The sequence below is a fragment of the Lipophrys pholis genome, assembly GCF_963383615.2.
Source record: "Lipophrys pholis genome assembly, chromosome: 13".
NCBI lineage: Eukaryota > Metazoa > Chordata > Actinopteri > Blenniiformes > Blenniidae > Lipophrys > Lipophrys pholis.
The window spans coordinates 17,637,391-17,698,338 of record NC_137632.1 but is presented as its reverse complement, the minus strand read 5'-3'; the positions used below and the strand labels follow the sequence as shown (position 1 = coordinate 17,698,338).

The 60,948-nt window shown below is 43.5% G+C and overlaps 7 protein-coding genes across 9 annotated transcripts; 2 read left to right on the top strand and 5 right to left on the bottom strand.

The window, feature by feature from the left end:
• The first annotated feature begins 2,073 nt into the window (after nt 1–2,073).
• LOC308118969 (pyridoxal kinase-like) lies at nt 2,074–10,057 on the top strand. The gene is made up of 11 exons (XM_080478708.1): nt 2,074–2,337; nt 3,165–3,219; nt 6,173–6,277; nt 6,879–6,962; nt 7,064–7,098; nt 7,338–7,423; nt 7,572–7,617; nt 7,708–7,819; nt 8,044–8,180; nt 8,384–8,450; nt 8,756–10,057. Exons 1-11 carry the CDS (start codon nt 2,257–2,259, stop codon nt 8,881–8,883), a joined length of 936 nt encoding a protein of 311 aa, XP_080334834.1. The 5' UTR covers nt 2,074–2,256; the 3' UTR covers nt 8,884–10,057.
• Nucleotides 10,058–11,433: 1,376 nt separating this feature from the next.
• On the top strand, nt 11,434–26,827 carry agpat3 (1-acylglycerol-3-phosphate O-acyltransferase 3). Of its 3 annotated transcripts, none has more exons than XM_080478705.1 (10): nt 11,434–11,674; nt 19,569–19,626; nt 20,034–20,262; nt 20,643–20,812; nt 20,931–21,092; nt 22,038–22,191; nt 22,285–22,387; nt 23,115–23,190; nt 23,444–23,642; nt 24,230–26,827. In XM_080478705.1, exons 3-10 carry the CDS (start codon nt 20,085–20,087, stop codon nt 24,319–24,321), a joined length of 1,134 nt encoding a protein of 377 aa, XP_080334831.1. In that variant the 5' UTR covers nt 11,434–11,674; nt 19,569–19,626; nt 20,034–20,084; the 3' UTR covers nt 24,322–26,827. The 3 variants fall into 3 exon arrangements, with proteins under 3 accessions (XP_080334831.1, XP_080334833.1, XP_080334832.1); XM_080478706.1 differs by lacking the exon at nt 11,434–11,674 and adding an exon at nt 15,500–15,972; XM_080478707.1 differs by lacking the exon at nt 19,569–19,626 and having other exon boundaries at nt 11,453–11,674.
• A 4,218-nt stretch (nt 26,828–31,045) lies between these two features.
• Nucleotides 31,046–32,017, bottom strand: LOC308118692 (olfactory receptor 13C4-like; the record flags this gene model as incomplete). Its single annotated transcript, XM_080478202.1, has 1 exon — nt 31,046–32,017. One exon carries the CDS (start codon nt 32,015–32,017, stop codon nt 31,046–31,048), a length of 972 nt encoding a protein of 323 aa, XP_080334328.1.
• A 10,073-nt stretch (nt 32,018–42,090) lies between these two features.
• Nucleotides 42,091–43,080, bottom strand: LOC308118691 (olfactory receptor 13C4-like; the record flags this gene model as incomplete). The annotated part of the gene is made up of 1 exon (XM_080478201.1): nt 42,091–43,080. One exon carries the CDS (start codon nt 43,078–43,080, stop codon nt 42,091–42,093), a length of 990 nt encoding a protein of 329 aa, XP_080334327.1.
• Nucleotides 43,081–51,475: 8,395 nt separating this feature from the next.
• LOC308118690 (olfactory receptor 6B2-like) lies at nt 51,476–52,447 on the bottom strand (the record flags this gene model as incomplete). Its single annotated transcript, XM_080478200.1, has 1 exon — nt 51,476–52,447. The coding sequence occupies one exon, from the start codon at nt 52,445–52,447 to the stop codon at nt 51,476–51,478; it is 972 nt and encodes a 323-aa protein (XP_080334326.1).
• Nucleotides 52,448–54,640: 2,193 nt separating this feature from the next.
• LOC308118689 (olfactory receptor 6E1-like) lies at nt 54,641–57,178 on the bottom strand (the record flags this gene model as incomplete). Its single annotated transcript, XM_080478199.1, has 3 exons — nt 54,641–54,666; nt 56,251–56,397; nt 56,635–57,178. The coding sequence occupies 3 exons, from the start codon at nt 57,176–57,178 to the stop codon at nt 54,641–54,643; spliced, it is 717 nt and encodes a 238-aa protein (XP_080334325.1).
• Nucleotides 57,179–58,993: 1,815 nt separating this feature from the next.
• Nucleotides 58,994–59,920, bottom strand: LOC308118688 (olfactory receptor 4B13-like; the record flags this gene model as incomplete). Its single annotated transcript, XM_080478198.1, has 1 exon — nt 58,994–59,920. The coding sequence occupies one exon, from the start codon at nt 59,918–59,920 to the stop codon at nt 58,994–58,996; it is 927 nt and encodes a 308-aa protein (XP_080334324.1).
• Nucleotides 59,921–60,948: the final 1,028 nt, after the last annotated feature.

The window sequence follows — 60,948 nt, the reverse complement described above, 5'->3', positions numbered from 1 at the left end:
ATTACCTCAATTAGTTTCAATATTTGTAAACATTAAAGGCAAATGACTATTAATGACAAAGGGCCAAGGCTCTCATCATTTTTACACTCAATTAAATGCATTAGACAACAAATGTGCCTCAATACAAAAGGTTTCATTTTGAGAACTGAGACCTTTTTGATCGGTCCACGTAAAACTGTTTCTATCTTTTGTGAATTATAGTTTTTTTTGCAGTGCTAGAGTGGTGATCACTCCTGCCTCTTAGTGAAGATGTCCCCGGTTAGAGTCTAGTTGGGCTTGGGAGCCCCCCAAGTGAAGTTTCCGTGTGAAGTTTGCATTTTCTGTTGCATGATGAAAAGTCCACCTTCAGTGATGATCTACATTCATCAAAGCCTCTTTTCTCATCAACAACTTCGCATCAACTTCACATCAACAATACACGTTGGATCAGCTTTTTTCTGTTTGTGACAATTTCATACACAATTATCTCAACTGTGCAGATATTGTGACGACTACGAGGACGTAGCCCCTGCTGACACAAGCGACAAGGTTAGTATTTTTAACCCGAGAACGCTAACGTTTCAGTTCTTCAGCCTCTTTAAAACCTTCACCTATTTAAACAATTCAACTTTTAAAACATCCAACTTTTTAAACTTTTTTACTATTATTGTTTTAAAAACCTTATCAAACTTCTTTATATCTTTTAAACGTCATTTAACTATCAAAACAATAACACGTCTGTCCACTGTTCAGGTGATAGTTTCAGTCGGAGTCCTGCAAGTGGTGAGGAACCATTTAATGCTGCTTGCAGCTTTAAAGAATTTCCTCCATGTTGTTGACAAAGCCCCATTTGTCATGTTTTGGAAGTGCCATATAGATAATCCAACTCAGATAACACACTTAAAGATGCAGACACGGAATCAAAGGCTTTCTAAAATGTGAACAATAACAGGGTAACAGGTTTTGTAAAAAAATATCCATCCATCCATTTTTTGAGTGTCCTGTCCTGAGTCAGACAGTGAGAGTGGTTTCCCAGATGAGATGGAGCAAAGAGCAAGGCAAACCCAGGGGAGCAGAGCAGTTCATTACAAGAGTTTCAGTAAAACATGTCATGATTATTTTGTGTAAAATGATTCATTCATACAAAACTGTGTGATTGTTGTTTGACTTGAAATATGCTGACCATGAGATCATTCTGAAGTTTTTAGTCTTCAGTCGAGTTCATAGTTTCTTTCCAATTATCCATCTTCTGTTCAGCTTTATCCTGCTAATCCCAGATAACTATAAGTGAATATTAAAGGCCTGACCGCTGTGAGGATGCCAACGTCTGCTCCACCATGCCAATCATTTGGAGATATTTTTTAATCCATTCCCAGACCCACAAGAACCGAAACCTTTTCCTTGGAGGGCCCTGGAGAGCTCTTTATTGCTTGACATAACATCACACACTTAAATAATATCCATCAGAATGGAGTCACAGACAGAATTCCCCTAACACTGGGTGTGAGCTCAGGTACAATGCTGGACAGGTCACCAGTTCATCATAAATAATTCAGTACCTCCCCCTTAATAAACTCAGTCTGTCTGTCTGTCTGTCTGTGTTTTAGAGCTACACAGTGATGTAATAATAAAAAATAAAAGGTCATTCTTCTCATAGTGAGAATGACCTTGATTCGAGTCCAGGTTGGGCATATGGACCTTTATGTGTGAAATTTGCATGTGGCCTTGCATATGCATGACTTTGGATTTTCTACAGGCACTTCAGTTTCCTCCCACAGTCTGAAAACAGCTTGTAATATAATTATCCAGAGTAAAATTATCCGGGGTGTTTTTGTCAGATCACAACAAATCGCCCCTATATTTGGACTGACTTGTTTATATATCAATTTTTACAACATGGCAGCATTTGTCATTTGTTTTGCAGTACCTTATTCATTCGCAGGCGCTATTTCAGAAGGAAGCTAATTATGAAAACACTTTTTTTTCACAATTGACTCTTTAAAACAAATTGCTATGTAACTTTTTTCCATTGTTGAAAGCGGAAATCTCCCACATTCCAAACCCGCCCCTGAACGCACCGCTTTAGGTGTCCTTCCCGCTGCCTGACTAAAAGCCTGTAAATGTCACCGCCAGACGCGGCGCTTCTGCCCTTCAATGCCGGACTTTTTCTCCACATGCTGAGTTTGAGTTTCAGTGTGTGAGAGCCTGCTCGCCTCGTCTGCACCGTCCTGCGGCCGCTGTGTGTCTGTGTAGTGTCCGTGAAGCCTCGCTGCGGTCATGGAGTGTCGTGTGCTGTCCATCCAGAGTCATGTTGTCAGGGGATACGTGGGGAACAAGTCGGCGTCATTCCCGCTGCAGGTGAGAACCGGAGCTTTAAAACCTCTTAGATGCGACCCGCTTAGAGGCTTTAAATAGGGAAACACTGGCCCGGGAAGCACTTTGTAAGGCCCGTTGTTGCTACAGCGGTGCACTTCCTGATCGTTGAGCAGTGTTATGGTCACTGTCATGTTAAATCATCCATATTGTCACAGGCCGTTTCCCATCATTTACTCCTGCAGTCCCCGCAGCGTCCGAGACGTTGCTATTAGAATGTAGAATATACCACCAAACCTGCTGTTTTACAGCAGTGTGCTTCCTAAATGTACAAATTCAACTCGGTCCGAGCTGTGCATAGCAGTTTCCCATTTTCAATGAAGCAGCTCAAAAAGTTTCTGTATGTTATTGTGGTTAATTTGATGTAAATGATAGTAGACGCAAAGTATTTTTATGGAGAGGCACTTGAGAAAAAAAGATTTTAGTAAAATGTTTCAGTTATTGTAGCTCCATTGAAGTGATCATCATATATGTGTTTTTAATGGGTTAGACCACTTTATTTGTAGAAATGCACATATTGGCCCTGGATGACACTTTGTGTATGTGCCCAGGAAAACAGTGAGCCAAGAAGAAAAGAAAAATATCACACCACTGTATTGCAAATATCTACATTTTCTTGGCTCATTTTTTGGGAAACCTAGCCCAAGGCGGGCCTGGGTGAGCCTTTACATGTGGATCCACCCTGGCAGTAAATAATAAAGTTGTTTTCACAGCACAGTGAAATGCCTGGGCTCAGTTAGACCTGATGTGAGATCTTGTGAGGACATCATTGTTCTCTGTTTTCACAGCTGCTCTCTCAACTCTTTTCTCAGGTGCTGGGCTTCGAGGTGGACTCCATCAACTCTGTCCAGTTCTCCAATCACACAGGTCAGCCCAGTGAATGTGTTACAACTTTTAACAGGTTGATATATTTTCGACCCTCGATGACTCAGCCAGTTTTGCCAACTGATCCGGGACTCATATCTTCAAAGTGACAAGTTGTTTGGTATCAAGTTTCTCTTTTATTGAGTTGGTTGACTGGAAATTCATCATTCATCATATTCAATTATTTAGGGTGGCACTAAATTCAACTGTGTTGTTCTCTACCAAGAAGGATCCTTAACTGTTAAAGAAAATGGTTTGAAAAACATGAGACGAGTAGAAGCAGTTAAAGTGGTTGTTCAGTTCCATGAGGAAATGTATACATGATATACAGTATTTGTGACGTAAGTGTGCGTGCAATTATTTGAATTTGAAATAGGGGTCGTAAAAATGAAAACCGTGTTCAGCAGATTAAATGAAGCACATGTGCGATGTAAGCAGCAAATCATCACCCTGATAAATGTGTAGATGAGCTCTGTATTCAGGTGTATACTTCACAGGACAGGACTTCTGCATTGTTTAACTAGTAACGTTTAAGTTAATGTTTACCTAAGACCCTCTTTCTCTTGTGCACAGTCCACTGACCACGAGTATGACGTGTGATGTGAATGCTGTATTGTACATGCTTAGATGGTTTTGACCTTCTTTAGTCAAAAAAAACAAAAAAGGAAGAAGAAGACAAGTATTTATTTTATAAACACTTTATATATATGTTTGCATCAGTGAGTATTTCTGGTGGTCTGGAACTGAAACATGAGTACAGGACACATCACACAACACTGGATGTAGTTCTAACAGAACTCAAGTCATTCCATTGTTTACAGGAAACTCTCAAACTGGATGACATCCATCCATAATCAACTCATTGAACAGGCATGACAGCCATTACCAACAGTTTAGTTCCTTCATGGTTAAACACGTGCTTCCTCTCTCTCGTGTCTAAAGGTCTCGTCTTTTATCAGCAGTACTTTTGTAGCTTTGATTTTCTCTTTACGTTTGTTTATTTCCTAAAGCCATGTACGTATGTGACTGAGCATAAGCTTGTTTTGCATAATGGCTCATGTCACAGCAGGTATCGCCTCGGATTGCGTGGAGAGTGACATCGTGCAGTAAAACTTACCTAAGTTTATGTGATCCATGTTGCTCAACGTAGCAGGTAATAAAAGTATGAAACAGCTCTTACTGCCGATATCAGTGTATTCTCCTGATTGGCTAACTTTTTCACACCAATAACATGTTCCGCTTGGTTTGTAGCCTCCTCGCTGCACAACATTTTAATTTCTTTTATAAAGTTTGGAGGTGACAAATGGCATCTGTGTACAGTTGACATGTGGAAGTCCAAATGGCTTGTCAGCAGACATTGTGGTTGAATAGAAGTTGTGGCTTTTGTGAGCGTTCTGACACTTTCACAATATTCTATTTATCAAACAATTCTTGTACAGTGTGGGATGTTTTTGAAAAGTCTGGAATTCTGAGGGTTTACGTATGTGATAACGGCCGAAACACCCAATTACGCGGGCGTGCACAAGTTACTGATGATGTGTTGTATTGGTGGTAATCACACAACTCGACCCCACCCATGATGACCTCTTCCATTATTTCATCTGAAGTGCTAATTCTCTGGGGATTTTAACAACCATTTATCAGGCATTCTCAAAACAATCCTCCTCAGAGTTTCTGATGGAATACATGTTTTTAATCTAAGTCAACACAGCAGATTTTGATCACAGTGGTTGATGGCGAGGCATGGAAATTCATTGTTATTATTGGCTGCATGAATGGGAAACACTTTGTGCATTCAGCAGTGTTTTCGAAGAAAGAGAAAGAGGAAATTTCTGTTAAAAAATAAAAAAAAGTATTTGACAAATCCTCCAACCAGATCAGGAGATACAGGCTAGAAGACACAATGTTTCATGGGGTCTTTACGGATTTCCGAGATGGTGAGACAACAGTGTGCTTTCAAAGATCTTCCTTTATTCTTCAAACTTCACGTTTATTAAGTGTGAGAAGAACTGAGGGTATCCCTCTACGGGAAAGACTCACGTGTAATGTGATCAGACAGTGAAAATATTACTAATTGCCAAATGAAAGAAGCCAGAAAGTTGAAACACCTTGGCTCAAGGCACCTGCAGTGATGAGGTGATTATTATCTGGTGTTGGTGTGCCAGAGTATGTGAGGAATGTGCTTTCACCGCAGGAGCAGGAGACATTTACACAGAAATCACCTGACCCCCGCATAAACATTTGCTCCCCTGAACAGGGCAGCCGGTCAGTTGTGGTACACATGGTTTAAATTGCACTGCTGTGAGACTGTAATCCCTGCTTCTAGCTTTAACCAGCATGTGCAAACAACATTAATATTCAGAAAAAGTCCAGTCCGGGTGGAGGTATTAATGCGTGCAGTGGCCTATCCACAACACGTGCTTCTACTTAAATGTGAGCTTTCTGCTAAGTCTTCCCCACAGGAGGAGGGCTCGCTGGCTCTGGGTCGGGTTCGGGCTCCGCGGGAATTCTGTTGTCCAGTTGTGTTTTTGTGTGTGACCGTTTTTTTGTGTCCAATCGTTTGCAGTCAGAGCAGCTTTTCGGGCTTAATTCCAGGGTGATGGTGGAAAGGGGGGGGGGGCAAAGAAAAGAGAGTTCCCGGCCAGGATACAATCTTCCTATTCATGCAGTGAGGAGGCCCTGCTGGGCCCCGGACACCACAAAGAATAGAGGAGAGGCGGAAAGACTCGGTCGATTCATGCACAAGCTAATGCAGTCCAATCATGCTTCTATCGCTTCATGAAGTGGATGCTCTTTTATTCCCAAACGGGATGAAAACGTAACAACCCCCCCCCCCCCCCCCCCCAAGTCAAAAAAAAAAAAAAAGCCTGAACATTTTCAAATGTTGCATTAGGATGTGAGAAAATGTCTTTGGTTTTAAACCCTATGACTTGTGTCCTACTTTCCGTCTCCACAGGCTACGCCCACTGGAAAGGTCAGGTCCTGACAGCAGAGGAGCTGAATGTGTTGTACGAGGGCATCAAGCTCAACAAGGTCAACCACTACGACTACATCCTCACAGGTGAGTCGCACAAGACTCCTGTTGTTCATTCAACACCATCTGTCTGTTGAGAGCGCTCCACAAAACAATGTTCCAATACATCACTGGTATGACACAGAAAATCCCTCAAGGCACACACACACACACACACAAAACATAAAAAGTATAGTATGGTTTAATATGTTATTACATTGGATTTACTTGTATCATGATATGGAAATAAACATTGGTATAGTACAACAGAACTCAGAAAAGTATAGCAGAGTATTTTATAGCATTGTATTAATGTGTATAGTATGAAACAGTACAGCATCACATGGAAAAGCAAGTTATAGCATTCATATCGTATCTAATAGCACATTTAACTTGGATAAGTCTATTACAGCGAAGTGGAATAAAGCATAAGCTTCACTGGCCCAATATAAAAGAGTGTGTACCATAACATTGGTATGGTACAATCTAGAACAGTACCACATACGTGAGCAAAGTGTAATCATAGGATAGTATAATCAGGAAGGCTGTGAGGCAACCACTGCACTGCCATTGTACTTTGAACATTTCATTGTTTTGTCTCAAGTTAATTTAAATTAACACATCATTGCGGTTCCATTTCCTTGCACAGGGTACAGCCGGGACACTTCCTTCCTGGAGACGGTGGTGGATATTATTCAGGAGCTGAAGAAGGCCAATCCCAGTTTGGTGTATGGTGAGTTTTCCATTTTGACACGTGAACACTAAAACCTGACCGAGTGTGACTTTCTCATCCTGGTGTGAGACGAGACAATAATAGCGGTGTTTGTTTTTCAGTTTGTGACCCTGTCATGGGAGACCATGGTGCTATGGTGAGCATCCTGCGATAAACACTCTCGAGTTTTAGTCCCGCTATACAACTAATGATGCGTTGGACGACAACAATGTTGTTGTTTTTTTATGAAATGTTCAAAGGTTCTCGTTCACGGCACTAAAACAACTATTTGGGATGTGTAACTTTTGGATGCCCTTTTGGGTCCCGTGTAATAGTAGTGGTTTTTTTTAAGTTTCTTTTCGAGGGATAACGGCTTCTTTGTGCTTCTTGTCTCAGTATGTTCCAGAAAATCTGCTGCCAGTCTATAAGGACAAAGTAGTGCCTTTGGCCGACATCCTCACTCCCAACCAATTTGAAGCAGAGTGAGTGCATTTGAAATTATATTTAAACATAGAACTATCGCGGGGGGGAAAAAAAAACCTCCCGTGGAGAAATACATTCAAAGAAAATGTTAAAAGTGTCATTTATTTACTTTTGTCAGACACGTCTATCCACTTCCTTTTCTTCTAGACTGTTAACGGGGAGAAAAATAACCACAGAGGAAGACGCCTTTGAGGTGAATATCGACTCTCCGTGTTACATTTCACTGTGTGTGATTTTTCAAAGACCCAACGTGGGAACTTGTGCGATGTTTTCTGTTCTCCAGGTGATGGACTTGCTTCATAAGATGGGTCCAGAGACGGTGGTCCTCACGAGCACAGACCTGCCCTCCAAACAAGGGGCCAAGTTCCTGGTCGCCCTCGGGAGCCAGAAAATAGGTAAAGTCCTCATTTTCTCAATACGAGTCATGACATTAACCTTCCTGCTGTCAGTGTAAACACTTTGAGTTCACTGTTGGTTTATTTCTGTGCCTTTTGTTAAATCTATGATTGGAGGTTTACGGCAAAAATAATGGTACCGAAGCAGAGTGTGTAGTGCAGGTGATAACCGTGGTTTCTGTCTTTTGAGATTGTGACAAAATGCTTTATTTTACTGACTGCAGCAAAACCAGATGGGACCAATTCCAATCAGAAAATCTGCATGGACATCCCCAAAGTCGATGCAGTGTTTGTGGGAACAGGAGACCTGTTTGCAGCAATGATGCTCGCCTGGACTCACCATCACCCCAAGGACCTGAAGGTCGGTCACATGCATGTGGTTTTAGGCGATCCCTGTAGGAATGATCAGATTGGCTCAGACAACCTTCAAGACCACCAAGAGAAACCAGCAGGAATGTTTTGTGCAGCCTTTAAAAAACTACTCCCATTGATCTGCTTTACAAATAAATCGTATCTCAATGTCACAGTGTCTTTTTTTTTTTTTTTCTCCCCGTGTCTTCACAGGTGGCCTGTGAAAAGACCGTTTCCGTCATGCATCATGTCATCAAGAGGACCATCAAGTATGCCAATGGTAGGGTCTGTGTGTGGTCACTGGATTCAGTTTGTCCCGTCGTCCTTTTGTGTCGGAGTCGTTTTACCTGAATAGGGTACACATACCTGGTGTTACTTCGGCTTTTACACAATCAACAAGGATGCGCTAACAAAGAGTGTGTTGACGGATGAGTCACTGTAAACCTGCACATCTGATCTGACTCCATCTCTCGCTTCCTCACTGCTCCTGTAGAACTGAGATTAGCGAGCTTTCCCTCAATTTTGACCCGTAGCTTGACAAACCAGTCTACACACATTAATTTGCTCTCCTCCTTTATTTTCCAGAGAAGGCTGGCCCTGGGAAAAGGCCGAGCCCCGCACAGCTGGAGCTCAGGATGGTTCAGAGCAAGGCCGACATCGAGAATCCTGCCATCGTAGTGGAAGCGAAGGTTTTAAACAAGTCTTCACACTGAGGACGACTGTGGTACAAATGTGGGCGGCTGGCCAGACACGTGGAAGGTTTTTCACATCGAAGACTGCCTTAAAGAAAAATCTACGAGGGACTGCAACCGTGTTCCATGAGTGGTCAGCAAGGATCTGTTGTACGTTCACACTGCTCACAAACATACTGGAGTCACTGCCATATGTGTGTGTGTCCTATGGCCTGTGTTAGACATCATCTGTCCTTGATTTAGTACAAAAAAAGGACACACATCTCTTTTACTTAGGTTCAAGGGTAGTGAAGTACTTGAATAAGTTTTAACATAGTGGAAATAGGTTCTCCCTGTAAAACAACTCCTTCCAGTTATCCTGAATAGAAAATATGAAAAACCAGTAACGTGTGTATGACCATGCCTCTTAATTGTTAATTAATTGTTTTGACAGCAGTAAGTCGGGGTTAATCTAAAGGACCTGTGTGTTGCTCCCACAGCGAGCACAGCGAGACTTGTCTTGTAAAATGCTGTATCAAACCCGAATACATGTCAACATTTTTATTTGTACTTTTTCTTAGAAAAGAATAATCCCAAAAATAACATGAATTCATACAAGTGTGCTTAAAATGCACTTGAGTGTGGAACCGCTGAGGGTGTTACCGTAATACCATACACGTCATGGTTGGATACATTTCTAATTCTAATGTTCTTGTAACTCTTAAAGTGTCCGTCATATAATTACAGTCAATTTTGGTTTCACTGTCCTTTTGTTTTTTTATTAGTTGGACTTTAGACACATTTAAACATGGGAGATAATTATGATAATACATGATGTCAAAATTGTTCTTTTGATAAAATTTTGGGAACGTTTTTTAATTACGCAACGCTTTGTTGAGCTAATGAGTGTGTAACATGTTAGAACCACGTCTTAAGCATCTCAAATTGAGGTATTTGCACAGATAATCTTTAATATATTCACTGATGTTTTCATTCTCTACTGTGCTGTCATATCTCCCCAAAAAAATGCATCAAGATGAGAGACTGCGCCGTACGATCGTAGCCTTAACATGGTTGGGAAGATAAGTTGGTTTCTGAATGTTTATATTCATTATAAGCTGATCCTCACACATGATGTTAGAAAGTGCCAAAACTTGTTCTCATAAGGAGCAATATATGAACATGACATAATAAAAAGGATCTTTTCTGAAACTGGATTGATATTTATTCTTTTCCATATTCACAGTGGGAGTCTCTAAGAGTTTAGCGCTTATATAACAGTCTGACGGCGCTGAAAATAGTTTGAGTGGTGGTTCAAAGGTTAGAGCTTGTATCTGGAGGTTTGCTCGTTCAAATGCCACTTCTGACAAGTGACGACTGTGACTCCCTGAACGTGACCCTTGACCCTCCAGGTGCTGCACTGTGGCAGTCCACTGCTCCCACCATGTTAACTATTCATAGAATGGTTTACTATTCATTTCATCAACTGCAATATTGATGTGGAATTTATCTTGTAGCAAATTTGGATTTCTGCTCAATTTACTCGCAGTATAAATGTGTAATTGTCTCAATGTAATTGTCCAGATAACATGGGAAATGTTCAACGAGGACACAAACACCACGTGTACTCAGAGGTTTTTAATCCCCGTTTGCCTGGCCTTGACGTCGTGGTGCAGTTTAACAGATGTACCAGCAGGGGGCAGAAGAGCGCCGCATCAGTCAAACACGTGCACCTGCTCAGAGGTCAAACTGGTGACGTCACAGTGTCTGCATGGACGCTGATTTCAAAACATTTTACACAAGTTCACTCATCTGCAGCTCTACACATCTGCATCGTTTCCGCGGAGACCAGAGCAGACAGACACTGATTCAGACGTGACGACATGAATAATCTGTTCAGGACAAATATTAGTATGACACCAGCCAATATGCTTCATAAGACAGAGATGTGTTATTGACAAACAGTGGATCACTGCAGGCTGGGCATTATGAAATGAAGCACTAATGGCTTACATGTGAATTAATGCACATGAGACTCGCCTACATTTTCATTTTGGGTTCTCTATTTCACGTGAGAACTGCAGTGACCCTTAATCTAATAATGTCCTAATCTTTAAACAAAAAATATTTAAATACGTAAATCATGTATTTTTTGTTGTTTTATATCTGTTGTTGACCAAAAAAAAAAATCTAAACATGTCAATTTAATTTTAGATGAGTCTGATGTAAACGTTTATTAAGTGACTAAACTTCGTGATAACCTTTGATTCCAAATGAAGTGTAATATCGATTTGGTCTGTGGAAAGGATGATGTAGAAAACAGCGCTTTGGTATTATTAAATTAGATTGAAATTCAGTTCCAATAACAGTGAATTTCTTCTTCTTCTCATTGTTATTATATCAGCAGTATTATTCGATGCTTTTTGTATCCTTCATTTTGTTGAAAAGAAAAGTTTAGTGAAATATTAAGAAGCAACTTGACACATCACATGTCCTTGTTCTTCGCATCCTCCGCTACAGACTGTTGTTTTCAGCCTCAGAGTGATTTTTTTCCTTTTATTGTCTTTATTTGTGTGACAGTCAGTGGATGGGGGCGGACCGGATGTGGGCCATGCCACCTTCAGCTGGGCTTGGGAGGAAATGTGGGGCTTTAACCGACAAACAATAGCGCTCCTGCAAATCGCATTACCTCAAGTCCAGTTTGCTGCGTTTGTGGGGAAAGAAGAAGTGAGGCGTGTCTCTTAAACACTCATTTGACGCCCTTCCGAAGGCCGGAAAGCAGCGACGGAGTCCAGACTCGATCCACCGACTCCCAAGTGGATAATCTCTCCAGGTAAGACCCGGCGCTGCCCCGCTACTCTGCTGCTAACCGCCGGCTAACTAGCACGCCGGGATGACACGCACCGCGTCCGGAGGACGGTGGCTCCATGGAGGGAGAGTCACCGACGGGTTCAGCTGAACGTCCCGTTGAAGCCGCTGCTCAGCTTTGTGTCGGTTGTTCGGTCCGCTGCGCCACAGCGGCGGAGCTCGGGTAGCATGCTAAGCTGCTGCTAGCGGCGGACCCCCGGTGCCCGCTCGGCTCCGTTACCGCAGCTCCTGCTCCGCTGCCGCCCGCTGCCCACTCGCTGCCTTTCGCCCTCTGTCCCGGTGGGCTGGTTCCGCGGGTCCGCGGAGGGGTCGAGTTCTTTCTCTCGGCCACGTTAAGCCCAGCGGGCAGCTAGCAGAGGCGGGAGCCATGTGTGCCGAGAGGTGAGCCGTGTCAGTGGGACACCGCCGGGCTGAACCAGCCATGCCGCATTGGTGCATGGAGCGGGTCTGTTGGTGGCACCAGAGCGGCTGAAACACCGTGAACTCGGCATAGAAGAGTTTATTTTGTGGTGTTTTGAGTGTAAGTTAGAGAAGGGGGGGTTGCCGGCTCCGCGTTGACCTGCTGCCACGCGCCACAAGAAGGTTACTAGAGTTCATTCATGACTTCAAGCCCCTTGCTCACTTCGAACGCTCCACGAATGAAGAACTGCTTGCACTCTTGTCTTCAGAATAGGTGTGCAAGTTAAGACTTCCTTCTTCAGACACAACTCTCTTTGCATTTCCTTCCACCTCCACAAGCTACAGGCAGCACAGTGTTGCTCAGTCTAATAACCACAGCAGGTTGACTTCCCTATGTCCATTTAATAACCATTTGGAATGTGCATGCAAGCGGCTGACCTTGACAGCTGCTACAGTCTTTAGTGGCAAACGCCTTTTGGTTTAGATTATAATATGAGAGTCATAGTTGTGCCTTGAGGTAATAAAGGCAATTATCCTATCAGCAGCACTCTGTTAATTATTGGTTAATTATCACCCTGATCCCAGTAAACCCTGTCATGCTTTGCTTCAGATGGTTCTCTGTGATGCTGTACCAATTTCCTGCAAACCCAGAGCCTTTTTATTTCCCTTCAGCTGCAAGGAGACGCTGTGTGTACTTTTTACCGATTTCATACAAGCCGCTATGTTAGATCAGAATGCCTTTGGTTAGAGTTTACATGTTCTTCCTTTGCATGTGTGGGTTTTCTCCCGGTACTTCAGTTTCCTCACACAGTTCAAAGACACGATTTGAAGGATCAATGATGAGCTGGAACTGCCTGTGAGTGAGTGAGTGTGGTTGGCAGTTTCTTTGTCTGCCCTGTGATGGATTGGCAACCTGTCAAAGACTAACGCTGCCTTTGACGATAGCTGGGTGGGATCTAACTCAAAGTTAGATAAAACAGCTTAGAAGATGGATGGATGTCTGTTCTACTTGTAAAACTATCACTATAATAATGATTGTTGAGGTTAAAAAATCTCTGTTGAATAATATAATTAAAGCTTCCAGTATATTCTCTCTTTTTTTCCCTGATGGTAAATACGAACATGTAAACTCAAAAGAAAAGGGACAGAAGTAATACTGAACACACTCAAAACCCTCATGTCTCAGTGTTGGTCTTTAATGACTCTGTCCTGCAGTTTTGAAGTGGCTTCCTTTTAAACCCTCCTCAATCAAACATATAGATTTATTAGATCCCCGCAACAACTCATTTCTTTGAGTCGGGTAACTTGGTGACATTTACAATACGAATGGCAGGACTCTCTTAAAGGCCTCTAATGGCAAACACTTGTCGAAGTAGTGAGTAATGTGTCTTTCTGACAACAGCTTAACAAATAATATTCGGACAAATTGCGTTCATGTTCACTCCCTAAACATTTAAAAAAAAAAATACAATTTGTTTGATTGTAATTACTTCTCTTTAACACTTTATGGTGCCATTTCATCTGTTTCAGTTTGGATGTAATGGCAGAATCAGACAGTTTGTTGAGGTTTTGGGTGAAGCCCACCAGAGTGGGACATACTGATGTGAGGTGATGGAGTTCAAAGTGCAGTGACGCGCCTGTTTACCGAGCAACTTATTGATCGGCCCTATCTGCTCAGTGATGCCCTGCAGGACTTTGAGACATGCACAGATAAGCCTTTATCTGAGTGATGCTGTCTTGGCTGTTAACTCAAGGGTTTGTCTCTTCTGTTAATGTAGACCCTGATATGTATTTCTATTTTGACATTGTGACAGTCTGATTTAATGCAAAGTAACTTTTCCAATGCACACAGTCTTGCACATTAACTCCTCCATTGGTAAATATTCCTAATAATTGAGTGAATGTGGTAAGAAGGATGTGAATTATCCCTGAATGTTAGCTGAAAGGGATATGACCATGTTCAAGTGATCTAAGGTCAGTCTACATCAAACCAACCCTTCACCTAAGTCAGAAAATTCTTACTGCGTCCCCCCCGAGGTTACTCCCTCTCCAGAGGCTCTGAATAATGTATAACAGTAGTTTTTAAGGTGTTGTCAGTGATGTAGTCAATTGTATAATGAATGGCCTCCAGCTTATGTCTTACAGTTGGTTTGTAAAACTCCTTCATTCTATCAAGTTAGGTTAAGATCTGACCCTGAGCTTTTGTTTTTCTGTCTGATCATGTCCACGTCCAGATGTAACGGGTATTATTTTGTTGTAATGGAGTTATTCCCTTATTCGTCAGTGTGAATTTATATTATGACAAAATTTCACTGAATGGAGTTTTTAGTCATGCGAGATGTAAACTGCACAAATCTGTGACTTAATTGTGATTTGGAATCTGATCACAGTATGTAGTGTGCTGTTTCACACTTGATTTCAATTCCTGGCTTAACTTTGAATACAATTAATCAACTGCAATGAACATAACAGCACATTATTGCTCAACAAGAATGAAACTATGTTGAAACCAAACCTGATGTTGCTTCACATACGTTACTGTATCTTCCACACCAGTAAGATTAGTATTGTTTTGATTGTATCCGAAGCTGTGCTATCAGTATCAAGTTTATCGTCTCACATCTTTAGTTTTTGGTCCAAAACAAAAGGTTTGTTTACGTACCATGAGTGACATTAAACTGTAGTACTACAGTGGTAATAATGATAGAACTAGAAATTATAGCTGCTGAATCAGCAGGCTGATTGAGGTGTGTGTGGTGCTCAGTGACATGGTGCTCTGAGCGGATTGAGAGCTTCTCATGCTCTGAAACATGAACGACCTTCATCGTCCAGCTATCGCATTGTATTTTTATCTCTGTTTATATTTGGCTTTGTTGCCCAGCAGTATGACCTCGGGGCTGTGGCGCAGCCTTTGACCCGTTTGCTTCAGTTAACACTTGACAGTTTGTTTCATCAACATTGACTTTTTCCAACAACCCGAAGGCTTTTGTTGACTCGTCATGTGGCTCAGTAATGTTACATGTATCACGATTTAGTTTCCCCATTTGAACATAAAAAGAGCAAGAGTAACAATGAGGTGTAAACATTTGTGGTTTTCTCGAAGGCTGAGTGAGCAAACATGAATTGGCTGTTGTGAGGAAAGCTGCCAATCATCTTTTGTGATGCTGAGTGTTAAACAGGTGGCTGGTGGATCAAGAAAAGCTGCAATATGACTGGTCACTTCACCCCAACAGATGCCTGACTGAAAACTCCACCCGGGCTGATGAGAGCGCAGGCTTGTTCTTTGTTAATGTTAATGCAAGGTGACATATCCAGGGTGCCCATAGCCTGCTAATCAGCGCTAATCTGATCCACAGGATTAGAGGTTGGGAATGCATGTAAGACACCGCTTACAGTGCATGTGTACTTCTTCCCTTCCTGTAGTGAGCCATCTTTCTCGCCGTGGTACTAGCATTACCAAGCGGGCTCTAGTAGCATCTACTTCAGTGTTTTCTTGTATGCTTGCTTTTTAAATGGAGCGCCGTTCTTTTTGATGATTTTGTTTTTCTCTGAATGCACAAGAGGTTTTCATCAATTCCATGCACTGATCGGGGAGTTCCTCTAAGAAACTGGGATCTGACTGTATTCTTGTTGTCATCATCATAATCTCCCTCGCTCCTTCTGTGGGATTATCATGGCTGTGAGGCAGGGCAGCCTGTGACCGTCCGTCCACTGCTCTCTGCAAGGCCTTCTCTTTACATTTTCTTTCTGGCTTTGAATTGGTGGGACACCAGGAGCCAAAATGCTGAACCAGAGCGCTGTGATGATCTTCACTGGGATTTGTGGGGCACTGGTGGTCATGGCAATGGCCTACTATGTGTACTGGTAAGTTAAGTACAAGAGTGATAGACCTGCAACCTGAAACATGTAGATGTGGGTATCGGTGTAGAAATAGTTGGCAGCACTTCGGTGTTTATCCTGATGAGTGGAGCACAAACTTTTGCAAGATGAATGAGGTTTAGAACATGAAATTGACTAGACTAAAACGCTCCCACGAAGATATTACTCAACCTTGTGTTTGGAAAGATACATTAACAGTCCATGTGTTCAGACTCCTCTCGTTCAGCGTTTTTAGTGTTTTGGTTAGAATAGACGCTGTATTTTGTTGATGCAAAGCAGAGGCAGCTGTCCGGCCTTAAGCAGCTTTAACCCGGTCGGCATTGCTAATCTTTCTTCAAGGCTGAGTGAGTTCACAGGTGGGCTCTGCACCCTTTGGATGGTGCACCTCCTCTAATTTCACAGTGTGTAATTTTGAAATCTTCCAGAAGAATTCAGTGAAGTGTTTTTAATCTCAAGAGAATCGCAGTAGTTTGGTCAGCGCCTGTTGATTTGTTTATTGAGATGGATGATGTGCTGAAGTCCTGACGGTGGTGTTTTCTCTCTCTTTGTCTTTTCTTTAAATTCAGCCTGTAGAGAGAGTCAGTTGTGAAGAATGTTTTAATAAAGAGATTTTTAGTTGGTGGACTACTAACCCACCTGGCAAGGACATAAGGTGCTGATCTAATCGGTTCTTGACTGAGAAGCACAGGCCGGTTTTACCTGACGAGACACTTCCCCTGACATGGTTGATTAGTTGTTTTTAATAGCATGATAGTCATTACACCATGTGGAAACTGAAAAGACAAGTATCTCAAGCTTTCGTAACGTTCCTCAAAGCTCAGAGCCACTTCACCAAACCTAGACCGGGAGGGGTGGGGTTCACCACACATGACATGGTCTTGACTAATAAGATAAGCAAATGTCACTAATAAATTTTAGGAGGGGGAAAAAAAAAAGTGTTATGGCTACTTGTACAGAATGTAAACGACATGAGCTTTTTTTCTGTGTCACCCCGTTGGCACATTCAAGTTAATTTCCTTTACTCAACATTACACTTCCTGCAGTGTGTCGGTTGCAGATATGATGTTGATACGGAATTTACATATTGTGCAGTCATACATTCAGCTCACCAGTGACTTTCACAAGTTTTGTAGTGTTAGTTTATTTACTTCCCGTGGGCTCACCACCTGCAGGAAAGGCTCTTAATATGTGCAATGTGATCTGGGTGACAGTGCTCAGACTTCCACCCCCAGGGACCCGGAAATGGATAATGGATAAGCGGGAGAAGATGGATGGCTGGACGGATAGTTTATTTACTTCCTCAACGTATGGGTTTTCATTCAAATTTGTAACCAAGAGCTCACTTCGTTCCACGTAACATCCGTTTGTCAGTAAGCTCTCATTGAATATGGCTGATTGTTTTTTTTTACTTCATGTACAGATGTGACGATGTGGTAAACAGCCGGTGGGTGAAATAAATTTGTCCTAGTATTCTCAGCCTTCATTCAAAGTTTGTGCCTGCTCTGTCAGGACACCAGACATGTTCAGACGCAGAGAGAGGAGGAGGATAGAGTACATGTGGAAATGAGAACAAAGTTCATGACGCCTTTGGAAATGCCTCAATCTGACCTGCCACACACACTCACCGCTGGCTCTCGCTGCAGACGTTGTGCCAGGGAACTTGTCTGTCGGTTGCTTGTAGCTTAACACTCCAAAGGGGAAAAAGTTCAACAAGAAGTTCAGAACTTTAGGGGGAAAAGCACCACTTGCATGGCTTGAAGTTCTATTTAGAAAAGTTCTGGGAACTCGAAGTCCATATAAGTATTGTGGTTTTCTCATGAGCTGTTATTAGAGATGAATGCAGATGGTTGATATGTTCAGAGTCCTCTGTACACATTGGGCCTACATCTGTTGATCATTTCACACTGTGCACTAATGTAACTTTACCCCGCCAGCCTCTTTCCAAGTATGAACAAAGGTCACATCTGTAATGTAAGGCAGAGACAGCTGTGCATGTCACCGTCAGTGATGCATGAGATACACACACAGGTGACAGCATTTCAGCACTACACAGATATTTCACAACCTCCAGAGCTTTTCCAGCATTTTGATGTTCATTGGGCCCGACAGAGAGAACTGACCTTCGGTGGTTGTGCCTGTAAGATTTATCTTCCTTCACACTCGTGGCCTCTTCATAAGTGTGTGTATTGTGTTGTACCATAAAATTCTGGTGTCCACTACCGTCTAGGCAGGGGTGGGCATTTCTGGTCCTCGAGGGCCGCAGTCCTGCACGGTTTCAATGGGTACATCTGAATTGTCCCTCCTATCTCCTTATCTACCGACTTTTCCTTAACCCCGGATGTGTCGAAGAAAGAAAGTAGTCGTTTCATACCCTCTGAACTAGACTGTCTGTTAGAAGATTGTTTCCTTCGTGTCCCGTGTAATCGGCCCCCAGTGCTTCCCTCCATCGTGCAAACAGACGGCTTCCTCTTTTCCTTGCGTGCAGGTTACTGTGTGATTCAGATTGGTTAGATTTGTACACGGGCTGTTTCAAATATTGCAATAACTAGAAAGCTCATGGGCATTATGTAAAACATAGCAGGTGGAGGCCCAGCAGTCCCGGAGTGGCTTCGGAGATTAGACGTGTTTTTCAGAACAGCTTTAAACTGGCTTGACCTACACTTTAATGGGCTTTGTTACAGATGTGGGAACAGTACTCCTGCCAATGGATTCTCACTGATGGTAAAAGACACAAAAAATACTTGCATCAGTGAATGGGTTCATGCTGATTTTGTTTTCATCTCCCCAGCTTCAGACCTCTGCACAGTACATAGTGTGTTGTGAAATGCTTTCGTGTAAAGGCAACATCTAGTAGACACCTGGGCTTTTAAGTACACCATATCTATCCTTCTTAGTAATGGATCTGATGTGCGTGCTTCACACCAACGCAGAGACACCCCTGGACTGCTCCCCAGTGTGTCACACACAGTCAGATGTTTGTAGTTAATCTGCAGGAGGAAAGTGCAGATCACAAAATAAACTGCTAGAAAGCCAATGGGAGTCCAGGCTGTATGGCTTTTCCTGATTATTGGTGGACCGTCACAAATTCCCTCTGAGCTTTGGCATGTGTTGGACGATTTCAGTTTCAACAGGCCAGATGTAAAGTGTTTTATAATAATATATAAATAATCATTAAACTTGGGGGTGGGGAAAGTTGTTGCTGATCAATGCAATGTTTGAAGGATCTTTTCTTCAGGTGTGTGTATTTGAACAGAGTTAATTTAATGGTTGCCTCTCAGGTGAAAAGTTAGTATCCGAATGCTCAGAGCAAAAACACTTTTAGTGTAAACATAAAATACCTCTCCTTCTGACAAACTTTTGTGTGCTGAGCGGGAACGTCTCATCATAGCGAGCCCTGTCCGGCAGTGCCAGGCCTTCTGGTGCAGCATTTAACTTAATGGTGGCTGTGTGCTGCCCACCCTCACCGGGATGAGCAGAGGCTATTTCTGACCCTGTTATTTTATTAGCAACCAGTTTGATCAAACATGCACTTTATTAAGCTCTGCTCTGCAGCTTCTTATGTACTGTTTGCTGTCTTTCAGGTCCGTGATATTGGCTGACGGACCGTGTAAAAGAGGCTTGTAAAAGGATTCCACCGTGGTACGGTTCACTTTGCTTTTCAGTTTCTCTATGGAGCAGCAGTCCCACTGCTCCCCACGAATCACCCCGGTTTCAATCCAAAGGGGCCTTGTGAGATTAAGTTTTGATTAAGTTCCCCTTAGGTTTGAATGTATGTTGTTTTCTGTGCTCTGTGATGGCCTGGTGACCTGTACAGGGTGTACACTGCCTTAACCCATCAGCTGGGATCAGCTCTACCATCTATGATCCATCTACAATGAGCTAATTAAAGCAGTGTAGAAAATGGATGGATGATTAGTAACAGTAGACATTTATCATCTAATATTTAATCATTTGTCTCCCTACGTGACTTCTACTTCCCCCCCCAGTCTCGTCTCTGATTGCAGTGGTACAGCCCCCTCTTGACTTCACTTTGTGTTCCCTGTCAGGTTGGTCGTTGTGTATAGAGGAGCTTACCCAGCTCTCCAGGCTCCTCAGCCATGGCTCTGCTGGCCTACCTGAAGAGCCTGTTCATCCTGCAGCTGCTGATGGGCTTTGTGTTTGTGGTGAGCGGCCTCATCATAAACTTCATTCAGCTTTGCACCTGCATCCTCTGGCCGATCGACAAACAGCTCTACCGCAGAATCAACTGCCGGCTCTCCTATTCCCTCTGGAGTCGTAAGTACTTCATAATCCCATCAGTCGCTATAAAATCTCAGATTCTCAAAATGTGTGAACAAAAAGGTCCCAGGCTGCGGTTGTGAGTTAGATCATTCAGGTTCACACGGCGATGTTTTGGTCACCTGACAAATCGAATGGCGAAACTGTTTCAGTGATGGAACAAGTATAAGTACAGCACAGATTAATATTCACTCTCTTTTAAGCTTCAAATTAAATACAGAGTTTTCTTGGCACATCCTCCACAGACCTCACTAATTGCTTCCTGCTAATCCTGTTTGGTGCAAGACAGATAATAGTTATAATAGACATAAACCTGAATCCATCTGACATTTGTTTGTTTGGAACGTAAGTGTATTGTGATGTATTTCTCTGTGTAGAGCTGGTGATGCTGCTGGAGTGGTGGTCGGGCACAGAATGCACCCTATACACTGACCAGGCTACGGTGGACAAATTTGGCAAGGAGCATGTCATCGTCATCCTCAACCACAACTTTGAAATCGACTTCCTGTGTGGCTGGACCATGTGTGAAAGATACGGCATCCTGGGGGTCAGTGAAGCACTCCACGACGATTTAACAGCCCTGAGAGAAAAATAGTCTTTGACACGAAGCATTGAACTTCTCATTTCTCCTTTTCTGAACATCTGCTCCTTTCTCTTTTCTCCAGAGTTCAAAAGTGCTGGCCAAACATGAACTACTGAAGGTTCCTCTAATCGGCTGGACCTGGTACTTTCTAGAAATCGTTTTCTGCAAAAGAAAGTGGGAGGAGGACCGAGACACCGTCTTCAAAGGACTGAACAGGCTCAAAAACTATCCTGAGTTCATGTGGGTAGGTACAAGCAGAAGTGCTGTGTTTGTACGTCGTCTGTTTAAAGGCGTGTTCACACCTGTCGGCTTGCATTCATGTCAAACACACTCTGATTCGATTGCGCTTTTTTTTAGTGCCGTTTGTTTCTGGAGCTGTGAACACGTTCCTCTGAACCAACAAACATAGTTCTACTGGGATTCAGCAGATTTTCTTTCTAAGTATTAACTTCTGAATATTTAATTGAAAATGTAGCTCAGGCTGTTTTAGCCATAACCCATAAGTTGAGTGATGATCCCTCACTTCCCAGGAATCCTATGTGAACACTATGAGGCCAATTAAAGTAGATCAGAGGTCATCCTGTGTTTTGTTTTAGCTCCATCGATCTTGGCAGCGATAGACGTATAAAACGCAGTCCCATGTGTGCACCAGCTGCATATGAAAAGGTCTCTGCATGAGGTAGACTGATACTTCCAGTATTTGTTGAAACTTCATGAACTGGACTTTACGTTGTGCAGCCTAAAGACGGCGTTCACTTTCCCAGCACGTACAAAACTCTCATTTTCCCTTCACGTAAACGGAGAGCTGCGTCCCGTCTGGTGACAACAGGTCCCGCTGTCTTGTTTGTTCACCTTTTTCCTGCAGGTGTAAATCTGTGTTACAGGCCTCCGGTTCTCCCGCCGAGATTAGACAGATCAGCAGTTGATCTAATTACTCCTTAAGTCAAGCATCAGGTCACTGCTGATGACGAAGGTTTTATGTGTTCAGAGAAATATGCCAACGTGTCTTTGGTTGAGCCGCTATCCGCCCGTCTGCTTCTGCACCACTGAGCTGTTGTTCACCCAAGCAGAAGTAGGGTAGTAGATGAGAGGGAGGGAGAAGCGGTCACCTCAAGCTTGTTAGCTTTTTTGTTTTTTTACAAACGAGTGTGTGAGTGTGTGTAGTAACCCCGCTGCTGTGTCTTTCCAGTTCCTCCTGTACTGTGAGGGCACCCGCTTTACAGAGAAGAAGCACCAGATCAGTATGCAGGTTGCCGAGAGTAAAGGCCTGCCCAAGCTCAAATATCACCTGTTACCCCGAACCAAAGGCTTCACCACCACACTGCGCTGTCTCAAGGGCACAGGTTGGACTGTTGAACTACAAAAGCATAATTTTCTACCTTCCAAAGGTGGTTTTGTTTTTCCCCGCTCTAAATCAGAGTTTGTGTCTTCCACAGTCACTGCTGTGTACGATGTGACTCTAAACTTCAAGGACAACCAGACTCCCACTCTCCTGGGCATCGTCAATGGCAAGAAATACAAAGCCGACATGAGTGTAAGGTGAGTTGCTCCGACGTCCGCCTGCTTGCGAGCTCTCGCTGTTCCACTTTCACTTATCTATGAACTGTTATTGCCGCTAACATTTTTGACACCTGAACACTGAGGCTCAGCACCGCCAGCACTTTCTTTCCCATTCCCATGAGGAAAGAGGAACAGGAAAACTGTGGGGGGCACCCTATTGATGTGAAATGTCTGCTTGTAGAACGGAATCATGCAAGTGGGAAAGTTTAAACACTTGAGGATACTTCTTCAGTTTGGTGGAGTCTGTTAACGGAGCAGCTGGTTTTATTTTTAAGCTTTTCGCTGTCTTCAGTCGCAGGGTCGGTTTAAGTTGAGGGTCCCCTCTAGTGATAAGAAGGTGGTACTGCAGATCGTTGCTGTTCTTCATTCCAGCTTCCCAAAAGTTTGGGGAAGTTGGAATTGAAGAACAGCACTTCTCCACTTATTCTTTTTCTTCTTTTTTTTTTACATGATAGTTTTTGAAAACTTACTGGGAATCTGACATGCAGGGAATAGAATACTCCCTTCTCAGTGAGACTATATCTCATTAAAACACAAACTTGATGCGTGTTTGGCTAAGCTACTGTTTGAGTGTTTTCTCTGATAACAAGCACAAGCATGATTATGTACACTGCAAAAGTGAAACCATAAAATAAACAAAGACATAAAGCTGTTGTACATTTGATTCTAAAATGGTGTGATATTTCTTTTCTCTCCCCCCTCCCAGGCGGTTCCCTGTGGAGGACATACCGGACGATGAGCGGGAGTGTGCTGACTGGCTGCACAAGCTCTACCAGGAGAAGGTAAGCTGGCACTAAGCACAAAGTCCCTTTTTAAAAAAAAATAAAAAAAATCACAAATCATGTCCTGATTAAAACCCTGGTTATTCCAGCTCTGGGTGAAATATTAACGATGTTTAGGTTTGGTGTGTCAGTGCTGTAACTTTAAACCTAAAAACTCATCTGGGGACACACTCGCTTGTGTAGTTGCTTCTCTTTCGATGAACTTGTGGAATTAGTTGCAATGAGTAGGTTTTTTTTTCTCTGCTTCCCTCAGGATGCCTTACAGGAAATGTACAACAAGGAAGGCAAGTTCCCCGGACCCACAATCATCCCACCCCGCCGACTGTGGACGTTGCTCAACTTCCTGTTCTGGGCCACCCTGCTGCTTTCGCCCCTCATCAAGTTTGCATACGGAGTAGCTGTCAGCGGCTCCCCTCTCCTCATCATCGGCTTCACCATCTTCCTCATCATAGGTGAGTTAACCCTCAGGTGGGCAGGTGCTCGTCCTGTAGATTTATCGGACTACGTTTCACGTCTCCCTCTCTACGTTTTACTACTTCTATTTTGAGAAAGGATACTTACTAAGCGTGTGACTTTAGTTTGCATTGGAAGGAACATTGATCTGTTCATTTTATTTGCACCTTTATGTTCCTTCTCAACAACCATGTTGACTTCAGAATAAATCAAGCATTGAGATTACTGTAATAAAAGGTACTGGATGCTACATGGTTAAACTTAAAAATGGGAAACACTGAGGAAGGAGTTGAACAACAACCCAGTCTTCACATCTCAAGGTATATTATTACAGCAGGACAGTCCTACTTCACAGTTACAGCTCGAGTGTTTTTTAGAGTAACAAGCGCATCCTTTCTCGCCAGTTTGCACCGGTTGATCCAAGGCTTTTAAATCTGACGCAGCCTCTTTCTTGTTTGACTAGAGAAGAAAAAGCAGTGTAGTTCAAAGGTCCTACTGGCTCCCTTCAGGCTCAGTGCTGTTTATCTTTTGTTAAACTGTCCTCATTCACTCTGCTCTTTCTTCCTCTCCTGTTCTTCCCTCCCAGCCTCCATAGCGATCCGCCGCCTCATAGGGGTCACCGAGGTGAAGAAAACAGGCTCCAGTTACGGCGACCAGGAGGCCAAGAAACAAAACTAAAACGCCCCCCCCCCCCCCCTCCCCAATCCCTCCCGCGTATGGCCGTCTCTGTGCGGCTGCCCTGCGGTGTCCCTCAACTACCCTACTCCATCCTCCTACTGTCGAGTCAGTTGGTAGGCCGGGGAGAAGACCAAGCTGTGAAAACATAATACTGACCAGAGTTAAAAAAAAATTGGAGCGGCACTATCGAGAGTGTAGAGGGTCTGAGCTCTCTGGTTTATCACAGAACACGAGGAGGGGGGGATGAGATGCAGTACTGTGTTTTCCTGCATCTTTTTTCAGTCCAGCTCGCCCTCCTACTTAAGCCCCATTCATCTCACTAACACCTGAGGTTCAGATCCCAACATATCTGAGCTCACACAGACCTCCATTCAGCCCATTCCCCTGCTCAGCACCACCTACTTCCACTTCCATCCACAGTCATCAGCCAATCAGCGAGTAGGGGTGGGGATGTTGATTTGCCCACAGACCGGATCATTTTCTATCTTGTAACCTGAGCCTCCACCAGGGGGCAGTGCAGCTCCACACAGCAGTGTGTCACGTGCACGCCGTCTCCCTTCTCACTAAGTGAGACTTGTAATGGGACTCGGTGCCTTGAGGCCCAGCCTGGTTTTCTTTAATGGGGTAATTTTTCCAAAATCACAAAGAATTTACTATTTCACCCTTTGACAGATGGCGTAATGGTGAATATGTCGGCCATTAATAACTTTACTGCTACAATGACACAATGAAGTGATGGAATTACGTTGGGGAAAAAAACGGATTTAAACAAGCAAGATGTTGAATGTAAAGTGAAATTGTAAAGTTCATTGCTGTTAAAAAAAACAAAAAACAACATTCTGTTTAGATTTTAAGGACTATTTCTTATGATTTCATCACCAAAAGAAAGATCAGTCTCACATCATTGAGTTGCTGAAGCGGCAAAACACTGGAAGGTTTTCCGATTTGTAGACGCCACAAAGGTGACGTGGTCTCGGTGGATTGCCCCTTGAACATCCTGGTTTGGAGAGGCTGGGCGTCTTCTACTACAGCAAGGGCTCTGAATGTGAAACGCGTCCTTATTAAAGATACCTACCATCCGTTGCAGGTCTCATTCGTAGCCCACATCACCGAACCTCCCACTAATCTCGGCTCAATCTTCAACTTGTGTTTCTACTCTCACCCGCTTCGCGCAGAGGCGCGCCGACACATGGTCATTCATGCTCTGACCTCCTAAATGTGACCCGAGTCTAAAACACTGAAGCAGGTCGACACACCTCGATGCCACTGGCGCAGCTCGCCACCTGACGCAACTGCTGAATTCCAGAAGGTCACCCACTGTCTTCATGTCGCCACTTCTTCTTCTTCTGCTCTCCAGATGTAGACTGCAGTAGTGATCTTTGAACCTTTGCCTTAATTCAAGCTTGCTCAGGCAAGGGATCGCTTATTCGCCACCCCTTTAAAAACAGCACTTCTGTTATGTTGTGTCACCCTCCTCCTCCTCCTCCCATTACAGCATGCATTCACATGGTTTGATTACCAAAATGCATTGATAATTGAACGTTGTGGAACTTTGGAACTGGTTTTGTTGATGCCGCTCACACACATCAGGCTGGCAGCTTTATTTTTTTTTTTTCCGGTCTCGTCCATTTAATAATTTTGAAATCCCACACTTGATTGTGTTGAACCGAGTCACAAATTTAAAGCAGTAGAAGATGTGCAGGGGAGCGTTCTGCTCTGCTCTCTCTTCTCCATGCCACATTCATTTAGTTCTGTAAGCACTCTCTTTACTGGGGGGGGGGGGGATCACTTTAAATACTTCTGGCCTCCCACTGTAGGTGTCACCATTCAGACTTGTAAGCCTTAATTAGTGCTGCTTTATTTAAACAGGGAAACTGAAAAACCGTGGTCGTGGAGGATCGGCACTTTAAAAGTTCAACAGTACATCAACAAGGAGCTTTATTGTCTGGCATCTTTGTCTGAAGTTTTACAATAGAACAAATGCAGGGCTGGATGAAGTCACTTCTTACTTGAAAGGTTTCTGTTTCTAATGAACTCACTTTAAAAAAAATAAAAATAAAATACAAGCATATGTGTTGCATTACAGTAGGTAATGGTGAAAAACATTCAGATCTGTTTCCCCTTAAATCCAAACCAACAAATGTGATATGAGAGCTGTCCCAGCCACCTTTGTCTTTCAGTGAAAATCAATGGTGAAGTAGAAAAAGTTGCCCAGAGGTTCCAGTGTTAGACAAAAGCTTTTCACACGGGATGTTTTGGTTTCTCAATTGAGCAAAGTAAAACTCTTTTGGGTCTTTTTTTTTTTTTTTTTAGATCTTCTTGAACTTTTGAATGCAATCAAATAACATAAAATGTCGCCACCGTAGAACGTGCTACTTTTTAAAATCTTCAAAATGACCCGGATAGCAGCGCCTCTTGCATCGGCTTTTTGTTTTGTTTTCTACGGCTATTTTTATGTTTCCTTCAATTCAAACACTTGAGATTATTAAAGGATTTAATCACAAAGAAACTGCTACTCGTTTGACTTATTTCTGTGCACGTGCAGCCAAGTAGGGTCAAAGGAGCTCAATTCCAAGCATTTTATCCTCCATTGTCTTCTTCTCCATCAACACACCGGCATCCCCCCCCCCCCCCCCCCCCCCCCCCCCCCCCCTTCTCCACCTCCACAACATCCACAACTCGCGACCGACACCGGCCCAAAGTCACGGACGCGTCACGTGGTGCGAGAAGCTAAACTGAGAATCTGTACATAAGACGAAGGATGAATGTCACGCTCACTTTTAGAAACTGTAGAGACGTACGTAGCTGCTCTTTAGACCTCCTGAATGACACCATGACTGATCCTCCGCCAGATGTCCGCGGGGACACTTTGTTTTTCCGAGACGTCCTCACCGGGCGTTTTTGGCGGGACGCAGTGAGACTGTACATAATGTGTACATGATGTAAATGACGACAAGCTTCGGTTTGAGAAAAGCGCAGAGACGTTTCCTCTGCTGAGCCACGGCCTGGGCGTCAGGCTGCAGCCGCTGAGAGCAGGTCACTGGAAATACCGTCGGCGACGCCTCGCTTCGGATCCAAACGGCAGGCGGCAAAGTGACGCTCCCAAAGGACTTTTCAGACTTTGTAATTAATTATGGTTTCGTACTGTAGTCGTCACTTTTTGCATGATGTGCGTTATCGCACAGTCACCGAACCGAGTTAATCATGACTCAGGGATTCTTTTACAGACTGGAAATGCAACAGCTGTGGCATTATTTCGAAATCTGAATTAAAAAGGCTTTCTGGGCAAAATGTGTGTCATGTTTTTGTTGTTAGCGCGCCAGTTATTGCCGTGGTTTCTCGACCGGTAGTTATGTTTGTAGTTCTTACCAGTCTATTTCATACATGGTGACCTTAGTGTACAGGCAATATTAACATTCTGATCAAAGTATTTATATGTTGAATTAAAGGGAAGCGTCCTCTCAATTATTACAATATTACAAAATTTCCTTTTCCTTTTTAAATTAAGCAATGAAAGTAGTGTGTTTCTTTATTATCAATCTCTTTCCTTTACTTTAAGTTGGGAAGAGCACACCGGTCTTGTGGTGAGAATGTCTTTGTTAAAGAAATAATTGTGTAAACTCTGAACTATCTCAGATCTGTTGTCCTTAGCCTGCCACAGTTGTGGAACATGCAGGATACTGAGAGAAAATATCTTACCTGAGTGTATGTTTTTAATTGTGATAAGCCATGTCAAAGACCAATTTCTGTTTTTACTAAAGAACAAAGTGTTTGCCCCCCAGCTCCTGTTAAAACAGAACTGTGGTTGATCACACCTGAGTTCAGTCTCTGGAGCCACGCCCAGGCCTGATTACTGCGCACCTGTTCTCAATCTAGAAATCACTTAAATAGGACCAACCTGACAAAGTGAAGTCAACCAAAAGATCCTCAGAAGTTTAGACATCATGGCCGAGGTCCAAAGATCTTCAGGAACAAATGAGGGGGGAAAAAAAAGTAATTGAAATCCATCAGTCTGGAAAAGGTTAGAAAGCCCTTTCTGAAGCTTTGGGACTCCACCCATCCACAGTGAGAGCCATTATCCACCAATGGTGAAAACATGGAACAGTGGTGAACTTTCCCAGGACCGAATTACCCCAAGAGCGCAGCAACGACTCATCCAAGAGGTGAAAAGAGACCCCACAACAACATCTAAAGAAGTGCAGGCATCATGTTAAGGTCAGTGTTCATGACTCCACCATAAGAAATTGCTATATCTCTCTCTATCTCTCTATCTCCATCTCTATCTCTCTATATCTCCATCTCTCTCTCACTATCTCTATCTCCATATCTCTATCTCTCCATCGCTCTATATCTCCATCTCTCTACTATTTCCAAACCAGTAATCACTGTACAATAGTCACTGTGCATTATTATTGAAGTTTCCTGCAGAATGTTGGAAAGGAAGATGAATTTCTTGTCTGCAAAGCCGCTTTGTCACTGAACAGAACCGAGCCAGTCCGTGACACACACACACACACACACACACACACACACACACACACACACACACACACACACACACACACACACACACACACTAGCCTGACCCGCCCCCTTCTCCACTCTCAGCCAATCACAGGCCAAACTCGCTCTAGGTGCTTTCAGGTAAAACAAAAGAATCGAAACCAACAAAAGTCATAAAGAAAACCTTAACATTGCCATCATAACACAACTGCAGAGATGTTACACTATTTTTGTCATTTTCATGAATAAAAAGATATATTAGAATTGCCCCAAAGCCATCAATCAAATAATTTATTCGTCCCCGGGGTGGGGGGATGGGGGGGCAATTAAAGGGTAGCATGGAGCAGGTAGTGCAAATGAATAAATAAATAGATAATTAATGCAACAACAAACTACAAAACTGACCCAGTGGTACCTGGGTGCAGTATGACAATGAGATTGTAGAGTACTGTATATGTTGGGTGTGTTTTGTGTGATTGTGAGAAAATGCTACAGTGAATCCAGTTGAAAATTAAGGAGGATTAGAGTTTGGGGGGGGGTCTGGTGCTTCCTGGGCTGGGGGTGTGGCTCTCTTGGCTGGTTTGCTGGAGCCTTCCCCGGTCTGGGGGGCTGTCGGTCACCTGGGCAGCGGTGTCCCAGCAAGATGGCCTCGGGTCCCGGGGTGTCGCTGCAGGGTTCCCCACAACAGTTCTAGCCACACCCAATGGGCAACACGCACACACACACACATTCCCTTTCCTCGTCAATGGCTCTGAAGTGAGACTTTCTCCAGTGGTCAACGTGTTTAGATTGTAGAAGATGTAAAACGTGTTTTATTGTTCTGAAATCAAGCATTGTATTTGAACAGGCACAATTTTCACAATTCATTTTTCTCTCATTTTGAAAATGAGCCTGACTTTTATTTAGTAAATTAATTAATATTGTCTCAGCAGACATACATATACCTTCAGTTACATGATGATAAATATTGCACTGAATTCATTTGATTTGACAGTCAGCTGTTGATTACATGCAGATGTTAATAGAACCATGAGGCTTCTTGAATATATATCGATCCATCTTCTATTTAGTTTAAAACTAGTCAGGGTCGCGGGATGCTGGAGCCAGTCCCTGTTTACTCTGGACGAGGACAGGATACACGTGGACAGGTCGCCAGTCCATCACAGGATAAACACACACACACACATTCACACTTGGAGGTATTTTAGTGTCACCAATTAACCTCACATGTGTGTTTGGGACTGTGGGAAGAAAGCAGAGTATACTTAAATATACACCACACTAAAATGTGTATTATAAAATGTACATGGTAAGACATTCAGATCTTCCGGTCCTTTGCATCAAGACATTTTGACAAGCTTGGCCTCTGAACATGTTAATTGAATACCCCAGTTTTAGAATGTCTGATTAATGGTGGATTACTAACTAATGAGATATTGGTTATCTGATAAAAAGAACTGTCTGTCTCTGATAATGCTCCTAAACCTTATTAGGATGGTAAAATCCTTACAGATATCCTTCAGATCCATTTACCTCAGTACAATATCAGATTATGTCACATTTTGTTCTATACTGAACAGTTTGTAAAAACAAGCAGGTGAACATTTCAAACACAAAATTGGCCCAAATGGAAAGGACTTGGGATTTACATTAAGTTTTGTTGTGCTCTACTGGAGATAAAATTGATACAATTATTGATTTATTAAATTTTGTCCATGTGACACATTAACAAAATTAAGTGTGATTTGGGAGAGATTTTTTTTTTCAGGAATTTGAGATGAAAACAGTGATTTAATATAATGAAATCAGTTCACCGCATGGAGCAAACTCTACTCAATCTCTGAAAATAGTCGTGTAAAATCTAAATAAATGACCATGGATATGATCTGAACCAACAAAAACACAGTTTCCTTTGTTTTGCAAAGGAGAAAATGTGCACACCGTCGGCACACAGAGAATCTGCTGATTGAAGAGCAGTGAAGCTTTGAATTGAACGACTCTGTATTAAAAAAATAAAAATGAAGAAACCCATTTTTCTTTATCATCAACCAGCAGCACTCACTCTTTCTTCATAAATCCATTAGCATTGTTATATTAGCTGAAAACATCAAACAAGGTTGTGTGTGTGTGTGTGTGTGTGTGTGTGTGTGTGTGTGTGTGTGTTTACAAGAAACGAAATCGGACATAGAATTTAAAAACAGTGTTATTGACTGCGTGCTGTCTACATAGAGTTACCATTTAGAGAAACCTCAAATGCTGGGTTAATTTTCCTCTTTAAAAAAAACAAGCTGAGGATTCTGGTGCGTATTTTTCCAAGCTTAAATCCATATATGAGTGGATTCAGGAATGGGGGAATGAGGAGAAACTCCATCCCAATGAAATTTTGAGCACTTTGATGTAAATCTCTTGAGCCAAATCGGATGTACATCAAATCAAAAACTATCACAACCAAGAATAGCAGCAAAGAGATCACATGAGGGACACACGTCTGCATAAACTTCACTCGGTCCTCCTTGGACCTGGCACACGTTCTTATAAGATGCATGTAAGTCCAAATGATGAAAATCCCGTGCAGCACATAAATGACAATAATTGCATATGAAATGATATTGTTTGAGAGAGTGTTGGTGTCGGAGCAAGCAAGTTGAACGATGAGCCAGTTCACACAAAATAGCTTCTTAATTTGGTATCCACATAACTTCAGTCTTGATGTCAGGATGACGCAGAGGGACATGGCGCAGAACGGTGTGAGCCACGAGAAGCAGATGAGCTGTCTGAGCCTCGTCTTCGTCATGAGGGAGCGGTAGTGCAGAGGGTGACATATGGCCAGGTACCGGTCGTAGGCCATAACTGCCAGTATTGACAATTCACAGCAAGCAAACGAGTACAAGACAAATACCTGTAAAAGACATCCTTCATAGGAGATCTCCTGAGTGGACGACAGCAGATCTACAAGGAATCTGGGGTAGAAACCTGAAGCCCCATAAAGTCCATTAACACAGAAGCTGCCCAATAAGATATACATCGGCTCATGCAGGTTCTCATCGAATACAATGATCGTGACCAGGGAGATGTTGACGATCAAAATGACAGAGTAATACAGTAAAGTCAGTGCGAAGATGGTACTTCTGTAATTCATTGTCTCATTGATCCCTAAAAGAGTGAACGTTCTCACGACAGTGACATTATCCATGATGATGGCGCACGGTTTCCTCCTGTGAGCCTCAATGAGAGAGTCTGTGCTGCTCTGACTCTGATGTCCTTCTGCGTCATCTTTTAATGACTGATGTGACGACAGTAAAACAACAGCTGGGATTTCAAATTGTCATCGGTGGTATTCAAACACATGTGGGTGTAATTAGTGTCAGGACAACCTGTAAGTTGAGAGTTTCCTTGATGACGCACCAAAACAGCCTATAACTGTAGATTATCACTAAAATTCAGAGGATTTCTAATGAATGCCAAGTTTAAGTGTTGTGCACAGTGTGTTTGTTCAATTGGGACAAATAGATAGATGTAACTCCAGCTTTGTACTACAAAATAACAAATAAAATAAATTCAAGATCAGTGCAACACTGGACCATGAAATAAAGAATGAAATACTGAAATAATTATATGTTTCTTTTTTTTTTTAAATAGAATGATTTGGTATTTTAATGAATGAATGAAACATTTAATGACACAGTTATATATTTTTTCCCAAATTTAATTAATGACACATTTAATCGATTATTTAATGGTGTATTTATTTCAATTTGGCACTTTTAGTCCTCCATAGCTATAAAGAGCTTTCCACTGCCCCCGATGTTTCTCGTCGAATCTGGATTAAAAGTGCAACAGGTACTGAAAGGAGACTTTGGGACATTGACTTTAGTCACAATATTTATTTACTACAGAGATGTCCCCTGCCACTGTATTTTTGCATGTGCATTGTAGTCTCTGTGTCACTCTGCAAATACCAACCTAGTCTTACTCCAAACTGTGTAAAACCTACATTTGTTGACAGCTATAAAAAAAAACAAGTTGTCGTTTCACAAATTGCACACAAAAAAGCTCCCAAAATGGTTGTGTGTGTGTGTGTGTGTGTGTGTGTGTGTGTGTGTGTGTGTGTGTGTGTGTGTGTGTGTGTGTGTGTGTGTGTGTGTGTGTGTGTGTGTGTGTGTGTGTGTGTGTGTGTGTGTGTGTGTGTGTGTGTGTGTGTGTGTGTGTGTGTGTGTGGTCAGACTTCAGGTCATGTGACTGTGAAGTTACTCCTGATAGGAAAAGAAAACATGGCAGACATCCCTTCTGTTTTCACTGGACATTGCTGCCTACACTGCCAACACTTAAGTTTCTTTCTTTGCGTTTGTTTGGTAATGTACTTGATTTATTATTCATTCACTGCACCTTTACCGCAAAGGTGATAAGATGTTGTTGGAGAAGGAACTAATAGTTTGTGCTGATCAGCCATGAACTTGACTGAAATTACTGGAAAAAGACAGCAGGAAATAGTCTAAGCTTACAGAGGAACACGAAAAGATTTATGGCCGAACTCTCCCCAGAAATGGCACAAAAATGCATGCAAGCTTTTACCACCATGACCGCAATAACAAATTGTGCAAAAAAGGAAGAGCTGAGACTGGTGGTGACGAATGGAAGAGCTGCCGGTTATTATGATGCTGCTAGAGGTCACTGCCAATGCAGGTCAGAAAATTGGAACCCTGATCAACTTGGCGTCAGACACCAACCCACAGAGCTGCTGAAAGACTTAAGTTGAGGGGTGAAAAGGTCCCTCTAGTTGTCCAGGGAGTCGGAGGACTGGCTATGAAGGTTGTCACCATTAGATATCTATTCAGGGTGAGAGTCAAGACACCCAGAGGGATGGAACAAGCCCACAAACTCATCTGTTATGGACTAAATGAAATAGCCAAAGGCCACAGAGTCATCAAACCTCAACAGTTGAAGTTCTTCCTAGAAACTGAGCTGGGGGATTTGAAGAGACCAGAGAGCAATGAACTACTTATTAGCCACCGTGAAGGTAGACTTGCCCCACAAAGATTGAAGATCGTTGGGGGCCTGGTCTTGTGGGATGGCCCACTGGGGAAAAACGGTAGGAGGAGCTCATCGTGGCGATTGTGGCGATCGTGGGTCAGTGGTAGAGTCGGTCATCCAATAACCGGAGGGTTGGCGGTTCGAATCTCTCTCTATCAAACAGTCATTGTCGTTGTGTCCTTGGGCAAGGCACTTTACCCACATTGCCGTATGAATGGTGCATGAATGTTGGTGGTGTCAGCATGCCCCGGGGGCAGCTGTGGCTACAACGTAGCTTATCATCACTGGTGGGACTGGTATGAATGAATAATGGTCTCTGTATGCGCTTAGAGTCAGCTCGAAATAATCTGAATATAAAGTTATTTAAAAACTTACTTCTAGACCACATCACATTGGAGAGAATGTCTGCTTGTAGGAAAAATCATTTGACACAATTTGAGTCCACATGGTCTCCAATAATTAAATACACCATGTAGCCTTGTGGGGGGGGGGGGTGGCTCCACCCCGGGGCTCTGGGGGCCGTCGGTGGTTGGGGCGTCGTGGCTTTGGTGGTTGGTGGCTCTGTGGGCTCGGGGGGGTCCTAGCGTCTATGCTGGGGGGCTGCGGCCTGGCCTGGGGAGTCCTGGGCGGGGGTGTGGGGGGGGGCTCTGCCCTGGGCGGGGGTTGGGCCCGCTGGGGTGGGGTGGGGGGGCTGGGCGTCGGGCCCCGGCTTGGCTGTCGGCTGGGGGGGGTTGGGGGCGGGTCGTCCGGGCCCTGGGGGTGCGGGGCCTCCCCCTTTCCGGCGGGGGTGCCCGCTGCGGCGCTGGGGGTGGGTCCTCCCTCTGGCCCCCTCCCCCGGTGGGGCGGGTTGGCCCCTGCTGCCGCGCTCCGGGTCTGCCTCATTCCTAGATTGGGGGGACGGGGGGGCTCCGGGTTCTGGATGGACGGTTGACTGAGCGTGACCTCCAGGGCCTGATGGGTGTGTGTGTGTGTGTGTGTGTGTGTGTGTGTGTGTGTTGGGGGGTGGGGCTGTGTGGGCGAATGAGGGGGGGTGCCCTGACCACTGGCCTCCGGCTGGGCTCGCACTGGGCCCTTCGGGTCTCAGACTCTGCTGTCTGGCCGTTGGGTGGGGTGGGGGCTCCCTGCCCGGGTCCCCTTACGGCGCCTTGTTGGGGGGGGTGTGGCTCCCCGGGTCCTAGGCCGGCCGCTCGGGGGTGGGGTGGGGCAGCGCGGGGGGTCCAGCTGGGCCAAGGTCCTAGCGACGGGGGGACCCCCTCCCTCAGAACCCTCCCTGCCTTACCTCACCTTATATTACTCCACAATAGGGAACAGTGGGGCGGTGCCTAGGTGGGGGGTCCGGGCTACTTAACTGCGGTCTGGGTCCTCCCCCGACTTTGCACCACCCACAATTTTAACCACACTTAGTCACGCAGGGTCTTGAGGGGGTAAGCCGCTTTCGGGGTTCTGCCGCTTGTCAGCGGTAGAACGCCCGGGCCCCGCTACCCCCCAATTTTAAACCGCACCATAGACACACACATTGCATCCACCTCTTCAAAACACAAAGACACACCCTTACATACATCCAACACACATATAGGGCAGGGGAAGGGCGGGAGACGTGGCTCCCCCCAGCACCTCCTGCTGGGGTCCCGCCCCGGCCCGGGGTGAGTGCAGCTGGGATGCGGGGGGCGCGCTCCCTCGGGCATGGCGCTCGTGGGGGGGCTGGGGCGCGGTGCTCCTTCTCCATTTGCTGTTGGATTAGTGGAGGTTGGGACACCGCGGTGGCCGGGTGGGGGCCCGGCCGGCGGCCTGGGGGGGCGAGAGTCATCACTCCCCCACCGTCCCGAGTGTGTGTGTGTGTGTGTGTGTGTGCGTCTGCGTCTGCGTCAGGGGTGGGTGTCTGTGGGGGGTGGGTCAGGGGTTGGGTATTTCAATTAAAACCCGGGGGGAGGGTCATGGGGCGGGTGGGATATGAGGCTCCTGGGGGTGTAGAGTTGACTGTCCTCCGACCGGGGCCTGCGCCGGCCTTCGCTTTCCTGGGTCTGGGGGCGGGGCTGGTCCGGGGCGCGGCGGCTGGGGCCGTCTCTGCCTTGCCGGGTTGGGGGGGGGCGGTGGGTGGGCCTGTTCCCGGGGGTGCGGCGGGACTCGCCGCCGGGGTTGGGGGGGCTCTCGACCCGCTCGGCCCGGGGGCGCTCTCGACCCGCTCGGCCCGGGGGCCCTGCTCCGGCCTTTTCTCGGCTTGGCGGCTTGGGTCGGGGCCTGGGGCCCTGTGCCCTTTATCCTTTTCTTGTGGGCCCCTCTTGCCTGGGGGGGATTCCTCTCTGCATTCTCCGTCGGGTGCTTTTTGGGCGGGGACGTGGCTCTCTGGGGTGGTTCGCTGGGGTCTCCCCGGGCCTGGGGGGCTTCCGTCTGCCGGGGTGGCGGTGTCCGGGCCCGATGGCCTCGGACCCCGGGGTCTCGCCACGGGTCCCCCCACAGCAGTTCCGGTCCTACCCAGTGGACAAACCACACGCACACGCACACACACACACGCACACGCACACACACACACACACACACACACACACACACACACACTTCCACTCCTCACGAAAGGTGCTTCTGAAGTTGCTTGTTCTCTATCATCATTTGCTCAAACTTTGGAGGTCATGTTCCTCTTTTGTTGTCGCCTCTTTGTTAATTCATGTTCCTGCTTCACGTTGCTGTCTAGATAGAGCTGCTCAGGCTGGTTAATCTAAGAAATCATTTTACTGTCTAGATAGAGCAGCTCAGGCTGGTTTAATCCAAAAACAGTTGGAAAATATTTGGATCAGTGTGATAACTGCAAATAATATATGTAGCACAACAAGGATATTGTATGTTATACCCCTACCCCCTCCCCCCTCCTCCATCCTCCCTCAACCTTTTTCTCTCTTTTGTCTTCTCTCTCTCTTTGAGCGTTCCCCCCCGGTCGTGTACGGCAGCCATGCCATCTTCTGACGGAGAAGGCAACAGGAGGAGACTCCAGGTCTCGCCCTGTTGCAAGACCAAAATCTGTTCTGACTCCGAAGGCTCACAATCACATCATATTGTTGACCCAAGCTGCCGAACAGGACAAGGGCAAAAAAGAAAAAAAAAAAAAAAAAAAAAAAAAGTCAGCTCGAAAAAAGCGCTATATAAATCCAAGACATTATTATTATCTGGATTTCCTTGAGGAAGTGGACATGGCAGCACACCGATCTAAAACACACTTCACCCGCTCAATGAGAACAGCTGCTGTGAGATATGCAGAGATCATTGAAGGAGGAGACAGGCAGGCTGAGACCACAATTGCTAGCAAAGTTTCTGAAATGGTGGAAATGGGACAGCATTGGAGCAGCCCGTGAACCAAAGTGTGGTGGATGTCGCTGCGGTAGTTGTCAACCAGGGGGAAAGGAGATGACATTGAATGAGGAGAAGGAGCTTGAAATCATAAAGCAAGGTCTCACCTATGTAAAAGCAGATGACCACAGCGGTGCTCCACACTGGGACTCAAAATATCCATGGATTGAAGACCCGACTCCTCTTGCTAATAATAGGATTGCAGTGGAAGCTACCTTTCTGAGGACAGAAAAACAGCTCAGGAGGGATCCCGAGTGGCATGCTGCCTACACGGCTCAAGTGCATGAAATGGTTGCAAGAGGAGCTGCGAGAAAACTTGTAAAGGAGAATATTGACAGTTGGAAAGGACCGGTGTGGTACGTGAGCCATTTCATAGCCCCAAATCCCCACTCTTTGACAACACCAATACGCATTGTATGGAACAGCAGCCAAAAATTCAAGAGACTGAGTATGAACGATCTCCTATTGAAAGGGCCTGATATCCTTAATCCAATCCGGGCAGTTTTACTCTGGTTCAGGAGAGGAGCTTTTGCAGCTCTGGGCGACATCAAGAAGATGTATAACTCTGTGTGGTTGGAAGACCAGGAGATACACCTCCACAGATTCCTATGGAGAGATACTCCGGATTAGGAGATTGGAGAGTATGCGATCACTGGGGTGAACATGGGTGATCGACCAGCAGGATGCATAGCACAACTGGCTATGTGTGAAACGTCAAGGCTGCCAATCTTTACTCACCTGAAGGAGGAGCGTAGAGTCATAGAGGAAGGCAGCTACGTCGATGACATCCTGACGTCCCACTGTGGCCCAAAAAGGCTGGACAAGACCACAAAAGGCATGGAGGAAATTCTGAAGACTGGATTTTTCCTCAAGCCATGGGTCCGGTCGGGGCAAAGTGGCAGGCAGATGAACTGGGAGGCAGAAGGACCTAGCTCAGGAAAATCAACAAGGGAAGGTGAAGTCATAATACTTCCAAATCAGATGGAGTAGGTTGAAAGTAGAGCCCTAGAGGTTAGGTACCTGGTCCAGGAGGACTGGCTTTACATAATATCCTCAATAAACTTTTCAAGAATGAAAAAGAAAATAAATAAAGTTGGAGAGAAGACTCCTGACCCACTGACCAGAAGAGAGTTATTAAGCCCAGCAGCTGGCTTCTATGACCCAATCGGCTTGGTTTCACCCATCAAGCAGAAAGGAACCATACTCGTCAGGAAAGCATTCCAAGAGGCTGGAGGTGGAAGTGATAAGCCTCACACCAGATGGCTGGGTTGTGAAAACTTTGGGGAATAACATTCTCTGATGGAAGTGACAAGAACTTTGGAGCTGTGGTATACCTCAGGTGGGAAACTGAGCAAGACGTCCATGTCAGATTGGTAGAATCTAAGGCAAAACTCATGCCACTGGACCAGAAAGGGGAACCAGTCAAAGCAGAGATCTGTGGTGCAGTCTTTGCAACCCGGCTCAGAAAATACATTGAAAAACACAACCGAATGGAAGTAGAACGATGGTTCCCCCTGCTGGACAGCCAAACTGTGTTGAGAGCTATACAGCGAGACAGTTATGGATACCAGACCTTCTTTGAGCACAGGGTTGGTGAAATCCAGAAGGCTGGACCACTCGAGGACTGGTGGTGGATCCCGGGAGACGTAAACATTGCTGACCTTATAACTAGAGGAGCGACTCCTGAGGATCTCAAGGAGGTTTTAGAATGGCAAAATGGACCTAGGTTCCTGAGGCGGCCAATAGAGGAGTGGCAGAAAAAGTCAGCTAAAGAGGTGGCAGCAAATGCCAAGGAGGGCATAGAAAAACTTCAAAGGAAGGCTTTCTCAGCAGTACTGACCAGAGCCCAGAAGAGAAAACAGAATACTGCACTGCAAACCCCTGACTGCAATGAACCTGTGATTCATCCAATGACTTTGACTGTCTGGGAGAAATTCCAATCCGCAGACCCCCTGCTGGCTCAGTAGTTAAGTTACTTGTTGAAGAGAGGAGGAAGAATACAGTTCTTCAACAAAGAGGAAACTGCCGTTCCTATCCTACCATATGAAGCTTGGATATCAACACTTCTAGCTCGAGGCCCACAAAGCAGAACCACGATGAGGTAGCATAAACACTCCTTCAGTTGAGGGAGAAAGCCTGGGTTAGAAGGGGCCAAACATTAACTAAGAAAGTTGTTGACAGCTGCGTGATTTACAGAAAAGCCAGGGTGAGAAAGTCTCAGCAAATCATGGGTGACCTTCCACTGGAGCGAACGCAGCCAGCGAGGCCATTTGAGTTCACAACAGTAGATCTATTTGGACCATATGAAGTGAAGGACATGGTGAGAAAGAGAAGGCCATTTTTCAAGTTTGGGCAGAAGCTGAGCAAAGTGAACCACAGGATAACTTGTCAGCTACTTAAATATATATCCATCCATCTTCTAATTAGTTTAAAACTAGTCAGGGTCGCGGGATGCTGGAGCCAGTCCCTGTTTACTTTGGACGAGGACAGGATACACCTGGACAGGTCGCCAGTCCATCACAGGATAAACACACACACATTCACACTTGGAGGTATTTTAGTGTCACCAATTAACCTCACATGTGTGTTTGGGAGTGTGGGAAGAAAGCAGAGTATACTTAAATATACACCACACTAAAATGTGTATTAGAAAATGTAAATGGTAAGACAGTCTGATCTTCCGGTCCTTTGCATCAAGACATTTTGGCAAACTTGGCCTCTGAACATGTTAATTGAATACCCCAGTTTTAGAATGTCTGATTAATGGTGGATTACTAACTAATGAGATATTGGTTATCTGATAAAAAGAACTGTCTGTCTCTGATAATGCTCCTAAACCTTATTAGGATGGTAAAATCCTTACAGATATCCTTCAGATCCATTTACCTCAGTACAATATCAGATTATGTCACATTTTGTTCTATACTGAACCGTTTGTAAAAACAAGCAGGTGAACATTTCAAACACAAAATTGGCTCAAATGGAAAGGACTTGGGATTTACATTAAAGGAGACATATCATGCTTTTAAATCCTTCCTTTTTACATATAAATCATACAGTTGTGGTCTATATAAAGCGGAACTGCAATGCCTGGGTCTGAATTCCTCGTTATTATAGCTCCACAGGCCCTTTTTCAACCCCTTTTCTGATGTGCTTCTGAGAGCAACTCGTTTTGGGGCGGTCTCTTCAAATGCAAATGAGACACTTCATACCCCGCCTCCTCTCCAGGTTGCAGAGGTGACACTCGGTTCAACTCCACCCTGTTCGGCCATCTTTGTAGTTTGATAGAACAGATACAATTATCTAGCGGCGCAGAAACTTTATATTCACACATTATTTACAAAATGTCAACAACGGAAGATTTGTCCATCCAGCCATACATGTTGGAGCCAGAGTCTGACCCGGCGGAGCGAGATGAAAATGACGATGATGCACCTGCAGAACAACGTCTTCATATGGATGTAACGCAATGGTGTGTTACTATATTTACACTAACTTCTCCATCCATGCCCACTGCTACAATACTGCCTGTATTACAACGACTATTTAACACAGAAGTTACATTATAATCTAAAACGAGCACACAGCGCTAACATATGAAGACGGTGCAACTGCTAATGCTAACAAAACAATGACAGGGACGTCTTATCATCACACTTTTTAGCGTTATATACAGCTTACCGAAGTGCTCTGTTCGTCGTCTCCATAGATAGAAGGAACTGACCGTTCAATCAGACGAAGTCTTTCGGCAAATCCTTCTTTATACTGGCGGAGATTGCTGAAGCAGTCATTCTTGAAGTGATTCGCGCACACAAAAATGACCTTACCCACAGATGTGGGTACATTTCTGTGAAAAATAAAACTCAACCAGGCACTTCGAAAAGGTTCTGATGCTGGGAGATGGTGGAACGAAGCTTGTGGGTTACTACATCCAACAACCGAACATTTCGACTTATCCTCTCGTAACTTCGGTTGGACTACAAAATCGCAGCGAGAAACAAAAATGGCGGCTTGCTCGAAATGTCGATGTCCTAATTTGGCAGTTCCGCTGCGAATACTGTGACGTCATTGTTCAAAAAACGTAATAGAGAATAGAAAAATCGAAACCGATCGCAAAATATGACCAAAACAGAATATAAAGATATCAACGGAGCACCTGAAGAGACTACTTTGAACTTTTCTGTACTTCTCAACACTCTAAATATACAACAAAATGCATTTACGGGCTAAAAAAGTGGATTTAGCATGATATGTCCCCTTTAAGTTTTGTTGTGCTCTACTGGAGAAGAAATTGATACAATTATTGATTTATTAAATTTTGTCCATCTGACACATTAACAAGTGTGATTTGGGAGAGATGTTGTTTTTTTTTAGGAATTTGAGATGAAAACAGTGATTTAATATAATGAAATCAGTTCACCGCATGGAGCAAACTCCACTCAATCTCTGAAAATAGTCGTGTAAAATCTAAATAAATGACCATGGATATGATCTGAACCTACAAAAACAGTTTCCTTTGTTTTGCAAAGGAGAAAATGTGCACACCATCGGCACACAGAGAATCTGCTGATTGAAGAGCAGTGAAGCTTTGAATTCGACGACTCTATAATAAAAATAAAGAAAACCAATTTTTCTAGATCATCAACCAGCAGCACTCACTCTTTCTTCATAAATCCATTAGCATTGTTATATTAGCTGAAAACTTCGAACGTGTGTGTGTGTGTGTGTGTGTGTGTGTGTGTGTGTGTGTGTGTGTGTGTGTGTGTGTGTGTGTGTGTGTGTGTGTGTGTGTGTGTGTGTGTGTGTGTGTGTGTGTGTGTGTGTGTGTGTGTGTGTGTGTGTGTGTGTGTGTGTCTTTACAAGAAACGAAATCGGACATAGAATTTAAAAACAGTGTCATTGACTGCGTGCTGTCAACATAGAGTTACCATTAAGAGAAACCTCAAAGGTTGGGGTCATTTTCCTCTTTAAAAAAAACAAGCTGAGGATTCTGGTGCGTATTTTTCCAAGCTTAAATCCATATATGAGTGGATTCAGGAATGGGGGAATGAGGAGAAACTCCATCCCAATGAAATTTTGAGCACTTTGATGTAAATCTCTTGAGCCAAATCGCATGTACATCAAATCAAAAAACATCACAACCAAGAATAGCAGCAAAGAGATCACATGAGGGACACACGTCTGCATAAACTTCACTCGGTCCTCCTTGGACCTGGCACACGTTCTTATAAGATGCATGTAAGTCCAAATGATGAAAATCCCATGCAGCACATAAATGACAATAATTGCGTATGAAATGATATTGTTTGAGAGGGTGTTGGTGTCGGAGCAAGCAAGTTGAACGATGAGCCAGTTCACACAAAATAGCTTCTTAATTTGGTATCCACATAACTTCAGTCTTGATGTCAGGATGATGTTGATGGAGAAGGCGCAGAACGGTGTGAGCCAGGAGAAGCAGATGAGCTGTCTGAGCCTCGTCTTTGTCATGAGGGAGCAGTAGTGCAGAGGGTGACATATGGCCAGGTACCGGTCGTAGGCCATAACCGCCAGTATTGACAATTCACAGCAAGCAAACGAGTACAAGACAAATGACTGTAAAAGACATCCTTCATAGGAGATCTCCTGAGTGGATGACAGCAGATCTACAAGGAATCTGGGGTAGAAACCTGAAGCCCCATAAAGTCCATTAACACAGAAGCTGCCCAATAAGATATACATCGGCTCATGCAGGTTCTCATCGAATACAATGATCGTGACCAGGGAGATGTTGACGATCAAAATGACAGAGTAATACAGTAAAGTCAGTGCGAAGATGGTACTTCTGTAATTCATTGTCTCATTGATCCCTAAAAGAGTGAACGTTCTCACGACAGTGACATTATCCATGATGATGGCGCACGGTTTCCTCCTGTGAGCCTCAATGAGAGAGTCTGTGCTGCTCTGACTCTGATGTCCTTCTGCGTCATCTTTTAATGACTGATGTGACGACAGTAAAACAACAGCTGGGATTTCAAATTGTCATCGGTGATCTTCAAACACATGTGGGTGTAATTAGTGTCAGGACAACCTGTAAGTTGAGAGTTTCCTTGATGACGCACCAAAACAGCCTATAACTGTAGATTATCACTAAAATTCAGAGGATTTCTAATGAATGCCAAGTTTAAGTGTTGTGCACAGTGTGTTTGTTCAATTAGTCCAAATAGATAGATGTAACTCCAGCTTTGTACTACAAAATAACAAATAAAATAAATTCATGATCAGTGCAACACTGGACCATGAAATAAAGCATTAAATACTGAAATAACTATATGTTTATTTTTTTTTTTTAAATAGAATGATTTGGTATTTTAATGAATGAATGAAACATTTAATGACACATTTATATATTTTTTCCCAAATTTAATTAATGACACATTTAATCGATTATTTAATGGTGTATTTATTTCAATTTGGCACTTTTAGTCCTCCATAGCTATAAAGAGCTTTCCACTGCCCCTGATGTTTCTCGTCGAATCTGGATTAAAAGTGCAACAGGTACTGAAAGGAGACTTTGGGACATTGACTTTAGTCACAATATTTATTTACTACAGAAATGTCCCCTGCCACTGTATTTTTGCATGTGCATTGTAGTCTCTGTGTCACTCTGCAAATACCAACCTAGTCTTACTCCAAACTGTGTAAACCTACATTTGTTGACAGCTATAAAAAAAAAAAAGTTGTCGTGTCACAAATTGCACACAAAAAAGCTCTGTGTGTGTGTGTGTGTGTGTGTGTGTGTGTGTGTGTGTGTGTGTGTGTGTGTGTGTGTGTGTGTGTGTGTGTGTGTGTGTGTGTGTGTGTGTGTGTGTGTGTGTGTGTGTGTGTGTGTGTGTGTGTGTGTGTGTGTGTGTGTGTGTGTGTGTGTGTGTGTGTGTGTGTGTGTGTGTGTGTGTGTGTGTCAGACTTCAGGTCATGTGACTGTGAAGTTACTCCTGACAGGAAATGAAAACATGGCAGACATCCCTTCTATTTTCACTGGACATCGCTGCCTACACTGCCAACACTTAAGTTTCTTTCTTTGCGTTTGTTTGTGTGGTGGGGGGAATACCTGCAGGTGCAGGCAGCCACATAATCAGGGCCAGGCTATTTAAGACAGGTGCTCCCCTTTGTTCTCTCTCTACTTCCTGATCTCTGTTCCTGCTGTGGCTGGCAGTGGTTGGTTCCCCCAGGTAGGTGAAGAAGTGGTTAGACTCACACTTTCTACTTGGTAACTCTTAATAGTCGTAACTTTTTGTTTAAAGCGTGGTTGACTGGGCAGGGCCTGTGTTGAAGCCCTCTTCTCTCTGCATTTACGGAATTAGCTAATGCCCCATCCCAGAAGTGGTGAGTAGGGTCATGGTTCTACAATACATTCAGCTGTAAATATAGGTTAAGCCTGGCTAATGAGGTTTTCCCCTTTCCCAGGTTCTCCTGCCACGTGACCACTGCTGTTTTGTCTTAGTTTGATTTAGTTTAGGTTCCTGTGTTTACCAACTGGGTTACGTTACATTACTTTATTTTTCTTTCTGTTGTATTGAGTTCTTTACTTTCTAGAGCTGAGTGTCATGATGTGGAGAGTCTCGGCACCTGTGGTGAGTTCCCTTCACTTGGTTTTTTGCATGTGAGTCGATACACAGGGACACTTTGTAGACTGCACCAGTTTGATGTGAGGATTGCTGTGAGCTTGCTGAGTTGCACTAAGGGTGAGTAGTGGTGGCACCCCTGGACACTCCTCCATGTAGTCTGCCTCTCCACACGTGGCGCCGGCTCGGTTTTGTTCTTTTTGCTTTGGATTGAATTTTACATTGAGATTTCTTAAACTGCAATTGTAATAAAACACGACTTTTGTTCCACTGTTTTCTTAAAGATTTGTCTCTTAACCCTTCTGTTTTCCGCAGTTCCAGTCCCTGCCAGTTCTATTCTGTTTTTGTTTATTAAAAATAAAACTATTCGATTTACTCATAAAATTACGTCTCTGTCTGCCAGAATGAACCTGGGTGCCTGCTGATCTATTGTTCAGACACTTTTATAGTAAAATTTGTATTTCCTGGGGCACCATCCCCCAGGTGGCGTTGTTGGGCATTTTTCATATATCCTATTTTAGTACACCTCGTCACATTTGGTAATGTGCTTGATTTATTATTCATTCACTGCACCTTTACCGCAAAGGTGATAAGATGTTGTTGGAGAAGGAACTAATAGTTTGTGCTGATCAGCCATGAACTTGACTGAAATTACTGGAAAAAGACAGCAGGAAATAGTCTAAGCTTACAGAGGAACAAGAAAAGATTTATGGCCGAACTCTCCCCAGAAATGGCACAAAAATACATGCAAGCTTTTACCACCATGACCGCAATAACAAATTGTGCAAAAAAGGAGGAGCTGAGACTGGTGGTGACGAATGGAAGAGCTCCCGGTTATTATGATGCTGCTAGAGGTCACTGCCAATGCAGGTCAGAAAATTGGAACCCTGATCGACTTGGCGTCAGACACCAACCCACAGAGCTGCTGAAAGACTTAAGTTGAGGGGTGAAAAGGTCCCTCTAGTTGTCCAGGGAGTCGGAGGACTGGCTATGAAGGTTGTCACCATTAGATATCTATTCAGGGTGAGAGTCAAGACACCCAGAGGGATGGAACAAGCCCACGAACTCATCTGTTATGGACTAAATGAAATAGCCAAAGGCCACAGAGTCATCAAACCTCAACAGTTGAAGTTCTTCCTAGAAACTGAGCTGGGGGATTTGAAGAGACCAGAGAGCAATGAATTACTTATTAGCCACCGTGAAGGTAGACTTGCCCCACAAAGATTGAAGATCGTTGGGGGCCTGGTCTTGTGGGATGGCCCACTGGGAAAAACGGTCGGAGTAGCTCATCGTGGCGATTGTGGCGATCGTGGCGATCGTGGGTCAGTGGTAGAGTCGGTCATCCAATAACCGGAGGGTTGGCGGTTCGAATCTCTCTCTATCAAACAGTCATTGTCGTTGTGTCCTTGGGCAAGGCACTTTACCCACATTGCCGTATGAATGGTGCATGAATGTTGGTGGTGTCAGCATGCCCCGGGGGCAGCTGTGGCTACAACGTAGCTTATCATCACTGGTGGGACTGGTATGAATGAATAATGGTCTCTGTATGCGCTTAGAGTCAGCTCGAAAAAAGCGCTATATAAATCCAAGCCATTATTATTATTATCTGGATTTCCTTGAGGAAGTGGACATGGCAGCACACCGATCTAAAACACACTTCACCTGCTCAATGAGAACAGCTGCTGTGAGATATGCAGAGATCATTGAAGGAGGAAACAGGCAGGCTGAGAGCACAGTTGCTAGCAAAGTTTCTGAAATGGTGGAAATGGGACAGCATTGGAGCAGCCCGTGAACCAAAGTTTGGTGGATGTCGCTGCGGTAGTTGTCAACCAGGGGGAAAGGAGATGACATTGAATGAGGAGAAGGAGCTTGAAATCATAAAGCAAGGTCTCACCTATGTAAAAGCAGATGACCACAGCGGTGCTCCACACTGGGACTCAAAATATCCATGGATTGAAGACCCGACTCCTCTTGCTAATAATAGGATTGCAGTGGAAGCTACCTTTCTGAGGACAGAAAAACAGCTCAGGAGGGATCCCGAGTGGCATGCTGCCTACACGGCTCAAGTGCATGAAATGGTTGCAAGAGGAGCGGCGAGAAAACTTGTAAAGGAGAATATTGACAGTTGGAAAGGACCAGTGTGGTACGTGAGCCATTTCATAGCCCCAAATCCCCACTCTTTGACAACACCAATACGCATTGTATGGAACAGCAGCCAAAAATTCAAGAGACTGAGTATGAACGATCTCTTATTGAAAGGGCCTGATATCCTTAATCCAATCCGGGCAGTTTTACTCTGGTTCAGGAGAGGAGCTTTTGCAGCTCTGGGCGACATCAAGAAGATGTATAACTCTGTGTGGTTGGAAGACCAGGAGATACACCTCCACAGATTCCTATGGAGAGATACTCCGGATTAGGAGATTGGAGAGTATGCGATCACTGGGGTGAACATGGGTGATCGACCAGCAGGATGCATAGCACAACTGGCTATGTGTGAAACGTCAAGGCTGCCAATCTTTACTCACCTGAAGGAGGAGCGTAGAGTCATAGAGGAAGGCAGCTACGTCGATGACATCCTGACGTCCCACTGTGGCCCAAAAAGGCTGGACAAGACCACAAAAGGCATGGAGGAAATTCTGAAGACTGGTGGATTTTTCCTCAAGCCATGGGTCCGGTCGGGGCAAAGTGGCAGGCAGATGAACTGGGAGGCAGAAGGACCTAGCTCAGGAAAATCAACAAGGGAAGGTGAAGTCATAATACTTCCAAATCAGATGGAGTAGGTTGAAAGTAGAGCCCTAGACGTTAGATACCTGGTCCAGGAGGACTGGCTTTACATAATATCCTCAATAAACTTTTCAAGAATGAAAAAGAAAATAAATAAAGTTAGAGAGAAGACTCCTGACCCACTGATCAGAAGAGAGTTATTAAGCCCAGCAGCTGGCTTCTATGACCCAATCGGCTTGGTTTCACCCATCAAGCAGAAAGGAACCATACTCGTCAGGAAAGCATTCCAAGAGGCTGGAGGTGGAAGTGAAACCTGAGACACTTGGGACAAGCCCCTTTCTGGATACCTCCGGAAGGAAGCCATCAAACTGTTTGAAGAATATGTGCGTCTTGGCCAGATCACTTTCCATATAAGCCTCACACCAGATGGCTGGGTTGGGAAAACTTTGGGGAATAACATTCTCTGATGGAAGTGACAAGAACTTTGGAGCTGTGGTATACCTCAGGTGGGAAACTGAGCAAGACGTCCATGTCAGATTGGTAGAATCTAAGGCAAAGCTCATGCCACTGGACCAGAAAGGGGAACCAGTCAAAGCAGAGATCTGTGGTGCAGTCTTTGCAACCCGGCTCAGAAAATACATTGAAAAACACAACCGAATGGAAGTAGAACGATGGTTCCACCTGCTGGACAGCCAAACTGTGTTGAGAGCTATACAGCGAGACAGTTATGGATACCAGACCTTCTTTGAGCACAGGGTTGGTGAAATCCAGAAGGCTGGACCACTCGAGGACTGTTGGTGGATCCCGGGAGAAGTAAACATTGCTGACCTTATAACTAGAGGAGCGACTCCTGAGGATCTCAAGGAGGTTTTAGAATGGCAAAATGGACCTAGGTTCCTGAGGCGGCCAATAGAGGAGTGGCTGAAAAAGTCAGCTAAAGAGGTGGCAGCAAATGCCAAGGAGGGCATAGAAAAACTTCAAAGGAAGGCTTTCTCAGCAGTACTGACCAGAGCCCAGAAGAGAAAACAGAATACTGCACTGCAAACCCCTGACTGCAATGAACCTGTGATTCATCCAATGACTTTGACTGTCTGGGAGAAATTCCAATCCGCAGACCCCCTGCTGGCTCAGTAGTTAAGTTACTTGTTGAAGAGTGGAGGAAGAATACAGTTCTTCAATAAAGAGGAAACTACCGTTCCTATCCTACCATATGAATCTTGGATATCACACTTCTAGCTCAACAGGCCCACAAAGCAAACCACGAGGAGGTAGCATAAACACTCCTTCAGTTGAGGGAGAAAGCCTGGGTTAGAAGGGGCCGAAGATTAACTAAGAAAGTTGTTGACAGCTGCGTGATTTACAGAAAAGCCAGGGTGAGAAAGTCTCAGCAAATCATGGGTGACCTTCCACTGCAGCGAACGCAGCCAGCGAGGCAATTTGAGTTCACAACGGTAGATCTATTTGGACCATATGAAGTGAAGGACATGGTGAGAATGAGGCTCAAGGTCTCGGGCGTTGTCTTCTGCTGTGTGGCTTCGAGGGCTATACACTCAGACGTCGTTAGTGACCAGTCAACTGAAGAGTTTTTACTAGCCTCCCAAAGATTCACAGCATTGAGAGGGCATCCAAGGAAGTTGTGGTCGGATCCAGGGAAGAACTTTGTGGGAGCCAAGCCTGCCCTAAAGAAACTTTACCTGTTTCTGGACCATTTGGAAAAGGCAGAACTAGAGAATGAGGCCACCAAACATGGAACAGACTGGGGCTGGAAGATCCATCCAGCAGACTCACCTCACAGAAATGGAGCTGCTGAAGCAGCTGATCAGATCATGAAAAGAACCCTGAGTAACCTGGGAGGAAATGGACTCTTCACTTGGGGAGAGTTTCAAACATTCCTTTCCCTGGCTAATGAAATGCCAATAGATGCCAGGATTCAGAGTGGAGAAAACTGTATAGAGTACGTCAGCCCGAAGTCTCTACTGCTTGGTAGGGCTGGACCAAGGGGAGACCCGGGAAGCTTCGACTTTGAAGGCTACTCCTACAACTGACTAAAAGTGATCCAGGCAGAAGTTAACAAGTTCTGGAGAAAGTGGAGTCAGTTGGCTGGACCCAACTTGTTTGTCAGGATTAAGTGGCAAACCAGGGAGCGCAATGTTGCCATGGGAGACATCGTCTGGGTAGCGGACCAGAGTGCCTTAAGGAGCCAGTATAGACTTGCCAGGGTTGTCAGTGTCAACACAGACAAAAAGGGAGTCGTGAAGGATGTAAATGTAAGAACATTCCCAAGCTACCTAGTCTCCTCTATGAAACCTGGAGGAGAGACTGCTTTTCATATTGAGTCAGACCATGAAGGAGCTATCGGTATGGATGAACTGAAAGTATATTGACAAGAAATGTTTGTTTTGTTGCTGTGAGCAGAAAATGTATAGTTCGGTTTCTTGCATGACTAAAATAGAGGGCAGGCTTATTTATGTTGTGCAGCAGTGAAGCAGGTTGCTTGGTTTTGTTTGTCTGTTCGCTGTTACAAATTAATTTCATGTTTCAATGTCAGTGATAATTTAGAAATATTGTAAAGGATAAAACGTTGAAGAAATTTTGTTTGTTTGAAAGTAATGATTGTTGTACATTTCTTTTTCTGTTTGAAGGTTTTCAACCTAATTTCAAGTCCAATAAGAAAATAAAATTGAGGGGAGGAAAAGAGTTGGCCCGTTGAATACTTTATGGTTGGCCAGGCCATTTTTCAAGTTTGGGTAGAAGCTGAGCAAAGTGAACCGCAGGATAACTTGTCAGCTACTTAAATATATATCCATCCATCTTCTAATTAGTTTAAAACTAGTCAGGGTCGCGGGATGCTGGAGCCAGTCCCTGTTTGCTCTGGACGAGGACAGGATACACGTGGACAGGTCGCCAGTCCATCACAGGATAAACACACACACACACATTCACACTTGGAGGTATTTTAGTGTCACCAATTAACCTCACATGTGTGTTTGGGACTGTGGGAAGAAAGCAGAGTATACTTAAATATACACCACACTAAAATGTGTATTATAAAATGTACATGGTAAGACATTCAGATCTTCCGGTCCTTTGCATCAAGACATTTTGACAAGCTTGGCCTCTGAACATGTTAATTGAATACCCCAGTTTTAGAGTGTCTGATTAATGGTGGATTACTAACTAATGAGATATTGGTTATCTGATAAAAAGAACTGTCTGTCTCTGATAATGCTCCTAAACCTTATTAGGATGGTAAAATCCTTACAGATATCCTTCAGATCCATTTACCTCAGTACAATATCAGATTATGTCACATTTTGTTCTATACTGAACAGTTTGTAAAAACAAGCAGGTGAACATTTCAAACACAAAATTGGCCCAAATGGAAAGGACTTGGGATTTACATTAAGTTTTGTTGTGCTCTACTGGAGATAAAACTGATACAATTATTGATTTATTAAATTTTGTCCATGTGACACATTAACAAAATTAAGTGTGATTTGTGAGAGATTTTTTTTTCAGGAATTTGAGATGAAAACAGTGATTTTAATATAATGAAATCAGTTCACCGCATGAAGCAAACTCTACTCAATCTCTGAAAATAGTCGTGTAAAATCTAAATAAATGACCATGGATATGATCTGAACCAACAAAAACACAGTTTCCTTTGTTTTGCAAAGGAGAAAATGTGCACACCGTCGGCACACAGAGAATCTGCTGATTGAAGAGCAGTGAAGCTTTGAATTGGACGACTCTATAATAAAAAAATAAAGAAGAAACCCATTTTTCTATATCATCAACCAGCAGCACTCACTCTTTCTTCATAAATCCATTAGCATTGTTATATTAGCTGAAAACATCAAAGAAGGTTATTTGTGTGTGTGTGTGTGTGTGTGTTCCTTTACAAGAAACGAAATCGGACATAGAATTTAAAAACAGTGTCATTGACTGCGTGCTGTCTACATAGAGTTACCATTAAGAGAAACCTCAAAGGTTGGGGTCATTTTCCTCTTTAAAAAAAACAAGCTGAGGATTCTGGTGCGTATTTTTCCAAGCTTAAATCCATATATGAGTGGATTCAGGAATGGGGGAATGAGGAGAAACTCCATCCCAATGAAATTTTGAGCACTTTGATGTAAATCTCTTGAGCCAAATCGCATGTACATCAAATCAAAAACTATCACCACCAAGAATAGCAGCAAAGAGATCACATGAGGGACACACGTCTGCATAAACTTCACTCGGTCCTCCTTGGACCTGGCACACGTTCTTATAAGATGCATATAAGTCCAAATGATGAAAATCCCGTGCAGCACATAAATGACAATAATTGTGTATGAAATGATATTGTTTGAGAGGGTGTTGGTGTCGGAGCAAGCAAGTTGAACGATGAGCCAGTTCACACAAAATAGCTTCTTAATTTGGTATCCACATAACTTCAGTCTTGATGTCAGGATGATGTTGATGGAGAAGGCGCAGAACGGTGTGAGCCAGGAGAAGCAGATGAGCTGTCTGAGCCTCGTCTTTGTCATGAGGGAGCGGTAGTGCAGAGGGTGACATATGGCCAGGTACCGGTCGTAGGCCATAACTGCCAGTATTGACAATTCACAGCAAGCAAACGAGTACATGACAAATGCCTGTAAAAGACATCCTTCATAGGAGATCTCCTGAGTGGATGACAGCAGATCTACAAGGAATCTGGGGTAGAAACCTGAAGCCCCATAAAGTCCATTAACACAGAAGCTGCCCAATAAGATATACATCGGCTCATGCAGGTTCTCATCGAATACAATGATCGTGACCAGGGAGATGTTGACGATCAAAATGACAGAGTAATACAGTAAAGTCAGTGCGAAGATGGTACTTCTGTAATTCATTGTCTCATTGATCCCTAAAAGAGTGAACGTTCTCACGACAGTGACATTATCCATGATGATGGCGCACGGTTTCCTCCTGTGAGCCTCAATGAGAGAGTCTGTGCTGCTCTGACTCTGATGTCCTTCTGCGTCATCTTTTAATGACTGATGTGACGACAGTAAAACAACAGCTGGGATTTCAAATTGTCATCGGTGGTCTTCAAACACGTGTGGGCGTAATTAGTGTCAGGACAACCTGTAAGTTGAGAGTTTCCTTGATGATGCACCAAAACAGCCTATAACTGTAGATTATCACTAAAATTCAGAGGATTTCTAATGAATGCCAAGTTTAAGTGTTGTGCACAGTGTGTTTGTTCAATTGGGACAAATAGACAGATGTAACTCCAGCTTTGTACTACAAAATAACAAATAAAATAAATTCATGATCAGCGCAACACTGGACCATGAAATAAAGAATGAAATACTGAAATAATTATATGTTTCTTTTCTTTTCTTTTTTTTTTTTAATAGAATGATTTGGTATTTTCATGAATTAATGACACATTTATATATATTTAATTCAATTTGGCACTTTTAGTCCTCCATAGCTATAAAGAGCTTTCCACTGCCCCTGATGTTTCTCGTCGAATCTGGATTAAAAGTGCAACAGGTACTGAAAGGAGACTTTGGGACATTGACTTTAGTCACAATATTTATTTACTACAGAGATGTCCCCTGCCACTGTATTTTTGCATGTGCATTGTAGTCTCTGTGTCACTCTGCAAATACCAACCTAGTCTTACTCCAAACTGTGTAAAACCTACATTTGTTGACAGCTATAAAAAAAAACAAGTTGTCGTTTCACAAATTGCACACAAAAAAGCTCCCAAAATGTGGCGTGTGCGTGTGCGTGTGCGTGTGCGTGTGCGTGTGCGTGTGCGTGTGTGTGTGTGTGTGTGTGTGTGTGTGTTCAGACTTCAGGTCATGTGACTGTGAAGTTACTCCTGACTGGAAACGAAAACATGGCGGACATCCCTTCTATTTTCACTGGACATTGCTGCCTACACTGCCAACACTTAAGTTTCTTTCTTTGCGTTTGTTTGGTAATGTGCTTGATTTATTATTCATTCACTGCACCTTTACCGCAAAGCTGAAAAGATGTTGTTGGAGAAGGAACTAATAGTTTGTGCTGATCAGCCATGAATTTGACTGGAATTACTGCAGTACAGCGTTGTAGCACCAGTGGGCAGATGTAGTTTTACCACCATGATGTGACTGCAGTCCCCACTGGCAAAACCACATCAGATGGTATGTCCGTGTTTCATTTGTGTAAGTATTGGCAACGTGCATGAATATTTGAAATGGTAGGTATTATTGATGTACTGGATTTGCACCCATGTGTTTGAGTCCATGCCAGTGTGTGTTTTCTCTGGGTACTCTGTATCCTCCCACTGTCCAAAACTCAAACCTCTTGTTGGAACCCGGCCATAAGCCCGCTGGTTCCTCCCGGTCCGTTGATCCGATACTTGGTTGTTTAAAAAGGATACATTTGACCATTTATTCAGCAAAGAAAGTAAAGATAGCCACATGCAATGCTCAGCGCTGGACCCTGAACGTCTCACGCCGGAGTACGTGTGGCCAACTTCCGTGGTTTGACATAGTTCTTCTGGGTGGTGGCCACACCCCGACATTAGGTTGGGCTTCAGCGCGATTGGTCAATTTGGTCATGGAGTCTGTTGCCATCTGAAATCAGGCGTCTTAAATCAATGTGTGTCATGAAGGCTGTATGTGTGTATGTTGTAATCCGGAGTAGCAGCGTTCTACCTCTGTGGTTCTACCATCATACGTGAGGTTGATAGCAGAACAACCTTATCCTGGAATGAACGGTCAGAATGTCCTGGTTCGAATGAACTGTCAGATTTTCAGTATCTAAGCATACACAAAACCCGTGATCATAGTATTGCTATTGTAATAGCCTTCACCCTCCTCTATTGAAAATCAGAAATGAAATCTGAAGCAGAATTAATGCTTATTGTTATCAGGCATTGACGCCCTCACGATCGATGCATCATTTCCCGTAGTCCTGCTTTGTGTCTTGGGTTTTCATGAGTTTGTCTTGTTTTTATCTCAAGTGTTATCCTCTGTGATTGTTGTGTTTCACGTTTTCTCATTGTTTATGATTCTGCTTTCTTTCAGCACAGGTTTATGTTGTCATGTTTTCATGTGCTTTCTGTGTCTGACTTGCTCCTCTGTGCTCGTTTTCCCTGCTTACTCCTTTCCAAACTGTGTTGCTCCTGTCAAGTTTCCAGAAAGATTCACAAGTGCTACAGCTTTAAACTCAAATGAAATTATTAGGTACTTAAAACAGTGACATGCCGTGAACACCAGGGTCGGGTAGGCAGCACATTGCACGTCAAAACCGTCAATGTTCACACCAATGACTGTTATACCATATGGCGAGCTATGTGGGAAATTAAAGCAGCACAAGAGAATAATTAAAAACCCATAAAAGAAGTTTCAACTCAGAAACTCACACTCAAAACAATAAAGCATTCAAAAAAAATAAGTTCCCACATCTCCTTACCCAATTTGAATGATGGATATTTTATTGTATTAGTGTTGAACTCGGAAACACATTTCTAACTAGTGTGTAAATTAATCCTTATGGATTTGTTGTGGTTAAGTGGGGAAAAAAAAGACACTTATCAAATACTAATTTCCTGTTGAAAGCTCACAGATGCAAATTTCATGTAACTCAACATGCAAAAATAATACATCATCTAAACTCCAGTGAACAAAACAGAAGTCTGCCGTGTAGAGACGAGACTGAACTATCACTCCTCTCAGTTCCAGTCAGCATTCTGCCACCTGAATCAAACGGTTAACTAGTTCTTAAATATCCTAAATGCAGCAGTCAAATGCTAATGAACGAGTATCAGCCTTGATTCAATGGTATATTAAAGGTGGCATTGAAGTTGGGTTATTATCACCAAATATTTCAAACTTTGAAATATTTGCTGACGATTAATTACCATATATGATGGTAATAAAAGACTGATGTGAATTTTCTTCACAAAACTGTTTCCATAAAGCTTTAGAAAACTGTAGTTGTCTGCCTGTGCGTTCGTCATCTGTCTCACTCATCGTCCCCATCAAGTTTGTAAAGTATTACACTGCTCATTTTCTTTTCTTTTTTTTCTGCCAAAATACCTAACCAGGCTGTTGTTGCAATCCGATGCAGCCTACAAAGCTTGATATTTTACGGTTTAATAAAATGTATATATTTTCCACATATATCTTCAATAGTGCCATCGCTGTTTTAAAAAAAATAAGGATGTTTCATACATGACTGTTGGTGATCGACCACCTTCAGCCCCCTGCATCAATTCAGCCATACTTCAACCATAGTTTCAGATTGTCGCTCACTGCCCAGGTTAGCAGTTTGTTCCAAACAAACTGAATAAGAGAGTATGCAGCACTAAATATGAAGCAAGTTTCTGTGAGAACAGAACTTAAAAGAAGTAAAAGACAAACTGAGAGAACTTTACCTTTCGCTAACATGCACCCACTCAAATAAAAACCCACAGAACCTCAAGGGGGAAATAAATGACAAATGCTTTGACACTCCTGTGGCAATAAAGTGTACACATATTAAAAGTGAATTCTTACGTTATGCTTGCAATGATGAAAATGCACCCATGGAAAGCTTGAAGTAATAACTTTGAATAACAAGTGCAGAGACTAGAGAAAGGAGATGATCAGGTCTTGTTTTATTTTACTCCAGTAATAACACACAAACATGACTTCAGTGTGAACAACCGGGAGCATTAAGTGATTACATCTCTATTAATCCCCATGTTTCATTGTTAACATGTCACCTGACATCTTTTTCTTGCTCCGCCACAAACCACAAATCCTGCTTCGAATTTTAGTCAGATTAAATCCGTACACGAGAGGGTTCATTACTGGGGGAATGACAAGAAATTCTATCGCCATGAAGTTCTGCAGGCCCTGTGACAGCATCCCTAACCCGAATCGGGTGTACATTAAATCAAAAAGCACAGCAAAGCAAAAGTTGAAAAAAGAGACTAAATGTGGGACACAAGTTTGTGTGAACTTCTTCTTGTTCTCTTTGGAGCTGAGACACATCCGGACAAGATAACAATACGAGTAGATTACAAAGAGAAGATGGAAGGTGTAGATGGCAATGTTGAAGTACGTGATGCTATTATTCGCTATAGAGATGTTGCACGCAAGCTTACTAATGAGTGAGTTTGAGCAGTAAAGTTTCGGTATGAGCGAGCCACACAGCTTGGTTTGAAAAATTGACATTGTGTTCATGAACATGCAGAAAAGTGGTAGGAGCCAAGAGTAGGCCACTAGCAGAGTTATTCTTTGCGTGGTCATGACTGAGTGGTACGTCAGTGGGTAACAGATAGCCACGTATCGGTCATAGGCCATCACCGCTATGTTCGAGAAATCCGTTCCAGACGACGAGTGTATGACAAAGCTCTGCAGGAGGCATCCGGTGTATGAGATGACATGAGTGCCGGACAGCAGATCCAGGAAGAATTTGGGGTAAAAGCCTGTCGTCCCATAAAGTGCACTGATGCACAGGTTGCAGAGGAAAATGTACATCGGCTCGTGGAGTTTCCGGTCCACAATGATGGTGAGGATGAGGGCAGCGTTCACCATCCATATCACAGAGTAGCACAGCAAAGTGAGAGCGAACAGGACGATCCTGTGCTGCACTACGTAGTTCAGTCCTGAAAGCGTAAAATATTTCTGCCCCGAAACATTATCCATTTAACTCGTGTAACTGCAGACCGAATATTATTCAGCTGAAACGAGAATATCCTCTGTGTGTCTTCATCATAAATGGATTCAGTTGTTTGACTTCAGTAGAAGCGGCTGGCAGTCTGAGCTGAGTTGGTCTGACCCTCCAGTGTTCGTCACTCCGCTTAAATTACCTCTCTGATGACCTCAGGTAACAGGAGACATCAAGTCGGCTTTGTCATTTCTATTTGTCCTGAAATCTGTATTGAATGGCAACTTTCGCCAACACTGAGGGGGTGACTTTTGACTTGCAATTAGAGCTTTTTTGCTTCTTGTTGTTTTGTTGTGAAGGTTTGTGAACAAATAATGATAAAAGATTCCGTGGTTAGCACGCCTGCCTCAGCGAGAGGGCCGTGGGATTTTCCACATATGTGAGTTTTTGTGAAAGTTATTAAGGCATATTCAGACCGCACTGTGGCAAAGTGGTCAGCTGTTGTGTAGTCTGCATGTTCTCCTGATGCATGTGTGGACTTTCTTTGGGGACTCCAGCTTCTTCCCACCGTCCAACAAGGGGTTTTGAGGTTAGGTTGTGATTCTAAATGGTGTGAATGTGAGTGTTTATGATTGTCTGTCTTTCTGTGTTTGTCCTGGGTGGTCTCTGCTGTCATCAGGCTGTGATCAGCTCCAGCAACCTGCCGCCCTGAGTTAGATTCAGCAATAATGAAGATGGATGGAAGATATATTAGGAAGTAGAGAATTTAAGGTTTACTAATGGACCTGCACCAATTCAATTACAATGATAATTGCGAATTCTTCACTTCATTCATTTCCTAAAATGAGGATGTGCTAAAATGCATTAAAAATAAGTTGCCTGCTCAGATTGCTGGCATTTCGAAAACGTAAAAGATCAGATGCACGTCAGAGCTAGACTCCTATCCCAACTTTAAAAAAAAACCAAACATGTCAAACTATATAGCTACACTTAGATTTTATTTTTTTTTTAAATTAATGACAATTTGTATAAATATTTTATATTTGTTTGTCGTGGCATTTAGTAAACGTCTAAGTATCCTGTGTTTATTTACATTTTACACAACAAGTCTGTAACTGGGGTCGTAGATGCAGTCTAATTTTTCCCTGATCTCAGAGTATATGCACAAGCTTTAAAGTCGATGGCACTCAAACTGGATCGCATCAAATCACAAAATCAAAAAGGTTCATTCATTCTGTTTTATTGCAGTGCATATTGTTAGATTTTAATATTTGGTATTTCCAGCACATTATACATAACAATACCACTTCCAAACTTTTGAATCATATTTCCTGCATTTTCTTCAGGAACAGATTACATTTTAAAATTATATATATATATATTTATATATAATAAACCAGATAAACTGTATATCAACGTCCAAATTGAAGTTTATGTCGTTTCCTTCAAACCAGATTCTTCTTCTGTCTCACTTTATCCTGTCACGCAGCCAACTGTATGCAGGGGACCCTGTCCATGTCACCAAACACACACTCACATCTAGGCACAATTTTCAATCACTAATTAACCTTTAAATTGATGTTTTTGGACTGAAATGGTGAGTGTGCACAGAGAAAACTGAAAAACAGCAAGAACACAGGGTGGAAATCCCCACGGTAATGTAGTGTCAGACTCTACATCTCTATCCGTGTTTACATCAAATAAGTCTTATGAAGGCTGTAATAGTGAGAAGTGCCGCTGATTTAGTTCATTCAGTGCACAAAAACAATATGAAGCAAGGTTGCGAATGAGTAATGTCTTGATCCTCACACCCGTACGAGTGCTATGGATCATGTGACTGAAATGACTGAGCGTCAATGAGAGAAAATTGCTCTCATATACTGTACAATCCTGTTCTTTATTTTTGTCAATTTGAGGCCATAGATGACAGGATTGGCTATTGGTGGGATCAGGAGGAACTCCATTGCCATGAAATTCTGAATATTCTGCGATAACGTCTTGGAGCCAAATCGCATGTACAACAAGTCAAAGAGCAAACACACAGTCATAGACAACAAACAAACTACATGTGGCACACATGTCTGCATGAACTTTGTCCTGCCCTCCTTGGATGTTTTGCATGTCTTGATGAGAAATAAATAAGACCAAAAAATCAACACAAAATGTAGGAAATAAAACGTATAATTAAAAGCTGGAACCACAATTTTAGCAATGGAAGCAGTGCAAGATATGTTATGGACTAACCAGACAACACAGTAAATCTTTGGTATGTGCGAGCTGCACAGCCTCGATGTTGGAATCGTAAGTGTGCTGATGAAAACCAAATACAAAGGAAGGAACCACGCAAAGAGCACAAACATCAAAATCCTCCTTTTAGTCATCACAGTGTGGTAGGACAGGGGGCGACATATCGCAACGTATCTGTCATAAGCCATCAGGGCCAGAAACGAAAAGTCAGCACAGGCTGAGGAGTGCAGCACGAAGCCCTGCACCAGGCATCCAGCCAAAGAAATCACTTGAGCAGTGGACAGAATATCTTTGAGCAAGCTTGGGTAAAAGCCCGCCGTCCCATAAAGCCCATTGATGCACAGATTACAGAGGAAGATGTACATGGGTTCATGAAGGTTTTTATCCATAATGATTGTCACAATAATTGTCACATTTACCAGCCAAATCACACAGTAACACAGTAAAGTCAAAGCAAAGAGAATCCCTCTGTAGTTTGCCGTCTCACCCAAACCAGACAGAGTCAGCATAGTGATCTCCGAAGCATTGAGCATCGTATTAAAGCAATAACACAGAACACAGAATCAACTGCAATAATGTCTGAACGCGAGGTGGTACATCAGCAAACCCTGGTGATGATTGGAGAAATATGCGATGAGTGACTTAACATCATTTATTTTCTGTCAGAGACTCTCATAGGGTTTATCTAATATGAGCCATGAATATGGATATTCAGACAATCCAATCAGTGAGCTGGAAGAGGCTGGTGGAGCTGACACAAAGATTTCAGCAGCTTTCCACTAAAATGAGGACAATAGCACAAACTATGTCATCACAATGATTTATGTTGTTTTTTTGCTTTTGATTTTTACTCATCATTGTGCCACCTAAATCAAACAGTGAAATAGTTCTAAAATAGCCATATGGATATTTTAGAACTCTTTAGGCTTATTAATGACCTAGTAACAGCCTTGATTCAGCAATATATTATTCGTAGCATTGAAATTGGTTCATTATCACCAAATATTTCAAGCTTTGAAAATTTGGGTGATCAACCAAATAGTCGTCATATTTGTTGGTAAAAAAAAAAAATACTGGTGTATTTCCCTGCATTTTCTTCACAAAACGTTTTTCCACAGATATTAAAACTGTAGTTGTGTGCCTGTGCGTTTGTCATCTGTCTCACTCATCATTCCGATGAGATTTGTAAAGTATTACACCATTTATTTCCTCACTATTACCTAAAAAAGCCGTTGTTACTGAAAACAATCTGATATTTTGTATGAAGCTTGATATTTTAAGATTTAATTTTTATTTTTTTTTGTTTTCATTTATTTCATCGATAGTGCTTTTTTTTAAAGCTGAAAATGTTTCACACATGACTAATTATGATCGACCACCTTCAACATGCGTCTGAGCCCCCTGCATCAAATCAACCATACTTCAGCTTATCACACTCACACACAGAAATGGTTCCTGCCAACAGGTGAAGAAGAGCATGAAGGGCAGTATGTGGCCAGAAGTTGGTGTTTGGTATCAATCTGCACATCACTGGGACAGATTATTGGCAGCAAATGATGCC

What these genes read in the sequence shown, in the direction of transcription:
- LOC308118969 (XM_080478708.1), top strand. Translation starts at nt 2,257, where the DNA reads ATGGAGTGTCGTGTGCTGTCCATCCAGAGTCATGTTGTCAGGGGATAC. An exon ending in CGGCGTCATTCCCGCTGCAG is followed by an intron (nt 2,338 to 3,164) that starts GTGAGAACCGGA and finishes CTCTTTTCTCAG; the next exon opens with GTGCTGGGCTTCGAGGTGGA. An exon ending in ATCACCCCAAGGACCTGAAG is followed by an intron (nt 8,181 to 8,383) that starts GTCGGTCACATG and finishes GTGTCTTCACAG; the next exon opens with GTGGCCTGTGAAAAGACCGT.
- agpat3 (XM_080478705.1), top strand. Translation starts at nt 20,085, where the DNA reads ATGGCTCTGCTGGCCTACCTGAAGAGCCTGTTCATCCTGCAGCTGCTG. An exon ending in ACAAGCTCTACCAGGAGAAG is followed by an intron (nt 23,191 to 23,443) that starts GTAAGCTGGCAC and finishes TGCTTCCCTCAG; the next exon opens with GATGCCTTACAGGAAATGTA. An exon ending in CACCATCTTCCTCATCATAG is followed by an intron (nt 23,643 to 24,229) that starts GTGAGTTAACCC and finishes CTTCCCTCCCAG; the next exon opens with CCTCCATAGCGATCCGCCGC.